The sequence below is a fragment of the Helianthus annuus genome, chromosome 17, assembly GCF_002127325.2.
Source record: "Helianthus annuus cultivar XRQ/B chromosome 17, HanXRQr2.0-SUNRISE, whole genome shotgun sequence".
Taxonomy (NCBI): domain Eukaryota; kingdom Viridiplantae; phylum Streptophyta; class Magnoliopsida; order Asterales; family Asteraceae; genus Helianthus; species Helianthus annuus.
Window position 1 is genome coordinate 101,761,068 of NC_035449.2, and position 72,089 is coordinate 101,833,156.

At 37.3% G+C, this 72,089-nt stretch overlaps 4 protein-coding genes and 2 long non-coding RNA genes across 8 annotated transcripts; 4 read left to right on the forward strand and 2 right to left on the reverse strand.

Moving 5' to 3' along the window:
* Positions 1 to 7,310: 7,310 nt before the first annotated feature.
* On the forward strand, positions 7,311 to 8,243 carry LOC110923539. The gene is made up of 2 exons (XR_002584145.2): positions 7,311 to 7,530; positions 8,049 to 8,243. It is a non-coding gene; the product is annotated as an uncharacterized LOC110923539 (long non-coding RNA).
* Positions 8,244 to 19,310: 11,067 nt separating this feature from the next.
* Positions 19,311 to 20,942, reverse strand: LOC110922204. Of its 2 annotated transcripts, XR_002582968.2 has the most exons (6): positions 20,856 to 20,942; positions 20,655 to 20,771; positions 20,458 to 20,553; positions 20,244 to 20,358; positions 19,800 to 20,155; positions 19,312 to 19,382 (listed from the first exon to the last, which is right to left on the reverse strand). It is a non-coding gene; the product is annotated as an uncharacterized LOC110922204 (long non-coding RNA). The 2 variants fall into 2 exon arrangements; XR_004887235.1 differs by having other exon boundaries at positions 19,311 to 20,155.
* A 51-nt stretch (positions 20,943 to 20,993) lies between these two features.
* Positions 20,994 to 21,889, reverse strand: LOC110922203 (probable phosphoribosylformylglycinamidine synthase, chloroplastic/mitochondrial). The gene is made up of 3 exons (XM_022166513.2): positions 21,695 to 21,889; positions 21,442 to 21,504; positions 20,994 to 21,347 (listed from the first exon to the last, which is right to left on the reverse strand). Exons 2-3 carry the CDS (start codon positions 21,481 to 21,483, stop codon positions 20,994 to 20,996), a joined length of 396 nt encoding a protein of 131 aa, XP_022022205.1. The 5' UTR covers positions 21,484 to 21,504; positions 21,695 to 21,889.
* Positions 21,890 to 22,926: 1,037 nt separating this feature from the next.
* Positions 22,927 to 23,965, forward strand: LOC118489318 (glutathione S-transferase T3-like). Its single transcript, XM_035987138.1, has 2 exons — positions 22,927 to 23,218; positions 23,294 to 23,965. Exons 1-2 carry the CDS (start codon positions 22,982 to 22,984, stop codon positions 23,855 to 23,857), a joined length of 801 nt encoding a protein of 266 aa, XP_035843031.1. The 5' UTR covers positions 22,927 to 22,981; the 3' UTR covers positions 23,858 to 23,965.
* A 107-nt stretch (positions 23,966 to 24,072) lies between these two features.
* On the forward strand, positions 24,073 to 25,377 carry LOC110921802 (cell number regulator 1). Of its 2 annotated transcripts, XR_002582624.2 has the most exons (4): positions 24,073 to 24,550; positions 24,652 to 24,710; positions 24,796 to 25,008; positions 25,084 to 25,377. XR_002582624.2 is itself a non-coding variant. In XM_022166147.2 (3 exons), exons 1-3 carry the CDS (start codon positions 24,265 to 24,267, stop codon positions 25,138 to 25,140), a joined length of 402 nt encoding a protein of 133 aa, XP_022021839.1. In that variant the 5' UTR covers positions 24,077 to 24,264; the 3' UTR covers positions 25,141 to 25,377. The 2 variants fall into 2 exon arrangements, 1 of the variants encoding a protein (XP_022021839.1); XM_022166147.2 differs by lacking the exon at positions 24,796 to 25,008 and having other exon boundaries at positions 24,077 to 24,550.
* Positions 25,378 to 32,876: 7,499 nt separating this feature from the next.
* On the forward strand, positions 32,877 to 34,240 carry LOC110922826 (protein PLANT CADMIUM RESISTANCE 4). Its single transcript, XM_022167028.2, has 4 exons — positions 32,877 to 33,378; positions 33,459 to 33,530; positions 33,607 to 33,819; positions 33,929 to 34,240. Exons 1-4 carry the CDS (start codon positions 32,913 to 32,915, stop codon positions 34,009 to 34,011), a joined length of 834 nt encoding a protein of 277 aa, XP_022022720.1. The 5' UTR covers positions 32,877 to 32,912; the 3' UTR covers positions 34,012 to 34,240.
* Positions 34,241 to 72,089: the final 37,849 nt, after the last annotated feature.

Below are 72,089 nucleotides of genomic sequence, written 5' to 3' on the forward strand. Positions count from 1 at the left end.
TGTTGTGATGATCACTCGAAACGCAATCGAAACTCGAATCGTAATCGAATCGTAATCGAATCGCAAATGCTAAACGCAAGTAATCTAGGATGATTACATGTTAGATATAGTAGTTGGGATTAAAAGTAATTTGAAAAGAAACTTCATCGCATCGCCACGCTCGCAATCGCAATCGAAACGGCAAAACTCGTTGCACCAAACACTCGAACTAAGTAACCGATCGACCAGGAGACCAGCCGACCGACCAGCCGATCGATCGAGCTGCCACTCGATCGGGCTGCCACCCGATCGATCAGCCCCTTTCCACTTCGGGAAACCCTATAAATACCCCCTGTCCACATCAAACTTTCCACTTTTGCTCTCTAACGTCCGACCAGCGCTTCAACCTCACTTTTCTTCAATTTTCTCGCGATTCTGGTAAGATCTCAACCTAAATCTTGTACATCTTTGATCTACACTTGATTCTACACCTTTCTATCTTTTGAATCTTAACTTTTAACGGTGAAATCACTAGATTTGAGGTGTTCTAGGATGACGTCATCATGGTGTTCTTGAGAACTTCATGTTTTGGCTTCAATCCACCGAGAACAACTTAGATCTTATGGATTTCCACATAAACCAACAAAGATCTTGCATAAGATCTAGACTTAATCATGGCGAGAAAGGATTGAAAGATGGTTTTAACTTTCTTTCAACTCTTTTACACTCAATGCACTCAAAACCGATAGAATCAGAGCTTGTACCGACTATATGTTTAAAAAAATGTAACATACAAATTTTGAATATTTTTTAAAAAAAAAACTAGTAGGTGTTTTTTACATTTTTTTTTATAAAAATGTTCAAATACATTTATGTTACATTTCCTGTTTCTTATAGAAAAAAAGTAAAAGTGTTACATAGGGTTTTCTTGAGTTTTCTCAACTCAAGTGGGTTTTCGTTTCATCTTACACACACACACACACACATATATATATATATATGTATATATAATATATAGGGATCCTAAGAGAAGTCCACCCTATTTGAGAAACTTGAGAATCATTCTGAACCACACATTTCCCTAAGCTTTTCGTAATATACATATATGTGTAGTTTAAAATTGACTATATAGGTATATGTATATTGTCAAATCTTAAATTATACACATATGTATATAGTCAATTTTAAATTATACATATGTGTATACTAGTAGTAAACCCGCGCGATGCGGCGGCGACGACAATTTACAACGCGGTACTCATTTTCTGTTAGTTTTCTTATACGTAGCATGGCTTTGTTTTATCTATGCCATAAAAGTCTATTATTTGTTGTTTTGATTTTCTTAAAGTCCCGATCTCAAAGAAACTTGGAATTTTATCCAAATGAAAGGATGAGACCGGTAATTATCATTGGAAGGTTGTTGACGATATTCACTATTGAGATCTTCAATTTAGTTAGTCTTAATATAACCAGTAGTTAACGATATTCTGTATTTGTTCATCAATCATCAACCCAGATACATAAACAATATATAGCAATTGATATATATATTTGAGAATAAATATATACACAAAGGAACAAATACATATACAAAGATAAAAAATCGTTTTCTAAACATTCTGTGTTAGTTTATCAATCATTTCATGTTACAAAGATAAAAAATCAAACATAAGACAAAGGAAATCAACATCTTAAGTCGAGTACACTTACACCCTACTTAATGTAGAGTAGATGCGACATACCCTAACAAAGCAATTATTCCCTATGAAACTATGTTGAAGTGGGTTGGTTGCTTTAAGTGTGAATTAAGTACTTGTTTTTCACCAAAAGTAAAAGTATGAATTCTTGTTAATTATAAATCATGTATAGTTGACCATTAAAAACTATTTTTATATCGTTTACACTACAAAGTTTGTAAAATATGCATATTTATATTAAGTAGGCCAGAATCACCTGATGCAAGATATCTAAAATTTTATTTTTAACTAATCAATTCAAAAAATCCGCAAAATGTAAGAATCTCTCTTCATTTTCCGACACGATGTTGTGGGAAGTTAGTCGGTATCAGTTCGATTCATTACATAAAGGAATTCAATCGGTAGCGATTTGATTCGTTATGGTATCGGTTTGGTACAGACACTCATTAAATATTTATTTGACAATCAACACCATAATCTTGGTTTCAACATCTAAAATTAGATTTAAAGCCATCAAATAGCTTAATCGTTCCTTGACCAGTTGACCCATTGGTTTCAACATCGAAAATTAAATTTCAAGCCATCAAATAGCTTAATCGTTCCTTTCCTTGACAAGTTGACCCATATACAAAGGAAGTGAAATCCAACTACAAGATGTGTGTTTATCTCTTATCTGGAGCACTTGATCAACACTATCATTAGTCTATTAATTAGTTTCCCCGTTATTCAACCTTTTAAAACATATAAGTGAAATCACCATTCTCGCTATTATAGGACTCCTACTAAACAATCATCAATTTTAAAAAGCAAACGTTTTTAATAAACAAAAGGTATAAAAAATGAGCGAACTTTGAACAAATGAATGGTCCAAATAAATGGAAGATTTGAAAAAAAAAAATGATTCTAATAAAAAGTTTGAAATTTGAATAGTGTTTAGGCCATGTGTAATGGGGGGTTATATAGCGCCATATTAGGCTATAATGCGATTTCAAGAAGTTCCACAAGCTCAACATAACTTCTCAGATTTTGGCTCTTCTCTTCTTTATTCCCAAGTCTAGACAACACCATTATTTGCCTCATCATTGCTAAGATATTTCCATAATAATTTAATAATTCTGGACATATTACTGTCTTTGTCCGGTGATATGGAAATGACGATTAGAAATAAATGGCCTTTATCACCATTTTGATTGGGTGGTAGAGGCTCTGTGCCTCTTCAAGAGAGAACAATGTTAAATTCCTGGCATGTGATAAAGTGTAATTTACAATTAGGATCATGTAACGTTTGCCCTTCAAAAAAAAGTAAATGGCCTTTCTATGGTTTTTTTAATTTCTTAGGAAATGTTACTCCTAGTTTTATTATTATATTATTTTCTACTTGTTACTTATTATATGTTTTCATTATATAAATCACATTCAACTATTTCAACATAACCTTTATTGACAGAACCACCAATTTATTTATATAATACAGAGATATAATTGTTAAAGCTTAATTCCCTACTTAAAAATCCCAAAATTCGAAAAGAGTAAGTCAAAACCTATTGAACTTATTTGCTTCTTACTTTTAGTTAGTTTTCAACTCTTATCTTCACCTAGTTTAAATGCATTAACTAAATACTAAAACTAAACATGATGATAGGCCTTTTTCTTCTCCCTTATAAAAGTTGTCAGCAAGCATAGAGAAAAAGAGGGTAAAAGAGCTGTAAAAGTGTGCAGAATTACAATAACACATTGCTCTGCTCACTCAGACACTTGGCTGTACCTTGCTACTATTTCAAATTTCATGATTTTTATCTTTTCCCCTTCCCTCTATAAACAAATGATGACAGACAATTGAATCTAGAAAATTGCCTTAGATTTAAACAGGTGAGGCTACACACGGTAGGGCAAGGAGGCTGATCTGGTGGGTTTGATGGAGTTTTCTTTGTTTCTGCTAGTTTCATCAAGCATCTAACTTTTGGTGAACAATGATGATAATGAGTGGTGTTTTTTGCTTTTCAAACCTAACTTCTATCTACAACTTTTACTCCATACTGTACAACATAACAATTCAATTATTGATTTTTTTTCTTATTTTTAAACTATTTCTTAACTAAATAGTTTCCAGAATTTATAGCACCTTTATAATATTCTTTTTGAAATGAGTTAATACTTCACCAACGTGAATTTCGTGTTCTTCAAAAGAAGAATACATAAATCAAAAGAAACCATTTTACCAAAATACGCCCTTCAACAACCAACTAAACAAATAATTATGTAACAAAATGCCATCTAGATTCAAAATGACCACAGATTTGAACTTTGGTTCCTCAAAAGCACCAATCATAGACCTAAACCATATATTTCTTCTCAGCAAACAAAAATTTACAAATTCACAAGCTTCTTATCATTTGTATGTTTCTTCTCCACCGCCAGTTGTTTATTCTCGATTGCCTTTTGTGTTGAGTGAGAGAAATTATATGTGTGATGAAAAGGTGGAAATTTGAATGAGTGAGGCGTGAAGTGTGGGTTTGTTTATGTAGGTTGTTCGAGATGTGGTGATTGGTTGGTGGCGAGTGATGCGGATCGGGATTCTTACCGTTAATTTCAGGAGTAGCATATGGATGGTGGGGATTGTGTGGTGGGTTTCTGAAAAGTGAAAACGTCACTTTTGGCTGGTTGCCTCGACACAAACCCTCTTGGAATACTAAAATTTGGCTATAAAGAGTTGTAACATATGCTAATAGAGTTGCAATATGCTTTATAATATTGTATGTATGTATATAATAATATACATGCACTAAAAGTTAAAATACTCTTAAATTTCAACATCTTTATATTCTCTCTCTTATATACATTATCTATAGTATTAGATATTAGATATTAGATTATGAAAAGCTTAGTGAAAAATTGTGGCCTAGAATGCTTCTCAAGTTTCTCAATTAGCCTAGTACTTCTCACACAAACCTAACCTTATATATATATATATATATATATATATATATATATATATATATATATATAGGGGACCGCTAAAATGAAAACCACCTCCAGTTGTAAGAACCATCAGAACTTTTTGATCCGGGGCGAGTTGGACCAATTTTTTTTCATAAACGTAGATGCGTATATTATAAACACATTTGTAAAAAAAAAATTCCAAAAAAATGCCGTGTGTGTAGTGTGGTGCTCAAAACTACACACACGACATTTTTTTTAATTTTTTTTTACAAATGTTTTTCTAATACACGCATTTACGTTTATGAAAAAAAATTTTGGTCCAACTCGCCCCGTACGGTGTAGTTCTCATGGTTCTTACAACTGGAGATGGTTTTTATTTTAGCGGTCCCCTATATATATATATATATATATATATATATATATATATATATATATATATATATATATATATATATATATATATAGGGAAAAGTTTATTTGAGAATCAACTTTATTGTGAGAACCAATGTGAACACACCAAAAAAACCTAACCCCCACCCCCCATCACCACAAAAAGTAACCTAACCCCCCCCCCCCCAACCCCCAAGCTAGATGCTAAAAATTAAACCCCCCCCCCTAAAAAAAAAAAAAAAAAAAGAAACCTAAACCAGCCCGCCCCCCAAAAACCTAATCCCCCCACCCAAGCTAAAATGCTAAAAATAAACCCCCAAAAAACCTAAAAAAAATCTAAAACACACACAAAAAATATATTTTTTTAATATTTTTTACATCAAAATCGCTTCTTTTAGTAGCCAAATTTTTTTTCAATTTAATTTTTTTTAACGAAAATTAGCGATTTTGAGGTAAAAAAATATTAAAAAAAAATTGTGTGTTTTTTTAGCTATTTTTAGTTGTGTCCACATTGGTTCTCGCGGTTCTCACAATTGAGGGTGGTTCCTAACGGATCCTTCTCCTATATATATAGGGAGGGGCTCATGCGAGAACCACCCTTATTGTGAGAACCTTGAGAACCAATGTGAACACAACCTAAAATAGCTAAAAAACCTAAAAAAAACCTAACCCCACCCCCCCCCCCTCAAAAAAAAACCTAAACCCCCCTCCCCCACCCACCAAAAACCTAAACCCCCCCCCCCCAAGCTAAAAAACTAAACCCCCAAAAAACCTAAAAAAATCTAAAAAAAATCTAAAAGTTTTTTTTTTTTGAATTTTTTAATATTTTTTATGTTAAAATCGCTACTTTTAGAAGCCAAAAAAAAAAATTTTTTTTTAAATTTTTTTTTTTTTGCTTCGAAAAGTAGCGATTTTTTTATAAAAAATATTAAAAAATTTAAAAAAAAAATTTGTGTGATTTTTAGCTATTTTTAGGCATTTTTGGTGTGTTCACATTGGTTCTCGCGGTTCTCACAATAAAAGGTGGTTCTCGCATGATCATCTCCCTATATATATATATATATCTATATATATATATATATATATATATATATATATATATATATATATATATATATAAAGAGAGAGAGAGAGTGTAAAATGAGAACCACCTTAAGTTGCGAGAACTTTTTGATCCGGCGCGAGTTGGGCCAATTTTTTTTTGCATAAACGTACCTGGAAATATTATAAACACATCTGTAAAAAAACCGATTCGGTAGTTTTGACCGATGCAAGTTTTTTTTACGGCACACGTAAATTTTGGAAAAAGATAAATATTTTTTTACGCCTCATGTAAATATGGGTATGCGACATTTTTTTTTCAATTTTTTTTACAGAAACAAGTGATTGTTTTTATGACTTTTGACAAAAAAAAAATCAGAAAAATCTTTTGGAAAGCCTAGTTCTCGTAGTTTTTGCAACTCGTGGTGATTCTCATTTGAACCGGATTTTATATATATATATATATATATATATATATATATATATATAATTGCGCTAAAATGAGAACCACCCCGAGTTGTAAGAACCGCGAAAACCACACCATCCGGGTCGCCGTTTACCACGATTTTTTTTTACAACTAGATGTGTGTATTATAAACACAGCCGTAAAAAAAAAAATTTAAACGCCCCCCCCCCTAGGGGGTAGTTTTTTACACCACAAGTTTGGTGTAAAAAAAAGAAAAAAGAAAAAAAATAAAAACACCAAACTTGTAGTGTAAAAAACTACCCCCTCGGTGGGAGCATTTAAAATAATTTTTTACGGTTGTGTTTATAATACACACATCTAGTTGTAAAAAAAAAATCGTGGTAAACGGCGACCCGGATGGTGTGGTTCTCGCGGTTCTTACAACTCGTGGTGGTTCTCATTCTAGCGGTCCCCTATATATATATATATATATATATATATATATATATATATATATATATATATATATGGCTAATTATAAGGAGAAAACTCACTCCAGTTGACTAAACCCTGAAAACTCACACATGTGGCTAGGATTCAGCCACGTCACATGGATGGATGTCTACACAAAGATGATGAGAAGGGTATATGCGTCATTTTACATGGATGTCTATCACCTCTCCTTTTCTAGGTTGCCAGGTTGTTGTCACCATGTTTTGTGCTTTTAAGAACTTACTTTTATTAAATCTTGACTTTTTCTTTATAGTTCATCACACAACACACTCTTTATTTCTCTCTCTCTCTCTCTCTCTCTCTCTCTCTTTCTTTCTCTCACTTCTTTAAGAAAATATTTTTCATATCCAGATCTCATTTTCTTTGAATCTTACTTCTTTATGGAGATGAAGGTATGATGTTTTTCAGGTGAGGTGAGGGGATTCATTGGTGCGGTTTTGGTTTAAGAAGGGTGTAGTGGTGGTGATTTTAACCACCAAGATCTGAAGTTGAACAACCACCATCGGATCTGAATCGAACCACCACCATCATCACTATGGTCTACGTGCTCATCCATGAAAAAAGGTATGCATTTTGTTTAAAGAAGATGATGGTTATAAAAAATGAAGATCAAATGGGATTCAATGGTGCGATTTTGTTTTAAGAAGGGTGTAGCGGTGGTGATTTTGGTTCAACCACCCAGTTTTGAAGTTGAACAACCACCATCTGATCGGAATCGAACAACCATTATCATCAATATGGTCTATGTGGTCATCCATGGAAAAAAAGTATGAATTTTGTTTAAAGAAGATGATTGTTATAAAAATGATGATCAAGTACGTTTTAAGAGTCCATTTTTCTTATATATACTTGTTTAAAATCAAATTTTTATTTTTTTGTATCGATTTGATATGAAATTACATTTGGGGTCGTGTTTTGAAGACATTATTTTGAATTAATCTGGAAGTATTGTTCATTTTACAAGCCATCCATTATTATTTAACATGTACATTTATCATGGGATTTTGTTATTTCTAAAAATATAAATTTACTTCAAAGGCTAAATTTCCTTTTTTTTTTTTTTTGTTTCTTTATATGTTTAGGTTATGCAACTGATCTGGATACATTGTGGTTCAAGAATAACTGTGCAACGAAGACGTAATGGATCTGGATTTGTAGAAGTGATAGTTACAAACGTAACATTTTTTCTGCAGTTACATTTGTTTTTTTATCAGTAATATATTACATTTTTTGTAGTTACATTCTTTTTTTATTAGTAAAGTGTAACAGTTTTTATTTGTAAAGTGTAACAATTTTTTTTGCAGTTACATTTTAAATTATTATCTTTGAAAAAAAAAGATTAAAACGAGAGTGAGAGTGTGTATGGGAAAATGAGTAAGAGAGAGAAATTAGGAAAAGTTGACTAGTACACTGTACTTTCATATGGTCATATCAGTCTTTATGAGTTTATATTTTTCAATCTCATTTTTAATAAGAAAAGGGTATCTTTTCTTTCTTGTTAAACTACACAAAGACTTTTTAAATATCATACATCCGTTTACCCAGTATATAATAAATAAAAAATGTTACAAAACAAATTATACAGAAAACACGTTACACTTTTATGTATGTGGATATCCTTTAAATGGTAAAAAAACAAGCATTTTTCTTGTTTACTGGGTGTTTACATTTTTTGAAATTATACAGAAAATGTATGTTTACACGTGGTGTAACTTCATCTATATGTTGTATTATTGTTAAGGACGTTTATTTTTTATGTAACAATTCTCATAACAATTCTTTGCGTCTTAGTTACGAACCTCCAAGATCTAGGCATTTTTTATGTAACACTATGTAACCGGGTGTTAGAAATGTAACAATCAAAGAAAAAATGCATGTTACATTTTTTCGTGTTACATAAATAATGTACGTTACAGAAAATAAAGTGAATTGTTACACCTTTTTAGATTATTGTAAAAATAAAGTGTATTGTTACATTTTTTTATGTTAGAAATGTAACAATCAAAGCAAAAATGTTTGTTAGATTTTTTTTGTGTTACCGAAATAATGTCCGTCACAGAAAATAAAGTGCATTGTTACACTTTTTTAGATTATTATAAAAATAAAGTGTGTTGTTACATTTTTCCAGGTTATTGTAAAAATAAAGTGACTATTACAGAAACAAAATGTGTTTTTACATTATTTTTGTGTTAGAAATGTAACAATCAAATCAAAAATGTCTGTTACATTTTTTTGAGTTACAAAAAAAAGTGGTTGTTACATATGTGATGTAAAATTGATCATGGTTGTAAAAATTATATGTTACGTTTCTATGTAACATTTGATCATATAAAAATTATATGTTACGTTTCTATGGAACATTTTATGTTACAGAAATAAAGTGCGTTATTCATGTATCAAGCCGTAGCTTTTTACTCAAACAGTGTTACACAATAAAATATGTTTTGTTCATGTAACACTTGTTCACATCATGAGTAATATGTAACATACGGTTAATATACTATCATGGCAATGTTACACAATAAAATATGTTTTATTTAACGTAACACTTTTCTATATCATTAGTTAATGTGTTAATGTAACATACAATTAATGTTACACGATCGAAATATGTTTTTGTTTATTTGTAACAATTTCCAGTACCCACCACCTACTACTATCATCTCCAACCCAACCCAACCCACCCATCTCTCTCTCTCTCTCTCACACTCTCTCTCCCTTTCTCCCAACAGTAACCCACTTGCAACAATTAACAACCAAATCCTCAAACAATTAACAATCAAATACTAAAAACATTTAACAATTAACAATCAAATACTAAAAACATCTCAACAAACAATTAACAATCAAATCCCAAATACCACCTTATTAACCGTCGGACTTTTGTTCTTAATCAGGGAGATATTTACTTCCGGTCAGCTTCTAGAAACTATTGTAAGTCATAGATCTTAGTAGAACGCGAAATCGGAGACATGGAGTTAGGATCCCGTTAGATGGACGGTGGAGATGAAGGCGGCGACGCAGATGAGGTGGTTCTGGTTGGGTGGCCAGTTAGGGGTGGTGGTGTATGGCGTTTTGATGGTGACGAATCTCCGACCACTTTCGCCGCTACAGGGTGGTGTTCTTAGTGTCACCAAACGCAAAGAAGATCTTCAGTGTTAGATAGGATATGGATATTTGGTTGTTTTTTTTGTCTATGCCTTCTTCGATAAGAAGAGAGAAAAATGGCATTTTGAGGGGTGTTTGTGTGTGGTTTGATGATAAGATCTTTACTTTTTAGAGAGAGAAACAAGTTTTTATGTGTGTACTGTACATACACAGTTCAAGCTTGATAGGTAGGTGATAGGCCTTTGACTAATGGTACACGCATGCAGCAAGTGTGTCTCCAAGACACAAATATATTTTGTGTCAAAGACAAAAATGCCCTTCAATGTACTTTTTGTTCATTATTTAATCAAAATCAAATTCAAGTACATACCAAGATGATCTGAATCGTGCATCTATTAAATCAATGGTGGATAGTGAGTTTCTAAGGTTTTCTCAACTCAAATGGGTTTTCGATTTATCCTTGCCCATATATATATATATATATATATATATATATATATATATATATATATATATATATATATATGAACCGTTAATAAAGAAAATTAAATAATCCAGATTTCTTATATTCGTTCTTTTTTAAATAAATCTCACCCACCATATTATGTGTAGAGAGGGGGAGGGAGATAGATTGATAAATCATTATGATACAATCCATTATGACACCTCATCACCACATTAGGAATACAATTGTATGAAATGCATGAAAGAATTTAAAAACAATAATGTGCTATTTAGAGATTTTAGGGTGGTTTAAGATGATAGTCACATAAAAGTTTAATTATTTAAGATAGAAGGTATAATTATTAGAAAAGTAATAGATAATTTATGCAAATGGGTATGGTAACAACTTACTTGAGTTCTAGTTAACCAACTTTACACGTACTGCATATCTAACAGGCTTTTTTTTAATATTCAAGCTAGTAGATATGTAGCCATATTTTTTCATGTCATACAACTTCATTTCTATCACATGTCAACTACAAAGTAAAGTTTAAGTGATACTATACGTAATAATTTAATACGATAGAACAATATTAAAAAAAATGCGGAAATAATTGTTGTTATGTTACAGAAATGTTGACTTACGTTGTAGAAATAATCTAAATAAATGTTTTTCAACTACTCTTTCGCCTCATATTATTCTTCCAACTACATTTACAAGGAAACTATATATTTTGATTAACAATTTGGTTTTAATTTTAAATTTGTTATATTGCTTTATTAGTGTGTAATCGATTGTACAGGAATAAAGAAAAGTATAATTGTGAAATTGATTAAACAATTTTGATCACAATCTAAATTTCAAAAATACAAATGAATTATACCATAAATAAATAAAAATCATATAGGGAAAAGTTGTAAACAAATATTAAAAAAAAAAGAAATTATTTTAACTGTAAATGAAAATTTAAAAAAAAAAAGAAATTATTGTAAAAATTGGCGACTTTTCAATTTAGAAAAATTAAGTATGCAATTACTTTCTTAAAATAATGTCACAGTATTTTCCCGTCAAAAATCAAATCTATAAGCCCTAAAAACATGATACGTGTCCCACACTTATTTTTATTTATTATATATAAAATAATAGAATTAGATTCTCATTACTTTATAAAGAAAAAAATTAACATTACTCTTTGAATATGTTACATGTATTGTAGCGACTCAACGATGAGAAAGTCAACTCTAATACATACTAAAAGATGCATAAGACCCGTTCAAATGTTTGACTTTGCGTAGGATAAAATTGTTTGAATGATTGACTTTGTGTGGCAGAAAATTGCACAACTTATTACAGTACATAATATTCCACTTCCACCAACCATCAAATATTAAATTCTAATGCATGTGTGGGCAAGATACTAACTGTATGTGTTAGCCTCTTGAAGGTCAAATGTTTGGCATATATGATTTACCTATTCTTACCGGCAAAAGTGTATTGGTGAGAACGTGAGTTTTCTTAATTGAGTTTTTTTTATATGTTTGGCATGTATGTGTGGGCAAGATACTAACTGTATGTGAGTTTTTCTACTAGTTTTGAAATCAAAAGATGAGTCTCAACTAGAGTTTTGAAGTTTTTGGGTTGTGGAGAAATATACAAGTATCAACAAATAAACATATACGGAAAAAAGGCTAAAATTTTATTTTAATGATAAGTGCATTCATAAAACAAAAAAAGAAAGGCTATAAATAGAGAAACTTTTTAGGGTATCCAGCTAAATAGGTTAAACAATATACGCAATACAAAAAGAGTCCACTAACTTTATGATGCTAACGTTTAAACTCACAATGCAACAACAATCACTATTGAGAGTTTGTCACACAAGAAACGAAACCAAGACACAGACTGAGCCTTCTCAAAAATATTGTAACGTTCTTCGCTTTGCATCGAATTAAACCACATGCTCCACCGCTTGTGCGGGCCCCCGTCAATTCCTTTGAGTTTCATTATACCACGATACTTAGCCTCAGTATAAGATCTAGGAACAACATCTTGTTTCTTACTTTTCCATGAGATTAACGAATCTCTAAGGAAGACATAGAAACCAGTGGTTAATTTACGATCATTCGGAACATTATCCGAGTCAGTATTACTATAGGCACGCAGTTCTAAAGAAGATGTTGAGGGAACGAAGATGCTCTGAAACTGAGTGTCGTAAAGAAGGTATCTTTTTCTGATACTGAGCCACCACAATACCCACAAAATACTATAGCAAACCAAAATATTTTATGGCAAAACGGTGAGCCAAATCACGTATCAAGGAAACAATACCACCATAATCATCTCTTGTAATAATCGTATAACATACAAAGATAGAACATATAAAGACAGAAGAATGCTTCATGCACCCATACATCTATTTGAAAAATGTTTCACGAACGAACAGATGCAACAACTATGAGAGTACAAATTGTAGTCATTTTTTCACCAGGGCAAATGTCTAATCATAATTCATTCCAAACTTTTCTGATTATCCTTTTGTTACAATTCCAACCTCATATCGCTCAATAGAACCATCAGACTTTGTTTTAATTTTATATACCCAACGACAACCATTTACACGTTTACTAGGTGGTAGTCGAACCAAATCCCATATATGTGTCTAATTAAGAACAGTGAGCTCTTCAGCCATAATGTTCTACCAAAGAGCATTAGAGGCAACATCTCTATACGATTATAGTTCAGATGGATGATGTATATTTGTGATAAAGGAAGCAAACAAAGCCGAGTAAATAGAATAGGCAAAATCCGGTAGTTTAGTGGACTTACATTCACGAGTGGACCTCCTCAGAGGTGGAGCTATTTTAACAGAAGAAAGAGTTGTCTCAGGCATAGACGGGACTGCAGTTGTGTCTGATAAAGTATGAGTATCTTGAACCGTTACTTAGTATAGTTAGTGACTGAAAGTTAAAACCCAAAAAATAAAGTCATGTTATGCCTAAAAGAATATTAGTGATGGTTCGATACAGGTATCGATATTGTTCGATCATAACCGATGTGGTACCAATAATGTTGAGACGGTATCTGTTAGGTCCATCATGGTACTAACACTCTCTATAGCCTACGAAAACAAAACAAAAAATATATTCTATTGCAAATAAAATTACGTTTTCAACGAAATTTATTCTAGAAATCTTAAAATTGAATTTTGTAATCACTATCGAAGTTGTTTGGATAATATCAGTTTAGTTCGTCAATGTAAAGAACTTTGACTCACTCGATTTTAAATATAACTTTTATTAAAATGTAGACCCGGAGATAGGACCCAGGCGCATGAACTCACCCAATAGGAGGCAAGGAAAGACCCTAACATTGTTGGCTAGAACTTTAGACTATCTAGGTTTATGATGAATATTTGTTGACTTTTCGTGATTTCTTGGTTTTGGATTTTTTTAATTGATTAACACTTTTGTAAAGAACCTATTTGTAGTTGATCGATCTGATGTCTTTGCATACTTTGATCTGATTTATGATTAATCGCTATTTCATTTGTGTCTTATTGAATGTCTTTCAGTTATATATGCATATTAGGTCGCATACTGTGTGTTTGTTATTAGTTTATGGTTTGCGAGACCTCATCAATCCATAGGAACATTGATTGATAGTTTATTAGGACTTTGTATTCTTCATATCTAGATAGTTGACATGTAATAAATAGTCAAGTAGTCTTTGGTGTTAGGTGTTAGGTGTTTAGGTGTAAAGGCTCTGACGGAATGTTTCCCTGAATTCCTAATATCTTTGTTATTTCCCATCTTATCAAGAGTTCTTAGGTTAAACCTTGTATCTTAGGGTGTATTAAGATATTTAGATTGTCAGGTAATCTATTTTTAGGTACATTAGTGTTGTTTGAGAGAAAGATTGAGAATCCGACCAATTGGTGAGTTTCACACGCCCTTAGGGTTTCTTTTTAGGTCACACCCAAAGAATATCACACCCCAACCGATGGCGGAAACATCAAGGTGGGATGAAATAGATTGCTCGAGACTTCATAACTTGCTAATAATGACAATAATTTAAATAACCATATTTCAGTTCATTCTAAAAGGAAGTACATAGTCTTGAAGGAAATACAACAATTTTGGCAACTTGAACATAGAAACAATGGAAGTACAAAACATGAAAATTTGGGTGCGTATCTAGTTCATCCTAACCAATTTCTTCAAATCATCAAGGCTAATTTCCTACAACATGTATTAAAATAATTTGTCAACACATAATGGTCGGTGAGCATATAAGTTTGGTTTATATAGCATATCATAAAAAGTCTCAAATCCAACATGGAAAAATTTATAATAAGTTGAAGCTTGCATGCATGACTTTAGGTCAAACCCTTATGTCCACTAAATATTGTGCGAACCCTCATCACCGAAGTGAACGAGACCATAAAAATTGATTGAATACTTAACAATACCCAACAAACGGACTATGTGCTACTCCTATAGCATAATTATTAAGGTGGACTAGCTAAGTAAATGACAAATAAAGTGCATGAATGTTTTCTAGCATAACAACCTAAGCATAACAAATAGCATGTTTGGTGGATAGAATGATTGAATATGATTGGTTGTGTGCATTGTGAGTTTTGATAGATTATACATGTTACACCCAAAAGTGCATTAAAGTATATACTCGTGGTTTGCTAAAGCTTCCAAACATAAGTTGATATGAATGGAATGGTTGGAACACCAAAGTTACCCTACAATGGGAAAGGAAGGTGTGTGAGTTAATGGAGTTTGATTATGAGTTGGATTTGGAAATTAAGAATTATAACAAGAAAGTATGATTTTGTATGAAAAATACATCTTGTCTCATTCGGACACTAGTTGTAGTGTGTTTTCATGGGTACCAAATCACCCATTAGAATCTGAAATGAGGAATCAGGAACTAGGATGATGAACACCATAACTTATAACTTTTAACCATGAATTAGTTGAAATTAGGGTTTGGTTTTGTAAGTATATTACATATATATGTTAGCATAGCTAGTCATGTATGGAGAATTCCATCCATTTAACCTCATTATTAGCATTCCGAAAGCACAAAATCGTTAATTTAATTGATGATTTTGGTTGGTCATGAATATAAAAACTCCTAATTTACCAAGACAACCAAGTGAGTAAACTAGACGAGTGCATTTCAAACATGGATATAGGAGTATCCTCCTTCTCAATTTCGCCGGAGGGACGGAATATCATGGCTATCGGCATCACTTCTTCGCGAATAAAGAAGAATTGCATCTTCCAGTCATGGAAGCTTTTAGGGCGGTTGATCAAAATCTTCTTTACGTTGCGCAAGGCGAAGGAATAAAAACCCAAATTGTGAATCAGTTGGTAAAAAACCCTAAACCTTGCAACCGAAGGCTCCATCCCCTGAGATCGACAAAGAAACTCGAAGTGTCTAACCCTAACCATGCCCGTAGGGCTCATCTGGGATATATGGAAACCATAGAAGTGCAATATCGCCAACATAAAGTTGGTGGCCAGCAGAAGGAAATTACCCTCTCTGAAGAAGTCGGCATAGAGGGTGATGAAACCAGGAGGTGCATCAGCCGCCGTCTGACCCTCGGCAGGAAACCGGGCATCCCATTCATCCGGAAATTGTTGTCCTCTAACAACCTGCTCAAATAAACCCTGGTCCCATTTAAGAACTAGTAGTGGACCAGCGGCTTCTTCAACAGCAATTGATTCTTCTTCAGCCATTATATAAGATGCTTGAAGAACTAAGGAAATCGATGAAGATCTTCAGAAATTTCTGGAAAAAACTTGAAGATCACTAAGAAACCTTTGAAGATTTGAAGATTCAAAGGGAGTCGGAGAGAAAAGAAGAAAATTCGAAGAAACGGTAGTGATTTCTCTCGTAATCGTGCCAGACACACCGCGCGCGTACCCAATCAGTGATTGACACGTAAGGCAAGGTTTTCGGGGTAACGGTTACCACGCGCGTGTGGGCCTCACTCGCCTGACAGCAGACGAAAAGGCGTAGTGACATCATTATGATCACTGTGGGAGCGATTAACTCAAACGTCGCTATCAACGACATTTGCACCAACCTGTCAGAATTCAAATTTCGAGAACTTTCCCGCGCAAAATTACAAAGACTTCATTACCAAGCCAGCAGAGCTGCGCCGCATGTAATCATTCATCAATGATCACACGCGCCAACTCTCATCAACAAGAAGCCAAACAAATGGTAAACCACCAAGCGCATGCAAACAAGACTCTTCAAGAAACAAGCCTGATAGTCGCGTCGTCGTAATTGTCTCACACTTACACGCGTGCCAGCTACCAGGACTTAGAGGATACATGCAAGGCTAACCTTCACTTAATTATTTTTTTCTAGTCCAGAGCTCCAACCACTTACTTCGCGCATGGAACCAGCACTGGACTGGGGGGACTTGAAGGGGTATGGTCCCAAAAAGCCGCGCTGACCAATCAGGTCGCGCCCAAGACCATACTCCTACTACAACAATCTGACAAACTTACCAGAGCCCCCCCCCCTAACTAAATAAGTAAAAGCTAGGTCGCGCGCGAGGCCTAAGCAAAGTTAAAGCTCAAATTCTACACTTAGTATCCTGGATGAAAACCCTCACAACCAGGACACGTGGCTCCACTCAGGGTACGCTAGCTCCATTAGCCTTCTAGAAACGCTAACGGCCATGACAGAAGGGACAAAAAGGATATTCCTTGTTGTCGACTCCAGGCCCAAGGCCCATCAGCCCATCTCCTTCTACACTACTCCAGCTATAAATAGGGACCTTCATGTACAGCTTAATTTTATTCTGTTCTCTGCTCTCTCACTACTAATCACACACTTAGACTGTGGGGTATGGGGCGGGGGTTGGGGCGTGGGTTGGCCATAAACGCCCAAGTCACCACCCCGGGTGGGCTTGGGTTTCGGCGTGGCCACATTGGCAGGGGTTTCAGCCCGGGCATGGGGCGGGGCTACGAGACTGACATGGCAGGATGTGATTGGCCAACAAAACTAGCCGTTTGGGCTAGCCGTTGGGCATTATTTAAAAAAAATAAACCTTTTTTCCTTTATAAATACCTTACCATATTTAACATTTTTCTCACACAATATCAAACATATAAAACACAATCTTGCCATGAGTTCTTCAAGTTCAAGTGAATCGTCGTCATCATCTGACGACGGTGCGAAACCGACGAAAACGACGAAGAATGATTGTTTTTATTTTGATACTATGTTTTTTTGTAATTATTATGTATGTTTATGTAGTTTTTAATGGTTTATATATAACCCAGCCACGCCCACCATACCCCTATGTGAACTTGGGTTTGTGTATTGAGTGCCCATATCCACGTGTCAACCCATGCCCCAAACCCCCGCCCCACCATACCACACGGTCATTTCCTCAAAACATATATTTATTCTCACGCCGGAGAGTGGTTAAGAGGAGAACCCCCCCTATTTCCCTCCTCTTAACAGGGTGTTTAGTGTTTTGCAGGAAAATCAAGGTATCAGCTCAGGAAGGATTAAGAAGATTAAACATAAACCCAACTAAATACTTAAAATTAGCTCCGTGTTTCTTCATAGTAGACTAGATAAATTTATAGGTGCATTAGCATCTTGCATTTGTGATGATGGTCTTATAACAAATGAAGAGTTAAATAGGGCGTACATTGATTAATATATAACTAGGTTATCACCCGTGAATACTCACGGGTTGGAAATATTTTTATGTAACAAAAATAAATATCCATTTTATTTCATCTAGGACCAACAAATAAGTTAGTCGATCACCAAAGTACATAAGTTCACCAAACAGAAAGGAAATTACACATTTAAAGCCTTGTAAATTAAAACTACACCACTGCAGCCATGACAAATCTTCAGCCTTTGACCTTCTCTTTATATAGAGGTAACTCAATTGTTTTATATCTTCTTTTATGCCTTCAAGTGAACCCATTTTGTGGTTAAATACCACGTCGTTCTGGTGTCTCCAAATACTCCAAAGAGCGACTTCAACGACAGCGTTTATAAGTTTCTTCCATCTTTTCTCGACCCTCTGGCATGTTTCCAGGCCTCCAACACATTTGTTATGCTGAACCAAAACATACCCGGAATCCTGCACCAGTTTGCGATAAAATCCCAAATGGACCGCGCAAAGTCACATGACACAAACAGGTGTTCCAAAGTCTCACCTTCCAGCCTGCATAGTTTACAAACTGTATGGTACAGTGGTACGACATTGGTATTTGAAGGTAAAAATCGGTTAAATACCGGTATCCAACCGAACCGGTACCGAAAACACCAATAAGTGGGTACCAAATAGGTACAGAAAATGATTTGGTACGGGAAACTCGACACCGGTAGTGATCAGGTACCAGTACCATATGCTCATTCCTAGTATATGGAACTCTTTGAATTAACTCTTTTTCATACGCATTCATCTGGAATATATACATAGTTATGAATGATTAATAAACGTGTACTTTAAATTAAAGGCAAATTGGAAAATAATAATCCCACCATTGTGAAATTGGCCAATAATAATCCCAAGTCAGGAATTAGCCAATAATAATCCCACCTCGTCCATTTTTGGAAAATAATAATCCACAGTCAATAAACGACAAAAGTGCCACGTCAGCATTTGGAGTATTATTTTCCAAAAATGGACGAGGTGGGATTATTGGTGGCTAATTCCTGACTTGGGATTATTATTGGCCAATTTCACAATGGTGGGATTATTATTTTCCAATTTGCCTAAATTAAAACATACCTTTGTTTGTTGAATCTCTAACTTTAATTATCTTGCGTTAAAAGTCCCTTTCTATTTCCTTTGTACCTTTAGCAAAAATCAAGATCAACGCATGCAATAAGTAATAGAATTAGCTATCATTTTTTAGTTTAATTAATGAAAAAGTTATTTATTCATTAACCCATTTAAGAAATTGATTAAGAAGACCATAATGTTTGGCTCAACTGCAAGTCATGTATGCCAAGCACACAATCCTTGACCCGAACCTTTTTCGAACCAGTACCCAACCCACCTATTTTGGCATACTTGTTAATACGATGGAAGTTATACATATTGAATACATTCCACTTTGACATCCCAAGATTTATGATATATGAGTTTGTTAAATATTATCACATTATCGATATATAGCTTTCAAAACACAAACAACAAATGACTCCTTTTTACAAAAAATCGTCGAAAATAGTTCTTTTGTAAAAAAAAAGAAAATAAAGAAAAGTCAACCTTCAGTATTGTTGTACAAATTTCACCAATGCCGAAACATCCAAAGCTGAGAACTCATTTGCAACCGAAATCCCTCTAATCCAAGTTTTAACACATCCTCATTACTTAGGGCCTAAAAAAATTTAATATGTTTATTTAGATTTTTTAGTATTGTGGATAACTGATTTCATGACTTGTAATTTACCCCAATGTTAAGGGGCAAAACAGGGTTACGAAAAAGTCTCAGAAGAAACCAACCACCATAGCCGGAAACCCGAATCCCTTCATAGTTAACACGAGTTTTTTGAAGTGTAGGATCCGATTCACTTTTATTTTCCAAATGTTTCAACACTGCTTCACCATATTCACAAAAAGATCTGTAAACAAACAACTTAAATATTGTAAAATTTCTTAAGGTATATGTAGTAATTATTATGCAACTTATAAAATACTAAATTGGCATACCCTCCTTTAAGATCCGAATGATTTTGATCTATTGGTAATCTAAGCTCAACAACAACACCCGATTCCTGCAATTCATCTACCAAATCGGTCAAAATGTTAATTCCGCTAGGTTGACCTGCAAATGAAGTACAATAAAGACAAAACAAACTTTACTAACACTCAACGTTTGTCAAAAGAAAACGTGTTTGGTAGATCTAAAACAAAGAATACCTACCTTGAGATATGCACCAACATTAAGCCAATGATTCTCCTTAAGTGCTCCATGGCCAATGGTCTCAATAGCCAAATGTAACTCCTCACCAACAGAGTTCTGTAAAAGAAGACAAGTCAATGCGACAATAGACTTTTTAAACATGTTTTAAGATTTTATTGTTTTAATGAAGTCACTAACTTTTGTATCTTGAGCCTTACCAGGTGAATAGCTTCATCAATGACATTTTTATACCCTCGTTTGAACCGATAGTGTTTTCCCCATGTAAGTATTTGGAAACTCTTAGCACATCATCAAATCTAAATTAGTCCACGTATCTATAAAAAAATATTAAGAAAACTTAGTTTAATGATCAAACAGACACCCAACAATCAAATAAAACACATGAATCCATTTCTTACCTAGTTTTTTTTCTCAATGAATGTTGTAAGCCCATCTGAAGTTACATTGTCGGTGACAATAGTAGTTCCAGGGTGTTATTAGGAGCAAAAAAAAAACACCTTTAAATCAACTTCAATTCATAAAAAGGTAAGTATATTTTAAAACAGCTTAACAAACTTACTTCCTATAAACTGTTCGGTTTTCAACCCGACAATCTTATCCGATATCTTTGTTTGAACCGACTTGAGCAACTCATCCATCGCCCTATCTTGAATCAACGGAGTTCTAAAAAAATGAATCACTTTTTCGGCTTCGAAATCATCCACACTACCTAACTGTTGCGAGTCCACCGACACCACAGCCCGGATTTTGTCAGACGCATTTCGTCGAACACCTTGACTGCATACTCTCACAGAACTGTTTCTTTTACGGTGAGTCGAACCGAACAGCAAATGGGAATTTCTACTCTTTAGTAAGGGTTTAGGCAAGTAAAGTTTACAACTTTTTGAACCCTAAAATCAAATATAAATTGTTAACACTCCAATTAATAAACTTTATATAGTTCAATTGTTGAAAAGAATTATTAATGGATAAAAAGATACATACTTGTAAGAACTCTGCTGCTGTGATCTCTAACGATGCAGGCATTATGGCATGAACAAATAACAACTGAAAATAAAGAAAGATTGAATTTTTATTAAGTTATGTGATAAAAAACACACTTAGGTATTGATCAAATGCTTGAAAATAAAGAAAGATCGAACTTTGATTAAGTTATGTGATAAAAAAATACATGGGTATTGATCAAATGCATGAAATATGTAAAGATGAAAAGAATCAAGAAAGTTGGAACATTTACCGGTGAAAGATTGATCGCCGGAAGTTGATCGGAGTGGTGGCGTTAAGGGGAAGCAGAGTGAGAGGCGGTGGATGTAGAGAAACGGAAGAAGCATGTTTGAGATTTTGATGAAGGATTACTGAACCAAATAACATGATGAACAACGTTGGTTTTTAGGGTTTGTGGAATGTGGAAGCGTCATAGAGAAGAATGAGTAAAAGAACGATATATAAAGGATCCGTTTGGATTATTGGGTCGAACCGAATCCTATTCGGATCCCGCGTGGATATTAGCAATATTGTGTATAATTGCTTCCCACCTAAATCGTCCACCATAACATGCCACCTCAGCAAATGGTTCCACCATCACATGCCACATGGCCCAAATCCTTTTCATTTATTAATATATATAGATGCGAGGGTGCTTAAAGATTTTGTATAAATCATTGAAGTTCCAGTTTTGTTATGTTTTAAAAGAATTTACTTTAATGTAATGAAGTATGGAAATTCGAAATGAAAAGCCAATAGGAGTGAGATCCTGGAAATACTAGAATATATATTAGGGTGGACGGGGTGTACGCGGGAAGTGGGTGCGGTGAGGGTTGTCTCCGATCGGGAACACCGCCGCCATCAATGCGGGGACCCGAATCGGGGGGTGGTTTAGGCATGGAGTCACCGAGTTAATTTGCACGAGAAAAGAGGAACGGTCAAAAAGCAACGGTCCGATTTTTTTAAAAAAAAATTCACTTTTTTTAAACATATATAAATAACCATCTCATTCACTCCATTTTTTATACTCAAACCATATCATTCTCACACATTTTTTATACTCTCCAACCACACCCACTTCACTTTTTATTTTTTATACTCTCAAACCACACCCCCTTCACACCGAGCAATGGAGAACCAACCCCGCGAGGCCAAGAAAAAAACTAAGGGACGGGTCTCGAAACCGTCTCGTGATGGTTCGAGCGGTGCAAATGCTCAACCACAACCCCCGTTTTTTTTCCAACAACCTTCACACCCCTCGTTTTACAACACCTAACAACCCAATTTCGGCTATTTTCAAAATTTGTTATCAATGGACGCTCCTCCTCAATCCCCCGCCTTCGACCCATATGCTTTTCGTTCCCCACAAGTTCCATCTACACGAGGAAATGTCGAACGTCCTCTACCTGTTTACGACGACGAGGACGATGAGGTAGTGCCCGAAACTCAAAATTTGGGCGACGAGGACGAGGACGATGAATATAATGTGGATGAAGACGCGGGCAACGAAGAAGATGACGCTCGGGATAAAAAGGGGAAAATGGTGAGCGAAAAATGGACAAAGGACCAAGAAGAGGCGTTGGCGAAGGTGTGGGTACATTGTTCTACCAACAAAAAAAAGGGCAATCAACAAAACCGCGATAGTTTTTGGCGTAAGATTTTAGAGCATTTTAACAAAACTGTCGGTGGAAGTAACCGGACCGTTCATCAAGTACGGTCTAAATGGAACCCGATGATGACGAAAATAAACTTTTTCAACGGCCTATACCAACAAGCGGTAAAAATTATATTTTTTAACATTGTATATTTTTAATTTTTTTTTTCTAAGTTCATATTTTTTTATAACATGTAGGATCGCACACGAGGAAGCGGATGTAAGGATCTCGACGTGATGAAAGTCGCGTTAAAAGAATTTAAAGATAGATTTCCGAACGGTTTTCAACACATCGAGGCGTGGGAGGTCGTTCGAAGACACGAGAAATGGGCCCAAGTCCCATTGATGGGTGAGGAAGGTGAAGGTTCGGCACATAAAAGAAAGCCCGTTGACGTGGACCCTTCGATACCGGATATGAACGAAGACCCCTCGCCACAAAGACCACAACGGCGAGACAAGCGTCAAGCTACATCGTCCGAGGGAAGCTCGGCCGAGTTGGCGGCACAATTCAAAGTGTACACCGCCATGAAAGAAGCGAAGCAAGCGGTAGAATTGGAGGCGATCGAATTGAGGAAAAAAAGAGAGTCGGAGGCTCGCGAGCTCATATCGGAACAACGCGAGACGATGAAAAACTACAATTACGATCGAGATATGAAAACATTCCTTAAGCCGCACGACGATGTTCCGCCAAGTATGTTGCCGTTCATCCTCACCCGAAAGCGCGAAATCGCTAACAAGTACGGGTGGCCATGCGATTTCTAAAATTTTAATTTTCTAGTTTTAATGTAATTTTTATTTTCTACTTTGAATGTGTTTTTTATTTTCTAGTTTGAATGTATTTTTTTTTAAATTTAATGAAATGTCTTTTATTTAATTTATAAACATCCATAATTTTACAAAAAAAAAAAAAATCGAACTCACCTAAGAGGGGAGTGCCGCCATCAAAAAGGGGTATTAGGGGAGTATTAGAGGGGAGTTGACGTGACACTATTTGGTTGGTTATGTGTAAGAGAGGGGACTCACCTCTTAGGTGAGCACCCCTTACACCCTTAGTTTCTTCTGATGATGATGATGGATGATGAATATGATATTTAAGAATACACAAGTAGAGGCTGAAAGCCAGTGCTATACAAGTAGCTAGGCCCGCATACATACATGTCTGGAGCAAAATGGGCCGTGTAGAAGAGACTCTTCCTGATGAAACCACATTTCAGTACTCACCATCACAAGGCTATCCGGCTCAAATCCCACCATACACAAACCACCATGAAATTAAACAACCTCTTCCTCCATCTCAAATTCAGCAGCCACCTGCAATTTACCAGCCTCAGCATGGAATTCCTCAAATGTACAGCTATGCCCCCCCGCCAGTTACAACTCCAAATTGGTATCCACCGCCGACTGTCCAGGAATGGACCACTGGTCTCTTGGAATGCTTCGATGATCCGGAAATTGGTCATTTCATCTCTCTCTCTCTCTCTCTCTCTCTCTCTCTATTTTTTTTCTTCAAACTATGAAACCCAATATGAGGTCATTTTGTTCAATTGGTGTTACAGCTATCATGACTCTTTGTTTCCCGTGCGTCACTTTTGGACAGATCGCAACGGCCAAACTTGTAAGCTAATTACACATTTTAGTCTTGTGTTTAATCTTACAACAATCAAAAGATTGGTTCAATTACAATGTCTTCTTTGGTGTAGCCTGTGGCACTAGCGGACTGATATACAGTCTACTCGTAGCCTTTATCGGCATTCCTTGCATAATGTCGTGCACTTATCGCACCAAGATTAGGAGCCGCTACAACTTGTTAGAGACTCCAGCACCTGATTGGGTAATACACTTGTTTTGCGAGTATTGTGCCCTTTGTCAAGAATATCGTGAACTTAAAAACCGAGGCATGGACCCTGCTCTAGGTAATAATAATATATATAGGCAACTAAGGACCCTGCTCTAGGTACGTTAGTTTTGACATTGATTATATTTTACAGGATGGCAAGGAAATTTATCCAAGCAGCAGCAACAAATGGCTAATTGTGCAACTATGACTCCTCCAATCAACCAAAGAATATGGGTTAAACAATATGGTTTCTTTTTTCAGTTTTATTATTTATTACAACATATTTCATCTATCATCTTTATAATCGATACTAAAATGTATTTGGATTTTTTTTTTTTTTGTTTCATAAGGTGTTTAAACTTATTAATATTTATCATTGTAGCTTTTCTTATTCTGCATTGATTGTAAGAGAAAATAACGAAATATATCTATAGTCATGCAAGTATGGCAAAGATCATTCACCCCCATATATGTTTATTGACGAGTATGCCTGAAGCCCGAAACATCTGAGACAAATATACCCGATACCAGACGGGGGCCTCTGTTATAACAGTTTTCCTATTTGATTTATGTGGTTATTATATCTACCTATAAGCATGTACGTTAAATACTCATTTTTTTCTATTTTACCAATCATGTATTTAGAATAAAAATTATTATGGTTGGTATGGAGGGATAAACAAGGTTTATTATGAATTTGTGGACAAACTAAATTACCTGTGAACGACTTTTAAGAAAAGGGAAAAAAAAGAAGTATTTAACTTTACTATATAAACTAGCAATATTTATAAATGGTACCCTGGCGTTTTATTTTAAACAATTGAGTGTAAACTTAATTCTGACATAATAAACAACATGTTTATAGATTACCAATATGTAGGAAATGGCTAGGTTATATTAGTGGGTATCTAAACATATTAGAACGATGTATTATTTGAATAAATAAGAGAACTCAATTTTGTAGTCTTGTTGTTCAGTCTATTTAGTTTGTTATTTAATATTTTGTCCGTTCCTTAAGTATTTCGTTTAATTATATCTTAGGGTGATTTCGATTATTATTTTAGATTCCACCTATTCCAGTTCGTGCGATAATTCTCGTGGAACGTTTCTTCGCAACCTGTGAGCATATTCGACTCTTTTTCCTCTTTTTGCCATTAACTCTTTTTGGGGTGTATCTCGTGCTTGATTTCAAATTTATTATTTAAATTGATAACTTGCTATTCGATGTGTTTCTATGTGTCACTTGTTGCTAAATTCTATTGTTTTTATATACGTGCATCTATGTGTTACTCGCTTTGTGTCACAGGTTTCGCGTGGATCCACCTGGCTGACCGTTTCCCCACGGCCATGGGTCAAACTCGGTATCGCCATCATTGTTTCTTAGATTCGCCTTTCGAGGCTTGAATCTCTATGTGTCTATGGTTACTAATATTGTTATGTTTGTGTTGCTTATGAGATATGTGTTGAATTCTTGTTATATTGAAAAACCTAGTTTCACATTTGATAACACATGTTATAAAATAAGGTTTTCTAAAAATAATAAAACAAAAAAAAAAACGTTTTTAAATAAAAATCGAATCTATTCACCAACATGTTTGTTGACCCAAAAGTCTTTTACGCGTGATACAGGTACACAAGGGTGGGCGGATTTTGAGTTGAAGACATGTAGGATTGCCTTAGTAATAAACCGGTTATGATATGTTGCTTTTAATTATTGGATTTTGTAACCTAGTATTAATATTTGAATTCTATGTTATGTGTGACAATTTAATATTGTTGCTTTAAATATTTAAACTTATAATAGTGTCAAAAGCTATGGGCAATCAGTCTGCCACGTACCATTCCGTTGCGGGTCGGGGTGTGACAAACCCCTTCACCGCGCGAGGAACACCGCTGACGTCCCCTATCACCGTACAGCAAGGTTATAAATCGGGGAGGAGTCACCGCTTCCACATATAGCCGTTGGAAAGTGAAAAGGACCGTTGGATATAGAATGTTTTTTTTACTTGAACATCAGATGACAAAGTTATGGAAAACCATTGCAAAGGATATTGATCATTTACGGCATTTAAGAAACCCCAAACATTCATAAACCAAATAGAAACGCGAGAAACCATAACGATTTAAAACAAAATACGGCATAAAACACTAAAACAGAAAAGGGAACCACCAAAATCATAACTTAGTTTAGCAGAGATCTAAGGTTTAGTTGCAAAGCGATCGAATAGGTGATGAGACTTCAATCATGAACATTCAAAAACCCAACGATCCTGAAACCCTAGAATTAGCCAAACAATAAAAACTTACCAAGATCGGTCGCGTCTTTGTGTTTTCTATACAACACTTAGAATGGAGACCAGATTGTGTTCTTCAATTTGTGGCTACCAGATTGTGGCGGCGGCTTATGGGTTCTTCAATTTGTGGCTACCAGACTTCCATCTTGTGGCGGCTTCAGTCTTATGGGTTGTTTCATTTGTGGCTACCAGATTGTGTCTAGGGTTTTCAGTTTGATGAAAGAGAAAAGTAGTTTGTGGCGGTCAGATTGTGTTTAGATTGTGTTTAGGGTTTTCAGTTTGATGAAAGAGAAAAAAGGGAGAAAGTAATATGGGTCGTAGTGATATGGGTCTGGTCCAAGTAAAAATAGATCCAATCAATTGAGCGGGAAAAACACCAAAAGAATGGTCTAACAATTTGACACCTGTCCCCCAATAAGTTTTATTTATTATATATAGAAGATACATATATTTACTATACATATAAAAACCATTTCGAGGAACAGTGCCAGGCTGCTGCCTGGCACCCTGGCACTCCCGTATTGTTCCAATTAATTTAGATTTTATCCCTATTTAAAATTACGATTTCGTACTCTGTTCAAAATTACATTTTTGCCTCCAGTTCAAAATAAAAATATGATGTTGCCCGCATCTAAAAATTACGATTTTGCCCTCGATTCAAAATTATGATTTTATCCCAAGTTTAAAATTACAATTTTACCCTTAGTTCAAAATAAAATTATAGTTTTTCCCCAGCTATAAATTACTATTTTGCTCTCGGTTCACAATTATAATTTTGCCCCTAGTTCAAAATAAATTATGATTTTACTCTCAAGTTAAAATTACGATTTTGTCTTTAATCTAAAATTATGATTTTGCCCCCGTTTCAAAAAATATGATTTCGCCCTCAGCTCAAAATTACGTTTTTGCCCCAGTTCAAAATAAGATTATGCTTTTGCTCCAACTAAAAATTACGATTTTGCCTTTAGTTCAAATTTTTGATTTTGCCCCGTTCAAAATAAAATGGGTTATTGGATTTTAATAATCCTAAGTTTCACCAGTTGGCCGATAATAATCCCAACTTTTAACATTCCCTCCAATAATCCCAACTTGTAAAAGTTTGGCCGCCATTAATCATTTTCTAACATAGGTGCACTTAAATCAATTAATGAGTCTCTAGGTGTAACTGAATCTATTCAGAAGACCAAATTCTTATATGTTTGAAAAGGATCAATGGGGCCAAACTTTTACAAGTTGGGATTATTGGAGAGAATTTTTAAAGTTGGGATTATTATCGGCCCACTGCTAAAACTTAGGATTATTAAAATCCAATAACCCGAATAAAATTATGGTTTTGCCCCCAGCTTAAATTTATGATTTTGTCCTCAATTCAAATTTATATAACGATTTTGCTCCATGTTCAAAATTACGAATTTACCCCTGCGCAAATTTACGAATTTGCACCTGGTTTAAATTTATAGTATTTCCATCACTTTAGCTTCTGACAAATTACGATTTTACCCCAGTAAAAAATTTAACTTTGCACTCAGTCAAAAATTATAAAGTCATACCAACTTCTAAACAATATCCACTTAACATACCCGCTAACATGTCCATGTAAATTGTTTGTGCATGCTTATAAAGATAGTTGAAGTTGGATGTGTAATTCCTACAAGCTATAATGCAATGATCAACAATTCCCATATTCCCCAACGTTGTGTAATTGTCTTATCATCGTGTAATATAGTTCTCATATCCTCCAACAATATATTATATAGAAATCAACAATAATATGCAAAAATCAATGAAATTATCACTAAAAGATATTGTATTGTCTTTAATTAAATTACTTTAATCATTAAATTGAACCGATTTATTATGCTTTTTCAGCAATCTTCATTCTATAACTGGAAAATTGCATTACAGGATCAAAAGCTGGTACGGGCCTACGGGTGTGTCAGGATTTTACAATTATCATCAGGAATTCATGATTTTTTTTTTTTCAGATTTTTAAGGCGAATTTAAAATAAATAATCTCACCTAACTCAATTTGGCCGATAATAATCCCAAGTTAGTTATTGGCCGATAATAATCCGAAGTGGTCAATTTTTTTTGTAAAATTGTCCGCCGTTAAAATAGCTTAACGGAGTTAAGTTTTTCTCCGAATTACAAACCGATGTTTTTAGGTTTTTGATCAGAACGAGGATACGAGTCGATTGATTTAAAACTTACCTCGAAATTGTGCTCGAAATGGCTTGATTTTTGTTAATTGCAAGTTTAAACACCCGAATTGAAGCACCGTTTTCGTGGGTTGGGGCAGTATTTCGAGGTAAATTTTACATCAATCGACTCGTATCCTAGTTCTGATCAAAAGCACTAAAATATCGGTTTGTAATTCGAAAAAAACTTAACTCCGTTAAGCTATTTTAACGGCGGACTATTTTACAAAAAAAAATTGACCAGTTTGGATTATTATCAGCCAATAACTGACTTGGGAATATTATCGGCCAAATTGAGTTAGGTGAGATTATTTATTTCCAATTTGCCGATTTTAATTTGTAATAAAAAAGACTCTTGTACCTCGAGCTCTTGGTACACATAGCAACAACCTACACTTTTTTAGATAGGGTGCTACTTTCTACACCCCCCCCTATTTACTTTTTTCACACCCCTCCTCTCACATACTTACAGGTGGGGCCTGCGTGGGACCGACAGTTTTCCTTTCACAAGGGGGGGTGTAATCAGGAAGGAGGGGGGGGTGTGTATAGAATGGGCCTTTTAGATACAACGCTGTTCTTTTTATAACCCTCCAACATACCATACTCATATTATAGATGAAAAATGATTGATTTTTGGGATAGTTTTTTTTACAAATGTAGTACGTATTAATTTTCCATGTTTAAAAAAAATGGTTGAGCAAGAAAAAAATCAGCATTGCAATCTCTTCATCTTAGTTATCAATTGCCTTTGATCAATGGTTCATAATTGAATTAACACTTCTTATGATTTTACGAATTTTTAGGGAAAAAAAAAAAAGATAAAAGAACTGGTAGCGAATGCCCTCTTGGCACAAACTTTGTGTGGGCTGATCAATTATAGTTAAAAAAAACTCTTTTTTTTTAATTATGGCAACACTATGCTCCAGTTATAGAAATAATAAAACGTAATTATGTGTTTTAAAATATTAGTAAAGTATACAAAAGCTTTTTTCCTTTAAAAAAGTGCAACTATACAAAAAGACAACAACGATGATTATTTGTTTTTGCCCATGCCAGTCACGTCTAACAAAAACATGGGTAGTCATAAACCGCTCTTTGGTGGGGGTTATACGACAATTGGCGAAAAAATGCAAGAATATTACAAGAGGGTGTAGTCATAACCTCATACCCCCATCATCACTCAATTATTAATTTTCTTTTTTTATAATTAATCTCTAAATTTATAAAATTGAAAACCATTAAAAAAAATTAAAAAACCATTTTATTAAATTAAGAATCATTACAAAAAGTAAAAAAAATTATAATAAAATTAAAAAAAAACTCTAAAACTCAAAGATTATATATTTTTTTTCGATTCGCTCATTTTGCTTTATCGCCATTTGCAACGCTTTTCAGGTTAGGTGGTCGTACGGTTTCGAGTAGAATTCAAAGTCTTTTCTCCCATTGTTTATTCCGCATAATCTTGACCAATTCCCGGTTCTCATGCATACGTTGAGCCCCTAGGTCGCGTATGTCTTGAATGCGCTGGTTCATCTCCGAAAACGCATTAGTCAAGCCGGATCCCACCGACGATGACTATGTCCTCCTCGATCTTGCACCGCTTCTTCTACCGGGTGGTCGTGCTAGCTCTTCCGTCAGCTCATCCGCCCCTTCATCCCCGGTGAATAATGGATTAACATCGTTTAAGTCGGTATTTCGAGCGTCGGACGTTGGTGTTTCAGGTTCAACCGACTCGGTGGTTTTCGATCTCTTTGACGACCTTTTATTTGCCGATCGACCCAAGAAATTTTTACCGTGGTAGGGACGTTGGCCCATTTGGAGCTATTACGAAGAATTTGCCAACACTTCAAGTAGGGGAAATTCCCTTGAGTGGCTTGGCCCGCATACTGTCCTCGTCGTTCTGGCCACTTTTCCATCCGTTTTTTACCTGTTGGTAAAGTGATTGAAAATTTGTACACTTTTTGTTGATATCGGTCCACTTGCCCGATATTGAATTCGGTAGCTGGTAGTTCTCCCCCTACCCATGAACCCCAAAAATAGTTCTTGGATTGTCTCCAAAACACGTGTTTATTTTGCTTGTTTGCTAAAAATGATACAAAAAAACTAATACAAACTTTAACAACAAAACCCTTTAAAAAGTTTTAAAAATATTACCAATTTCGGGGTCTTCTGACATGTCTAGCCAAGCTCGAGTTCTCGGTTTTCTTTTTATGGTTGCATGTGGTTTTGTTCTTTTGCGCCTCCTCTTCTATCGGGTGTGGCTCCGTTTGTGTATCCGGGACGAAGTCAGGCTCGTGTAGTGGCGAGCCGAAGGCTTGAAACAACCCGAAACCCTCCCATGTTGTGATTCGGGTTCTAACCATATAGATTTTGGTACCATGAGAGGGGTTGGTTCAATAGGTTGATGAAGCCGGTTTGTTTTTTATTGTACTCAACAAACCCGGATCTGTAGGGGGTGGGTCGAGTGGGAACCGAAGAAACGGGTTGGCTAGGATTGGTCGTTTGGTTCGTGTCCGCACTGAAACACGGAGGAACAAAACCGCGATTGTAGGGATACATGGTATAAAAAAACAAGATTTTTTTTTATAAAATAAAGAGAGAGTGGATGGTGGTAGAGAGTATAGGTTTTCAAAAAAAAAAAAAAAAAAAAAAAAGAGGTGAAAAGGTTGTATTTATATAGAAATTTAAGGAATTAATTTTTTTTCTAATAAAGTGACCGTTCAACGGTTGGATGTATTGAAAATAGGACAACGGGTGGCGTGATGATTTTCGCGAATAATCAAAATTTAAACCCCATAGCGCTGACTGTAATGGTGTTATCGGACGCTATGATCGTCTCCAGCGCCATATCACGTCTCATTACAAAATTTTCATCAACTCATTATAGCCATTGATTTATCTTGGTTAAAAAGTTTAGTTTTATTACAGTTTCTAGGATTTTCAAACTTTTTATTAAAACGTAGGGAGATATATATAAATATGTATTCAATTACCAGTGAATAAGAGAATTTTAAGATATTTTCAAACTTTTTATTAAAACGTAGTAATTTTAGTTTTAATAATTCGAGTTTGATTCAAAAAGCAATCTGGGATTCTTTTAAAGTTAATTCCTGCACGACTTTGTAAAACCGAGTTTGTATTAATTAGCTGGAATTCTTTTTTTTAGAGATAGAAGCACCCACCCCTGCACGACTCACTCCTTCCATCCTTCCTGTATGCATTTGAAATATCCTAAAAATGCCACTTGTGTAAATAAAAGGAAAAGCAAAGTATTGTATAAAAGAAGTCGATATCCAACTTGCAGAATGCCAACGAAGAGCTTCGTTGGTCAACTCCTAATTGTAATGGTAGGAAAGTCAACTTTGTCCATGAAAGAAAGAAAGAAAGACAGATGTTCACACCCACCCACGGTTATTAATTTCTATAAAACCACCACAATTCATTGAAACCAATTAATACAAACGGTGAGTGTGTGTGTGGAACTGAAAATGGGACGTCTCGAAGCTAATCCACCTACTCAATCCTCGGATGGGTACCCTAACCACCATGACAACCCACTATCATCACCCCATGAAGATGCTGTTAATTATACGGCTGATAATAGCAACATTCGCTCTTACGTACCGGAAAAAATGCCCCAACCTGAAGCTTACCCCCCTCCTCAACCTGTTCAGTATCCTCCTCAGCCACAGCCTGTCCAATATCCTCCTCAGCAACAGCCACAGCCACAGCCACAGCCTGTCCAATATCCTCCTCAGCCACAGCCACAGCCAGTCCAGTTTCCACCTCAGCAGACTACTCAAAGTTACGACTATGCCCACTCAAATGCTCAGCCGTATCAAACACCTCCTGTGAGTGCACAAGGGATTGCCGTGGGAAGTCAATACCTTGCTCCAACTCAGGAATGGAGCAAGACAAATGGTCTCTTTGACTGTGCTGAAGATCCTGAAAACGGTATTTTTCATTTCTAATAATATCATCAAACAAACAAACCCATACAGTCAATCACTAAATAATTTTTTTTTATTTGGCAGCCATCATAACCGCTTGTTTCCCCTGCATCACCTTCGGACAGATTGCAGAGGTTGTCGACAACGGCCAGACTTGTAAGCAAGCTATCTTATTCATCCAATCCAAATAGATTTTAATTATTAATTGTGTTACTAATACCTTTCATTTTAGCGTGCACCACGAGCGGACTTCTGTACTGTCTAATCGCTTCATTTATTGGCATTCCATGCATCATGTCATGCGGGTATCGCACCAAAATCAGGAACCGATACGGGTTGATGGAGACACCAGCACCAGACTGGGTCACGCACTTCTTTTGTGAGTGGTGTGCCCTTTGTCAAGAATACCGGGAGCTCAAAGCCCGAGGCTTGGACCCTGCTATAGGTATATATATGCATTCATGTTCATGTTCATCTCCTCTTATAAATAATAAATAATAAATAAATTAATTCATGTTGAGTTAACCTAGCTCATTTGTGATCAATGACTTCAGGGTGGCAAGGAAATATGATGAGGAACCAACAAATGCAGCAGTATACCACAATGACTCCTCCGACCAACCAAACAATGATGTGATTTCAGGGAGCTTATAATAATAATATTATTATTATTATTATTTTGAGAAAGGTGATATATTAAAAAACTCAACCAAGCTGCTCAAGAAATAATATTATTATTAACTGTTGCTATTTCTGGAATCGTTCATTGTGTATCCCTTGCTTTTTCTTATTCATACGTGTTTGTAATATCTATTTCTTTTGTATAATACTTGAGGTTTTTATTTACAGACATGCCTCTAATTAAATATGTTTAAAAATCTCCAAACAAAATGTACTTTCAAATAACAAACGGGATCAGGAGAAAACGCTCAAAAGTGTGAGAATGGTGAGAACGCTTCCTGGCCTAACACGTGTCCCTCGTCATAAAGAAGGGCGGAGGGGCTTTTTTGTCTTTTCATTCTTCTTTTATTTCCCAACGCGGTATAATATTTTATGGCGTCTAAGTTTTTTTTGACGTTAGTTGTATTTTTTAAACTTTTTGGCGTTGAATTAATTGTTTTTGTGTCACATATACAATTTTTTTAGCGTTATAGAGTTTTCTGGTTAATTTTTTTGGCGTTATGGCGTTTTGTATAATAATTCACTACGAGTCTTGAATATTTGCATAAGATTACAATAAGACCAATTTTTTTTTGGCGTTTAGTGAATTTTTTGGCGTTTAATACCCTTTTAAAAGGTGTTTTGCCAGCAGTTGTTCTCCCAGTTTTCATACTTCTAGCTTTTTTATGTTTGTAGTTTTTGGCGTTTTATATAATAATGTTATTTTATTTATAGAGAATTAGTTGACAAATCAACATATAACTTGATATCAAAACAATATAAAATGAAATCTAAAATAATAAAAAATGGTAATCTAATTTCTCTTCGGAATCTTCACTGTCATCAGCCTCTATCTTCTTGAATTTGTTTTGGCGTTTTGAACCTTTTTTTGAATACTTTAGCTAGATGCCAACTTTCCTACATAAACCCCGTCTTTTTCAGAAGAAGCTGCTTAGTGGCATCCTGTTTTTTGGTGTGATATTCTTGTTTGGCGGCATGTCATTGAAGATCAACTCTTGCTTGATGCTATTTGTAATAATGGAGTCTAAAATAGCATTTTACACTTTAGTTGAACCCTTTCTTCCATGCCTATAATCATCAAGAACAAAGCTCACATGATGGCATATCACTGTCATCAATCTCTTTTTTTTTATGAATATTTGTCCATCTCATCCAGCAAAATATTATTGAGTTAACCCTCTCAGAAAAAGGATCCATTTCAGTGAAAGCTTTGACATTTGTGGCGTTTTAAAGGGAGTGGTTTCTAGAGGATATGGTGTTTTGTGTTTTTCTAGGTGTGATTAATTTCATTGTGTATAGACCCCTCTCTTATAGGAGTTTTTTGGCGCGTAGTTTAGGCGGGACTTTTTATTGTAATAAATGATAGTAATAAAGTAACTGTCTTTTCAGTTACTGTATTTTGTATTTACTGTGTTGATCAGCTTTTGTCAGTTTTATAGGTTATAGACCTCCCATCTTCTAAGTTTGGCGTTTTTTTTAAATGGTCTTATGCAGCCCAACATGACAAAATACAATAACGGAGTAAATAAATTAGTAAGGAGGAAAAATATTGTTTGTTATTTATGGCGTTTTGTTAGGGTTAACCATTTTTAGTATTATTTTGGCATTTTGCTAAAAAAGATAGTAATGTATCATTTAATTATCTTTAAAAAAAGAAGATTACATAGAAGAAAAAAAGAGGAAAAAAAAAATTAAAATCCTTCGTCAGAAGGTACTTTATCTGATAGTATCCATCACTTGTGTCATCTTCTTCCTCCTCAGAGTCTTCATCTTGATCTTCATCCATGTCATCACATTCACCTTCATCAGCTTCTTGTTCCTGAAGATTCTAAAGCCTCCACCTGAACATGTCTTGCACTAACTCCAATTTTGAGTATATTTCTGTGTTGGTACAAGTGGCGTTATGCAATTCTTCCATGAAACCCAGTCGCTGCTTTGTCATGATGGTCTCTAGCCAGTAGACTTCCTGCTCTCCGCTGTCGTATGTAACCGTCACGATGTCTGTTTCATCATCAAAACGCCATGATGTCATGACAGGGTCTGGCTTCACATCTCCTTTGGTTGGTCCAAATTTTCTGGTTAATGCTCTCATAAGCATATGCGTTTCATGGCATTCGTTGTTTAGCGCGATGCCAATGGATAAGATTTGCCTCTGTATCTGTTCTTCCATCTTTAGAATTGCCCTGACCGTCTTAACATTGATGTGTGTAAAATGCAACATATAAATCACATCAATTAAGGCATAAAACTAACCCTTTTTAAGTACTAATGTTGGAAAAAGAGTGTTTTTGTCTTTCTTTTGTATTTTCAGGATGAAATGAGCTCAAATTCACAAAAGAAGCAAAAAGACAACTAATTCTAGCATAAATACAAGAAAAAGAATAAAAGTAGACTGCCCGGACCCTCAACGGCATCCTCCAAGGCAAAGAAGAGAAAGCAGAAGACTGAACACGCCCCGTGTCCAGCGGACACGGGGCCGTGCCCAAGAAGCAGCATAAAAGACAAACCTATAGAAGCTTCCATTGCCCACCACGGGGCCGTGTCCAGTGAGCACGGGGGCGTGGTGAAAGTACAGCAGGCGCATTAGTTGTAATTGCGAATTACAATTAATGAGGAGAGAGAGTGTCAGACGGGCACGGGGGCGTGTCCAGCGGACACGGGGCCGTGCCCAGCCTTCTGTTCAGCCTATAAATAGGAGTGCTTGGTTTCATTCCATCTCATCCCTTAGCACACCACCTCTCTCACACTTCATCCACCACCCACCACCACCATAACACCATCATCCACCACCATCATCCATTGTCCATCGTAGAGTGTGTGAGTCGTCTCGGGATCCAAGATTGATCGTAAGAGTTCTTGACAATCAAGGCCATGTTTGCCTAAGTCTCTTACAACACTTGGTGAAGACAAGTGTTTAGTATAATACTTTTTATTTTTAATCTTTTGCACTTTTTATTTGGTTCTGTATTAATGACTTTAATAACTAGTTACTTATGTTGAAGGTGATCTTTCCTTATCGTTTGTCCGTGGTGTCTTGGCGTTATTTTACTGTCTATATAAAATAAAAGATTTTCACCATTCATATCTCCACGGTCTATATGGAGGTATGTTGGCTACCTGGTCGGGGGTTAAGGGAACGGTTTGGTAAAGGTCTTGCCCTTGTTCAGCGTTTAGAGGTCCTGCTTGGGACCTAGGTCAAATTTAGTAGGATCTCCTTCAATGCCCATAGGTATTGGATGGCGGGGATCCAAACTCTTTGACCCCCTCATAAGTTAACTACTATTAATACTATAACCCGACTATTTAGGACTGTATCCCTGCTGACTCAGACTACTTAGCCGAGGGTAACGTCACCGCCAAAAGCAGGGCCTACCACAATTTGCATTAATAACTTAATTCATTATCTTTCAATAATCCGACCCTTTAGGATTGTATCCTTGCTGACTCAAACTACTGGGTTGAGGGTAACGTCGCCTTCAAAAGAGGGGCCTACTACAATAACTAAGATAATCTCTTAAACAAGTGCAAAAGTGCGAAAATAATCAAAGGTTATACTAATACACGTGTCGGATCCAAGTGATTCATCTTGTCTATCTGTTTTTATTTTATTTTATTTTTCAGCATTTAGTTAGTTTTTATTTTCTTAGATTAAAACATTTTTCTCACTTTTTGATTTGATTAGACGTTGAGGATAAACCGGTATTAAAAGCTCTTGTGTCCTTGGACGACCTCGGTATCTTACCAACACTATACTACGTCCACGATGGGTGCACTTGCCCATATGTGTGTTTAGTGTTAGTAAATATCGTGTTTTTATAAATTTAAAACTTGGCTAAAAGTGTAAAAAGGGCTTAAATAAACATCTAAAATATATAGCACTACACACGCATCAACATACACTCTCCTTCTGTTGTCAAAATGGAGGATGTATCGCCTGATTCCCAAAGTGTATCTCCATGAAACGATTGTTGCCATTTTTGGTGTTTTGCTTAAGTTGGCCTTTTTGGTTAACGATTTTTTTTTTCAGAAAATGGATAGATTGAAGTGATTATGGAAGCTATGGTTTACGTTTGTTTATATAATGATGTTTTGGCGCGTAATTTAGGAGGGAATTTCTTCTAATAAATGTTAATAACTGAAATTCAGTTATTTTGTGTTGTTTCATCTTCCTGTAATATTCAATGCGTTTTACTTTTAATTTTTGGCGTTTTGTTTTTAATGGCGTTTTACTTTTTTATGGCGTTTTATCATTTGACGCCGTTTTGAATATGAGGGGTAAAAGACTCTTTTACCCTTAATGAAGCGCGTCCCACCTAATAATGTTGATGTTATTTACGAAAACGCCACCGCGCAATCTAGTCCATGGATTGTTTTGATCGGACGATCCATAATCGTTCTCACCGTTCTCACACTTTTCACCGTTTTCTCCAAATCCTGACCCTATATATATATATATATACATATATATATATATATATATATATATATATATATATATATATAGGATCCGATTCAAGAGAGAACCAAGTTGAGTTGTGAAAACCATAAGAACCATTTTTGGCCAATCAAAGAAAGCCACATCATTTCATCATATGATCAATGGGGGAGGTTAATTTGGTAATTTTATCTCTTTTTTATAGGGGACTGTTGCATTGTTCCCTTTCAATCAGTTGCAATTTTACTTTCATAAAGACAAGTAGGATGATTAGAGAAACACTCTTTCAATCAACAATCCCAATACAGATTTTCCTCCCATTTCCCTTAATATATTCGATGCTTCCTTCTTCTCTGCATTATATCACAACCCATGCTCATCTACCCTCAAACAACTCACCCCATGTCTCAGAGCCAACCAAACGCCGGTGACGGCGATCTCGCCGGAGATACACCTTCTTCTTTGCAGTTATCTCATACCACACTATTCCATCAACCCACAACTCACACCATGTCTCAGAGCCCCCGCCCGCCGATGATGGCCATCCTATTGGAGATACTCTGTTCTCCGGTCTTCATCACTTTCTTGGAACAATAGTAGACGATCCGATCTTCGACCAAACTCGAAGGCTTGTTAGCAGCCAAATATCACCTAAAGCACCTACCATGGTGAATGTTGAACATGGCTCATCTTCGTTCTGAATCAGTACTCCTTCAAACCCAGTGATTCAAGTCAATGAAAACGGTAATATATCTCTGTCAAACATCGTTATTTGTTTTAAATTCCTTTTTTTGTGATTTCTGTTTTGAAGTTCTGGTCGTTAAAACCCCTAAATTGTCATCTGTGTTGTAAACCCCCTAGATGGATAACTTCGATTAACAGTTCCACTCGTTAATGTTGATGTGTTTTTTGTAGTGGTCGAGTTGCTTTAAGATTGTTTTAAGGGTTGCATTTTTTCAACCACTCTGTCTTTGTTCAGTTTTTCCAACTAAATTAAAACATGTTTTTTTCTCTTTTTTTTGTGTCTCTGAGTTTACATTTTAAAAATATATCATGGTGTGATGCGAAAAAAAAAAAACCGAAAAAGTTGAATGCAATTTCTTACTTTTAGTTGCTACAAAGCTATTTTTCATTCTAAAGGTGTAATGATCTGTATGCTTTTGGGGTTTTTGACATGTAGAGCGTGGCCAGCAATGCGAAGAGGAATGCCCTTCCTGGTTCACCCCCAACGGCACGCGTTACTGGATGTTGTATGCCCCACTCCACCTTAGGCCACAACTGACTGCTGTGTTCCAGAAATGGCAGGACGTAGTTGAGATGTATGATAGGTACGCTGTGAAGTGCGGGTTTTCGATTAGGATCAGAACCATTAAGAGGAAGCATGGAGCCATCACGCATCGTTACCTTTTGTACGCGAACCATGGAAAACCACAGCTGAAAAGGAAGTTTTACACGCTGGATAACACTTCTTTAAAGATTAGGCAGTCCACATTCCGGGTTTGCGACAACAAAGCTTGTATCTGTGTCAAGTTTCTTCAGCTCTCTGTGGGTGTTGTATGTAACAACCCGACTTTACGGGTCATTAGTTATCATTGTCTTTCACACGTAAACGCTTGTACTCCCGAGATTTCGATTAACGCTAAGGGTTTAAACTATACGTTTAGCGCATTTTCAAACACATATTACAACGCTTATTCAAAACGCAGTTATCGCATTCAAACACGATTTTATAACACTTACTATTTAAATGCATGTTATCGCATTTTACATCGCTTGTTTACACTCAACGCAAACTCGAAACGCGGACTTATTTATGTTATGTGTGTGTTATTTGTGTGATTATTTGTTTACATGTTATGTGGTTATCAACACAACGCTTATACGATCAAACACTCTCTCACAACTCGATTAAACGCAATGCAACGCTTAATGCACGAAACAAAAGTTGAAACACTAACGAATGCAACCCGGCTGTCCGAATGGACATCCGATCGAATGGATATCCGCCCGGATGACCATCCGACCGGATGGCCATTCGACCGGACGGCCATCTGACCGAACACTACATCGCGCACCGACTTAACTCTCCACTCTCACTCTATAAATACCGTCGTACACCCTCCTTTCTCTGATTTGACACTTCCATCCGCTCACACGCACTCAAGTCGCTCTCAGACACTTTTGATCACGATTCAAGAGTATTTCGTAAGTATTTCTCCACAAATCTTGCACAATCATCATCTCTAATCACTTCTACATCATCTTCTTCATCAAAATCACACACAAACACTAACTTTTTCCCTAAAATCACTGATTTGGACCTCTTGAAGGTGGTTTCCACCCGTTTTGCTCCGGCAAACGGTAAAGGAACACCATTTGATTGAGAATGGTTCTAGATCTGAACGATTTCACACTATTCAACTTAAACACAACAAGATTTCAACACCATTTCATTTGTTATGACCTTTTCTTCACTTTTCTACTCAAAACTGATGGAATCTGGACTCATTCACACTCTCTACTTGTTCCTTAGTTGAGAGCCGGCTTGAAAACGAGTTTCCACCAGAGAGATGACCGATTAACGGGTTGAACATGGATCTTCATCAAGAACAGTAAGTTTGACCGAATGGGCTGAGACCATCTGATCGAATGAGCTAGGCTTGGTGTATTCCCGTTGTTTGACACGTCATCACGCCGTCTCTGTTAAACTTCAAATTTTTATTGAAAAACTTGGGTAAAATTTTCAAATAATGGACTTCTCACTTGAATGGCCATCCGATCGGATGACCATCCACTTGGATGACCTATGTGACACCCCAGGAAAACCAGGAAACCACGCAACTTAACTAGCTTCCTCAGTAACCATGTGCTAAATTTCGGGACGAAATTTTCTTAACAGGGGGAGAATGTGACAACTCTCATAATTACATGTATCCGTACGATTTATTAATTTTAATTAAAGTACTTGATGACTGTGTTGAATTACTTAACTGCTTTCTGATTACTGCGTCATACTTACATGTGCTTGTTAACATACTAGTCTTGTGCAGAAAACTGACTAAATAGTCCTGTATGCTTTCCTGAGAGTTGGAAATTAAAAGTGTTACAAAAAGATATATAAAAGACACTTTACGGAATAATTAAACACTTTAACGAACCGGTATCTAACTGAACAACCGGACATTACCCGGGACACCAAAATATTGCAAGAAACATTGTTTAATTATTTCTTGGCTTGTCATGATCCCCGTACACCATAACACCCACTAAATTCCCTACTAACTAACATATGTAACAAGATACTTGAACTAGAACTAGTATTTACCAACTAACATCAAAAATTTACATCCAACCCCCCCCTACCCGAATTCAGTCACCATAGGACCCACAAGATATCCCCACCATACTTCATATCTTGTATCTAGATTTCCTTCTAATTTTATATTGGATTGGTTACTTGATCTTGTAAACAAAATATTAAGAAGATATCTTTATAAAAATGGCACTAGATCATCACCATCATTTCACAAAATTCACACCATCACTCCCTCACCTCACTCTCTCCCTCTCGGCCACACCTTGACCGCCACCACCTCCACCATATCACCACCACAATCTTCCATTTTCAAGATTCATTCAAGGTTAGAAGGTGATTCAAGGAAGCTTGCAACTTGTGGAACTTCAAGGAGCTTTGTTTCTTGCTTTTCACCATCATTTTCTCCACCATTTTCACTAGAGATCTTCCCTATAAGCTAGTTGTAAGTCTTTGATCTACCTTAGTTTACTTCCATTTTGAGTAGTTAAAAGTTGTGGTAAGATTAGTATGTTTAAAATACTAAAGAACAAGAACTAAGAAGATGAACATAAAGCTTTACATAAAGTTTACATAAGGATGAATCATGAAGATGAAATGTTGTTAGTAGGATGTTGTAGTGAACATGTTGTTGATTGTATGATGATTCTTGGTTGTGTGATGTTAATCACCATATGGAGATTGTTAAATGATGTTTGGAAACATGATTTAACAAGACTAGGAAGGTGATTACTAATATGAGAAATAATCATCTTCTAGTTAAATATGAACTTGATGAAAATAATTTTCTTGAAATATAAGTAAACAAAATAAGTTGGTGATCATGTAGATCCGGGTTCTACAAAAGACTTTTCTAAATAAACAAAGTTCAAGAATCGACTTTTGGAAAAATCATGACTTGTACATACACTTACACCATTTTTGGAAATGAAATAAGTGTAGAAACATTTTTATTTACAAGAAGAGTTCAAAAGATTAATCTTTGTAAAAATTGTTTACAAGTTGTAAACACTACACACTTTCAAGAAAATGATTTTTAAAGAAATAAATACGCTTTGGAAGGTAACTAGACCCACTAAACACCTTACCAAGTTACTACGTATTTTTTACGAAAACTCAAGTTCATGTTACTACGTAGAGTGCATTGTTTTTACACTTGGTGAATGTAATATTGTTTAGTGAATGATTGATGATTGTTGAATAATTTTTTGGAAAAGAAAATGATATGCTTAATAGCATGGACACCTCCATTTACAAATGAAACTCTGGCGAAATTTTCTAAAAAATTCCAACACTTAGAAAATATTTTTCTAAACAAGCGTTACAAGTATATTTTATAACTTGTGTTTCGAATATAAACTTCGCCATAATTTTTGTAACAAAATACAAAGTGTCGGAGGTTGGTTTTTGTAAATAAAAATGGGTAAATATATATTTAGAATATAAATCTTATACTAGAACACTTGTGTGGATACTTGTTTATTTTGTGAGATAGTTATATTATTTTAGGGTAAAATAATATAACTTAACGAAGTACCGTGTCACTAGAATTATGTGGTATGTGATAGAAGTAGTGTTGGTGCATTCATCTGTCGTCTTCGTCTTATGTCGAGTCTCGGTTTCGTTGCAGATTTGAACAAAGATTATGTCATCATCTTTGATGATGACATCATAATAGATGACATCATCATAATATATCATCATCCTTGCAAACAGTAAACGACAAGAAACAATTGGATTTGAAATTGATTTTGAGTTGGCAGTTTGAAGTTACTTGACCATTTGAAGGCCAATGAGATGCTTCCATTTGAAAGGTCCAATTACATGAAGGTTTCGCTTCAACATGAATTAAAGGTTTCGCTTGAAGACAAAATTGAGGTTTCGCTTGAACATTAATTTGAAAGTTTCGCTTGAAGGGTCATGTATGTTCAAGCGAAACATGTGTAGTATATATAGGAGAGTTGAATTGTCATTTGTAATAGAATTTCTGAAGTGATACCGAGGTGCTGCCGGTATTTCCTTTGACTGTAAACATTGTAAAATCAATATACAAGAGGATTAACGTGTGAATCAAGCTGTTTTTACATCTGTTTCTTAGTTTCCGCCTCTGAAACAGATTTGAGCTCTTCCGAACGACTCGTTTAGGTCACAATCCGATCCTACAATTGGTATCAGAGCTCAGGAGGAAGAGATTTCGCAAAAACAGCTCGTTTTCATCACCTTTTCTGTTTCTACACCATTCTTTTTCAAAAATTAAAATTTTTCACGGATAAAATCGGCTCAAATTCACACATCTTGTGCTTAATCATGTATTAACAAAACCTGGAAAGTTTCATCATTAAAATCGATCTAAAACTTGATTTTTTCGGTGGTTTCGCTTGAAATTCGTTCGATATTTGCTGACATCATCTGGCTTTCGCTTGAAATGTGGTGGTGTTTGAAGCGAAACATCGGCTTTCGCTTGAAATTGACCTGTTCCGCTTGAAAGTACATCGGGTTGTGTGTATATTGATTTGTGTGAACACATTTAACGAGGGTGTCAGGTTTGCATGTGAATATAAGTTGTGCAAGTGATTATACAAGTTTCAAAGTTGTGCATGTGAACATATTAAAAAAAACTAGTTCTTGTCGGCCATCAAGTTTGTTTGTACACTTCATTTCTATAGTCGGTCCAATCAAGTAAATGAGCATGTGATCAAACGGTCCAATATTTTGTCAGTTTAGTGATTGTATCGGTCCAATCATTTGATAATGAATATCAAATATGATGGCTACATGTGATCAGCTTAAAAATGGTGGCCCATGCAGGTCTTGTATTTGACGGCCCAATCATAGTACTTTCGGTATCATAATTGTCGGCCATATTTTGACAAAACTTAATCGGTTCATTCATTATTTTGTTTGAATATTACGTTGCGGCCCAATCAGAGTCAATACACATTTAATATTGCCGGTTGCATGTTATACATATTAAAGGCCCATGTGATCATTCGGCCCAATCAGAGTCAATACACATTTATAAGGTTACATGAAAGATTGTAGTTCATTGTCGTTTAGTGCATTTAATAGAGTAGTGGGTTGAATGAGGTTAAGTCACAGCTGGTAACTTTCGAAGAAATTAAAAAAAATTGGTTTTGTAAGTGAACCGGGCCGAAGTTTCATTGTTTGACATTTGGGCCTAGAATTTGTGATTGATATTGGGCAAATAATTGATTTGCGATCTTTATTGAATCAACTTGTAATTGGGCTGGAAGAACATTCATATTGAAAATTAGTGGGTTGATTGATATATTACCAGTTTGTGTGAGGCCCATTGATTTCTCTGGTATACAAGTCTCGGCCTAATAGAATCAAGTCTCGGATCATTGAAGTTGGTCAAAACAAGTTTGGAAGTAAGTCATATTGTGTAGTGAGTTTTGGGACAGTTTGCTCCAAATTCAAGTCACATCAGTCTTATTCGCACAAGGTCGCTTGAAATTGATTTACTTTGTTTGAGAAATTAATCAGTCATTTGAATTCAAACTTGGTCAAGATTGTGTGATTTAGTGAGGTCATTGGAAAAAGATCGCTTGAATTTGATCCGGGTCATAGCAATCCGCACAGCGTGTCAACCTTCAGTCCGCACAGAATATTCACCAGTTCGAGTACCAGTTCGTTTCTAATAATTGATAAGTCTTTAATCTGATCATTTTGTTTGTGTGTTGTCAGGTATTTCCCGAAGTATCATCTGACTATTGAAACATGGCTGAAGAGTTCTACAATGCGTGCGCGACACTCGTTGCCCCTGTAACCGCTGCTGAAGCTTTGTATAATGAGAATGAGACTGGAACTCATCAAAAACCACCGAAACTCATGTACATTGAAGATTTTCAGGGTTGGAAAAAAGATTCGAGACTGGGTTCAAGCTTACAGATTCAATGCATGGTGTTCATTGCTAAAAGATTATGAGAAACCAAAGAATGAACGTGGATTAGAGAAGGGTTTTAATGATTTTACAGAAGCTGACAAGTTGAAATACACAAGTGAGAAGATGATGATCAGCATCCTTCAGCAAGCTGTTAAAGAAGATATTTATGTGTTACTTCAACATAACGGAACAGCTAGATCCATCTGGGAGGCTTTGATTCAGAAATTCAGAGGGAGTGCTGATATGATCAAAAACAAAAAGGCATTATTGAAGAAATCGTTTGACATGTTTACAGCTTTCGACCATGAAACTACAAAACAAACCATTGACAGGTATTGTCATCTGGTATTGGAAATGGGTAGGTTGGACATCAAGAAAGAGGATGATGAGTGGGTCGATAAGCTAGCTGAGGCTTTACCCCAACAGAAGTGGGGAACTTATCTGTTGATTGTAAAACACATGAGGAAGTCTCAAGATATGAATCTGGCACAGTTTATTCAGAAAATTGAAGAGCATGAGTTGGATATCCAGAAAAAAGCAAAAGTTGAAGAAAGTTCAACAAAGGAAGCTGAAGGACAGAAAGCTGAAAAAGAATCTGATGAACCAGTGACTGAGAAAGAAGTTGAAAAAATAGTGGAGGTCGAGAAACTTGTTGAAGTTGAAAAGAATGTCGAAGTTGAAAAGATAGTTGAAAAGGTGGTTGAAGTTACTAAGCCTTGTGAGAAATGTTCAGAATCTTGCAAAGAGTGTAATGAAAAAGATAAAAAGATTGTCGACTTAGAGAAGATTAAGGAAGATTTACTGTCAGATGTGAAGTACGTGAAAGAGTCATACGATGTATTGAACAGGACAGTTGACAGTTTAAAAAGAACGAATGTAGAAATTGAAAAGGCAAATGATAAAATGAGTGCAACTTTGATGACAAAGCAAAGTGTCATAAATGATTACATTGAAGATTGTGCAAATTTGAAGAAGGAGTTGGAACTTGAGAGAATCGAGAGTGAAAGGATCAACCGATTACTTTTGAGTTATACTACTTGTGATTATCTGATTGATCGTATTTATCCTACTGTCGCAGGTCTTGAAGCTTTCAAGAAGAAAGAAAAAGAAGAGGATACTGGTAAGAAACCAAGTGTCAAGTATAACAGATGTCCGCCTCCTATCTTTGAGAGTTATTCCCCCAGGAAACCAAATGAGGAACGGGTAGACAAGGCTCTAAACATCAAATTAAAGTCTGAAATCACTGATGAATTACCAGACAATATTGATGTTACATTCACAGCGTCTGACACTGATCATGAGTCTGAGTTAGTTAAGAGAGTTGTCGATCAGGTGTTGGATATGGATGAAGAGTCAAAGTCGGAGTCTAAATCAGATAGTTCGAGTTCGTCTGAGAAGAGTCCGAGTTCACTGGTTAAAAGGGTTTACAATAAAGAATTCCTGTTATCAAAATCTAATTTGAATGACGAATCAATCAAAGTAGCATATACATTGAATGATTCAGACAAATTATATTCTGATGAGGAATTTCCAATAAGAAGTGTCAAAACTGAAATGATCAAACAGGTTTTCAAATTAACAGAAATTAATATTTCTGAAATAAAAGATGTAAATCTTACTGAAAAACCTAAAAAGTACACTTCAAGGGTCCAACAGAGATTGAACAAGAAAAAGGGTTACGGTTATGGTTATAATTTCCAAAAGAAATCAAAACATAATGGTAATCTCAAAAAGAAAGGTCTTGGTTTCAATTCTTCAGAAAATTATAAAAATCAGAAAACTTATAAACCAAAAACAAAATTTGTTTCAGGAGGAAGTTCAGAGGATGAACAGAAGAAACCGTTCTGGAAACAGTCAAATCAAGAGTTTCTTGCTGAAGTAAAGAAGAATGTGAGAAAATCTACTCAAAGAGTTGACAGAAGAACTTGTTTCAAATGCCAAGAAGTTGGACACATAGCTTGGAATTGTCCCAAGACCAACTACCAAAAATAGGGAGTTTCTTCTAATCTGTTTGGAGAAAGACTTGTGTTGATAAGAAAGAACAATCTGTAAAAATTGTTAAAAAGTTTGAAAATTCTACCTCTGAGGAAGGAGAAAGTTCAAAAAGGTTTTACAAAAGAAGAGGTGATTTAAGTAAACAAAAATGGGTTGTTAAATCTGAGAGTAATTCTGACAATGAATCTGATTCCATAAAATCAGAGGAGTCATTGGTTGATAAAAAGATTGTGAATTCCGTTCCAGTGGTGAACGATGAGAATTTTCCATCACTGTCAAAAGAAAATTTGATGAAAAAAGTTGCAAAGGTTGAGATCTCAAATCAATTCTTCGCTGATAAAGGAGAATTTGATGTTGATAAGGCTTTCAACGGGAAAGTCAAACACATTTTTGGGAAGATGGTTGATAAGAAGGTAAAGGGTGCTAAAGAATTTTATAAATCAAAATGTTGGTGGGACAGATGTGTTCCAAAGTCACCCAAGGCTGGTGAGGCTTGGGTGGACATTATGTTTGAGTAAAACACCGGAATTGCCGGAGATCCCAAGTTTATATCGTGGATCAGGAATCGGCATCTTTCGTGTAAATGTGTGTTTGTGAAATAGTCCTTCAACCTAGATTGGGATCTGGATACGGGAGTATATTCAAGTAGTGGGACACACGGATAAGTTTTAGTTTCTAAAACATTAATATCGTATCTCGGATCAGTTGAACGTTGTGTGAAAATTTAAGTGGACCAGTATACTGACAATCTAGGTAAATTGTTTAGAACTTAAAATGAAAAACAAGCTTAACAGTGTTGGTGATTTGTCTCATAAGCTGATATGATCCTCTTACACAAACTCTCAAAAAATAATGTTTGTAAATATTTCTTTACTGCATTTTATTTCTCTTATGTCAAAAATCCAAAAAGATTTTCAGTGTGTTTTAGCATAAATTTTTGAAAAAATTCAAAAAGATTTTCGACAACTGGTATTGAAAAGTTGATCTTCAAAATTCCGAGTGCTAAACATGATGAACAGATGGTTTGGGAGAATGTGTTGTTTTGAAAAATTTATATGTCTTCAAGTGGTTTATCAAAGATTAACATTGTAAAATCATTCTTTGAATGTATAATTTCTGCAAGTGATTTATTAGATGATGAGATTATTTTTACAAGTTATCATCAGAAAATTTATTGTGAGGTAGAGGATGTGCAGGTTTCTAAGAGATAGAGATCCAGGTTCCGATACCTGAAGACTTTGTGATTCCAACATGCCAGACTGCGATCCCAGCATATCGAAAGGGGGAGTCTGAAGACATCTGAGTAGAGATTGTTTGTGGAAGAGTCTGTTGGTGATGATGAAAAGAGAAGAGAAAGATTTGAGGATGCTTACACTGTGAGATATTTCAGAGAGTGTTCAGACTGATAAAGACTGAAGACGTTGAAGACTCGACACTTAAGACTCGTCAATATCTGAGGGGGAGTCTGTTGGTGCATTCATCTGTCGTCTTCGTCTTATGTCGAGTCTCGGTTTCGTTTGAAAGGTCCAATGAGATGCTTCCATTTGAAAGGTCCAATTACATGAAGGTTTCGCTTCAACATGAATTAAAGCTTTCGCTTGAAGACAAGATTGAGGTTTCGCTTGAACATTAATTTGAAAGTTTCGCATGAAGGGTCATGTATGTTCAAGCGAAACATGTGTAGTATATATAGGAGAGTTGAATTGTCATTTGTAATAGAATTTCTGAAGTGATACCGAGGTGCTGCCGGTATTTCCTTTGACTGTAAACATTGTAAAATCAATATACAAGAGGATTAACGTGTGAATCAAGCTGTTTTTATATCTGTTTCTTAGTTTCCGCCTCTGAAACAGATTTGAGCTCTTCTAAACGACTCGTTTAGGTCACAATCCGATCCTACAAGTAGTGAGTAGATAAACCGTACGTAGGATACGTGTTATGCATGAGAAACTGATTGTTATCTGTACTTTATTAGGACGTGCTTGATTTCCTGATTATTTGAGTAATTAATCTAACCGAGTAAACCAAGGCGAGTTTACACACTTTCTACAAGGCATGGGATTCCCGGTGGTTTGGGAATGGGTTAAAGAATTAAAACGGAACCTACATATCCTCCTTGGGTAGGATATGTACCGCCATCCTCCTTGGGTAGGATGCCAATATAAATCCTGCGTGTTCTCCTTGGGTAGAATACGTACGTTCGTCCTCCTTGGGTAGGACAACAACCTTAAAACTTACTAGACAAAACTCTATCATTAAGTCCCTCATTATATATCAACTTAATCGCCGAGGCCAATGGCGAGCGGGTCATTAGTTAATAGCGCTATTAGGTTTAACAAACCTCACACCGTGTCGTTCGGACGGGCGTGTACTAATGGACTATGGCAAACTGTCAATGATGATAGACCTTGACGTAGGGCACAACTATTGTTCCTCAGTTGTCGATATCATAACGGTCTAGTGGTTCACATGGGAAGCCCCCACTAAATATGGTTTGGGAAAAGAGAAATTTGGTTAAACATATTTTCAACTATGGGGTAACCCCCACGGCAAGTAAGCCAACTAAACAAAAACTATGTTTTCGGAAACAACTTAAAACTAAACAACCAATCGTGAACTCACTCAACTTTGTTGTTGACTCGTTGTTACATGCTTTACAGGTCGCTAGATGCTTATGGAGCTTGCACGAGGAGGAGGTCGTTGTGGGATATGGACTGATTATGTCCCGTGTTAAACGTTTAATCTTTATAAACTTATTAAACTTACGTATCAGACTTTAAACTTATGAACTATGGAACTTATGTTTTGGTTTTACGTTTTACGCTTCCGTTGTTAACTTAAAGTTGGTTACGTCCTTTTGGTCACCAATTGGATTGTGGTTGGTTTTATTTACTTGGTTACGTTGTTCAATATGTTTGGTGGCTCGATCCTGGTCATGTCACGCCTCCACGCGGTGATACTCCGCATGGTGGATTTTGGGGGTGTGACAACCTGACATTTTATTATCTACTATTTAAACGCTTTTAATTGGACTTCGAGTTTTAACGATTTACAAACAAACACACTCATTTGAATGGCCATCCGTTCGAATGGTCATCTGCCCGGATGACCATCCGTTCGGATTATACCCATTTGTTCGGATCACCATTCGAGCACTCAACCATCCGACACTCTGTTTACGCACTGTTCAACGCTCTGCTCAAAGACTTATGCTTCTGTTCACGGGCTAACTCAACGCGCTCCCTTCAATCCAATTAAGTTTATGTTTACTTGATAAACACACACAATGAGTATACTCGAACCCATTTTTGTTTAACACACTTTTGGGTGTTACATACGTTCTATATCAAAACACAACACACAACGCAAACACTTTACAACGCTAACCGCCCCCGCATGCTATACGTGATCTATGAATGCTTGTACTATGCTTATACAGTGTTACACTATACCGCCTCTAGCAACGATAGTACTATAGTTTGGACTCAGCACCTATCGTGGACAGGGGTTGCTAGGGATCACACCACTTTACTTCACGTGTTCGCTGAACATGTGTCACGCATACTCTATAACGCAGTCTCGTGGTTAAGTTATGAACATTGTTCGATAGTTACATGCTTCGCCCGTTACGTGTTACATGATGGTTATGCGTAAACGCTTTTACTACTATATGCTATGCAAACTTGTGTACTCACCTTTACATTTTATGTATTGACTTTATTTTGACGTATGCGACAGGTTGATGAAATCTTTTGCGGAATCAAGATAGGCAATCTAGAAACTACACTAATAGAAATCTAGGTTGTTGGAATTGTTTTGTTTGAGAGAAACTCGTTATCTGTAATAATTACTTGTTGAATATTTATTCGTTAGTATGGGATGATGAACCTTTAAAAATATTGCAAATGAATAGTTGTTATGGATTCTCTTGAGCAATCTGGTTCGCCTAGTGTCGCGCCCCGATATTTCCGCCATCGGGTGGGGTGTGACAGATTGGTATCAGAGCCATAACTATAGGGAATTAGGTCAAGTCGTCTAGGGTTGACCTAGTCTTTAGTCTAAGTACCAACAGACCGTTCGTGTAGACCAAGTAGGGGTTTCCTACGAACCTACTTTTGTTACTCTCGTTCAAACTCGCAAAAACTATATCTTCGTGCGGACCCGTATACTACAGCTTCGCACGAAGGCGGCCTTTCCTAAGGTCGAAAACTATTTTTGCCTTTCCTACGGCTGACACAATACACACGTTTTCGAAAACACTCGCATAACACAACCGAGTGATTGGGTCGAGATTAGGTGTGAAAACCAAGAACTCTCGATAAGATCACTCACTCTACGCGTATTTTACTCTTAGCACGAGAATCTTCGTTGGGTTAGGAGTGACATCCATATCTCGACGAAATTCTCCATCTCTATCTCGTGGTTTTGCCATACTTATAGGAATGAAGTTGTTAAGTTAGGGGTGAAACCCACATCTTAATGACCAGTTCCACTCCCTACTTCGATTTTACAAATCTCACCAAAATGTCGACGGTTCCAATAATTCGAGTCCCGTAATAACTGGAAGGATGAGTGTCGTTCACCGTGTTTCGGTGAGAGCACAGTCTATAAGGCCAAAGCGTGTACTCAAGGTCATTGCGAATAGTTGGATCACTCTGGGTAGTCGATGCCTAAAACCCAAGGCACACACTCTATTTTATACGAAGCCTGCAATTGCCGATTTTACGCATTTATTGATTTTATGTGTTTATATGTTTTTATGCTTCGATTTTGGAGATTATACGCTTTTCCGCTCCTCGCATTTCTAAACGCGCACAACTCGCACAGCTACCGAATCTCAAACGCTAACTAATCGCAGACAAACTAAGAACTCTCGTACGCTATACCCCTTGCAATGCTACTCGCTACGCTACTCGCTATCTCTCGCAACTCTCGCACGCGCTATACGCAAACTAGAGATCAGGTTTTGAAAGGTGAATACGTGCAAAATATATAGGTGAATACATGTAAAATATGTAGGTGAATACGTGCAAAATATGTGCTTACGTGGATTACGTGCTCATACGTGCTTATGTGTATACGTGCTTACGTGGTATTTGTGCCTACGTGTCTATATGTTTATGTGCCTACGTGTTCCTGAACTTTATGGAGTAATAATAATAATAAAGGATGTTTTTACGAACGCTAAACTTTTTAAACTAAACCCGATATAATCGAATCTCGTCTAAATCATATGACGATGTCTGCTGCAGAACTTGCACTCGACAATGTCGTCATTTGGTTCTCATACTCAACGTGTTGCCCGTCGAAACCATGCTGACAAGCGTATCGCTTCACTGGTAGCCAAGGAAATGGCTAAAGTCATACCTCAGGTTGTCAGTGAGATCAACGAGGTCAGTAGCAAGTCCTCTGTTGAATCAAAGAGCGACTCTCCAAAAGCGCCTTTCAGCTTTAAGCTCTAGGCCTGCGGTCCTGCTAACTTCAATGGTGAAGACGGACCCAGTGCTATGTTCCAGTGGTTTGACTCTATCAAAGTCACCTTCAGGTAAAGCGGATGCCGAGAAAATCTGCGTACTATTAATGCTACTGGAGTCTTTCAGTCCAGGGCTCTGGATTGGTGGACTACTGAGCGCAACAGGCGCGGTAATGATGCAGCTTATGGCCTATCATGGGAAGAACTCAGGGAGCTTATGATGAAAGAGTTATGTCCTCCTCATCAGGTTCAAAAGCTGGAGAATGAATTCTGGCATATCAAACAAGAAGGAGGTGCCAACGCTGGTCTCACCGCTTGCTTCAAGCAGCTCAGTATTATCTTTCCTAGTCTGGTGGCAACACCTGATATGACAATCAAGAAATACATTCGAGCTCTACTCGACTGTGTAGCTGATTTTGTTCAAGCTGCAAAACCTGCTACTATTGAGGAAACCTACCAACTCGCAGCTGAGATCAACGATAAGTGAGTCTTAGTTTGGTATTTCAAAACCTCAACCAAGAGCCTCAATCAAGCAACTGCTACTCCCGCTACCGACACTGCAGCATCACAAGTTTCAAAGTCTTCACATCAGAATCGCAAGTGAAAGGGTAACCACAACAAGAACTATGCTACTACCGCCGCTCCTCTCAACGTTGTCCCCGTACAACCCAGCAACCAGAACCACCAAGCACCTGTTACTAACGCACCGCCTGCTAAGCGTGCGTATACTAGTATCCATCCTATGTGCCTAACTTGCACCTACCATCACCCTGTAGGGATAAATTGTCGTTTCTGTGCCAACTGCAACATCTATGGGCACTTCACTGCTCACTGCCATTCAGGCCACGTCAACAAGCTGCTCAAGCTCCTCCAGCACCACCAGCTCAACCCCTTGCTCTCCAGGGTAACCAAGCAGCTCCTGCGCCCGCTGTTCATGCACGAGCTTGCTGCTCCTATGGTGACCCGAATCATTTTGCTAACGCCTGCCCTCTCCGCATTGTGAAACAGGAACCACAGCAGCAACCACCGCAGTAGCAACCACCGCAGCAGCAACAACAGCAACCACAGCAGCCGCAGCCTCAGTAGTAGTAGCAGCAACCACAGTAAGCAGCCCGCGGAAGAACTTTTAATATCAATGTCTACCAGGCTCAGACTGACAACAATGTTGTCAATGGTACGTTCCTTGTTAAAGGTATTTATGCTTCGTGTTTATTTGATACTGGAGCCGATAACTGTTTTGTGTCATTTGAATTAGAAAAGCTCCTAAAACGTAAACGCGCTAACCTCCCAACGACGTTCGACGTAGAAATTGCCACCGGAAGAACTGACACCGTCAATTCTGTTCTCCGTGATTGTACCCTCGAACTCAACAATCACGTTTTCCCGATCGATCTCATCCCGATGCAACTTGGTAGTTTCGATGTCATAGTAGGTATGGATTTTCTTCGTGAAAATCGTGCCGAAGTCGTTTGTTTCGAAAAGATGATTCGTTTCTCTCTTTCAAACAGTGATCAACTCCGTGTATATGGCGAAGTATCCTCGAAAGAACTAAAGCTTATGTCATGTATCCAGGCAAGCAAGTATCTCCGCAAGGAATACTTGGCTTTCTTAGCTCACATCGTAGTAGCGGAGAAGTTAAAGAAGCCGATGGAAAAGGTACTCGTGGTTCGTGATTTTCCTTATGTCTTTCCTGTCGATTTACCCTGTCTACCACCGACTCGTGATATCGATTTTCGTATTAACCTCATTCCTGGAGCTAACCCTGTCGCTAAAGCCCCTTTGTTGGTGCATATGTCTATTGACTTCGTCTTATGTCTTGTATCGAGTCATGTAACTAGATTGGATAGATCGGAGCTCGGTAATCAAGAAAATAGGATTTTAAGGTTGTCAGTCCAAGTCGCACGAACTGGATAGTCCAGTTCGTACGGACTGCCCAGGTCGCACGGCCTGGTGAAGTCTGTTTCGTGCGGACTGGGACTCCTATAAATAGTGGTCTTGAGCATTTCATTTGTAACAGTTGTGATTCCAATAGCGGAGCTCTGCCGAAGTGTCGAACAAGCTGTAATCAGTTTCAAATCAATACTAACGACAGTTAAAGTGAATCTAAGAGTAAATCAAGCTGCAATCATGTCCGAATCATTGAATTCCGCCTTTGGTTTGCTCTAGAACTCTTCTGATCGACTCATTAGATCGATTCAACGATCCTACAAGTGGTATCAGAGCTCAAGAGGAGGAGTTCTTACCATTTCAGCTTGTTTTCACCGATTAAAACTCAGTTTTACTGATTTCTTCTCACTTCTACTCATTCTTCTACACATTTTCTTCAAAAACAGAACGTTTTCATGGATAAAATGATCTGATTTTGACATATAACACGTAACACACTGTTTTAATCGATCCTTAAAAAAATCAGACCTAAAATCAACCTAAAACTTGGTAAAATGGACCAGACCGCGTGAATTTCTGTTCAATTCGTTCGAGGATCACATCAGTTCGCACGAGTTGATTCATCCAGATCGCTTGAAACAGGTCAGGTCGCATGGAAGTTTGATCAGTTAGTGAACCAGCTCGCACGAGGTTGTTAGTTCGCTTGAGATTATATCAGTTCGCACGGTGTTAACTGAATTCAGGTCGCACGGATTGATGTCTAGGTCCAGGTCGTTTGGAAGTTAGCCCAGGTCGTGTGAAGTGATCCAGGTCGCGTGAACTTGTGTCAGGTCGTTTGAGATTGTGATCCAGTTCGCGTGAAATCATCCAATTCATTTGAAATTCTGATTTTGTGAAACTTTTCACCGAAATATGGATAACGAGTTTTACAACGCCTTTGCTACTGCTCCAACTGCTCCAGTTATAGTTTCCGAAACTGTTCGAATCGAAAATGAAACGGGAACTTTCCAGAAGCCTCCAAAGCTTATGTATATTGAGGACTTTAAAGGATGGCAAGATCGTTTTGAAAACTGGGTGCAAGCTAATAAATTTGATGCATGGGTTTCGTTAGAGAAAGATTACACTAAACCGAAAGATGATCTTGAAAATGAAAAACCATTAAGTCAATTTACACCGGAAGAAAAATTAAGATATACCAGTGAAAAATGATGATTAGCACTCTCCAACAAGCGGTAAAAGAAGATATTTTCGTTTTGCTTCAACATGAGGGAACTGCTAGATCAATTTGGACAGCGTTGATTAAAAAGTTTAAGGGTAGTGCTGAAATGATAAAAAATAAACGAGCATTACTAAAAAAAATCTTTTGATATGTTTACAGCTTTTGTAGGTGAGACGACTAGGAAGATTATCGAGAGATGTTGTCATCTTGTCCAAGAAATGAAAAGATTGGACATCAAGAAAGAAGATGAAGAATGGGTTGATAAGCTAGCTGATGCGTTACCACAGAATGAATGGGGAACATATCTATTGATTTTAAAGCATAACCGACAATTGGAAGATATGAATTTGTGTAAGTTTATCCAGAAGTTGGAAGAACATGAGCTAGCAATGCGTAAAACTGCTACAATGAGAAATCTGGGTGCTCAACAGGATGTTAGTCTATACTACAGAGAAAACAAGATTGAGACCACTCCGAGTCCGAAGATTCAAACTGCATTCAGTGCTGATGGTACTTCCGGAACAAATGCAAGCAATATAAATCAGAGTAGTGGATATTCTTCGTCTTATACAAGTTTTGAACCAAATTTCTCAACGCCAAGTTCTCAACAACAAAGTTCAACAAATTTGCAATGCAATGTGACATTAAGCATTCAAAATGGTCAAAAATTCTCTCCAGATATTGCAAAGCAACACATGGCATCTCTTGTTACTGTGTTAGAGTCGTATGAAAGCTTAGTTGCTGGAAGAATCGGAAATCCGATGCTTACTAAAGAGGATTATGACCAGATTGATTCTGAGGAACTTGAGTTGATGGACATCAAGTGGTGTTTAGCTAATGTTTTAAGAAGAGCAGAAAAATCCAAACAAATCACCGGAAGAGATGATCTTCGTGAAGCTGCAACATCTCAGCTAGGTTTTGACAAATCGAAGGTTACTTGTTTTTGTTGCCGAGAAAAAGGACATTTTAAACGAGAGTGTACAAACAGGGAAGCAACCGGAAGACAAGATCCATTCGGAAACAACGATTATCATCGAAAAGCAATTTATTATCAGGTCGCTCAACAACCATATCAACAACAATCTTCACACTCACGTACTATTGAAGAATCAAAGGGTAAAGCTTGTTATGGTCTGATAGACCAAGACGATGAGAGAATTCCAGAAGGCTTTAATTTGGATGATTATGATCCTAACCGACCTTCAGTTTCTAAAGCATTTGTTGCTCGAATCTTTGAAGACTCAACCTCAAGAGAAGAATCAGTCAAATCTAAGAACCGTCCTAGAAGACAACCGATTTTTAAGTCTTCAGAAAGTGATGAAAACACTGATAATGAGGAAGAGTATATTAATAAAGCTAGAAAACAATTGGATTCTTACAGTTTTAATTTGTTTTTTGCAGATAAAATCGAGATTTTGAAAGTGGAAAAGGCTGCTAGACTGAAGAGAGAATTGGAAGCAAGAAGGGTTGCTGAAGAAAAGGCAAAAGTTGAAGAAAACCTGACACAGAAGGTCGAGGTTGAAGAGAGTGAAGTGAAGAGAGAAGTTAAGAAAGAACCGGTTGTGATTGAAAAGGTGGTGGAGAAAATAGTTGAAAAAATTGTTGAAGTGGAAAAGATTGTAGAGGTTGAAAAACTTTGTACTATGTGTTTAAAACCTTGCAACGATTGTGCCGAAAAAGATACAAAGCTTGCTAAATTGGAGAAGCTCAAAGAGAATTTATTGCATAATGTGAGAAGCATAAAGGAATCATATGATCTCCTAAGCAGCAAAGTGAACTTGTACAAAGGAGCTTGTGATGAAGATATTCAGATGAAAAATCTTCGGAAAGCAACAGTTCTTCAAAAGCAAACTGCAATCAACGGATATATCGAGATGAATGCTGAGCTGAAACAAGAATTGGCAGCAATGAAGATTGAACCCGAAAGAGTGAACAATTTACTTCGAAGTTATCAAAGTTCAGAGTATGTTATTGATCGCATCTATCCTGCCGTTGCAGCTCATAAGTTTGCAGATGATGAAGAAAATTCTGGTAAGAAAACTGGTTTGAAGTATAACAGAGTTCCAAATTCAATGTGGGATGGATATACCCCCAGAGATTTTGAAAAGGTGGCTGAAGCACTTAATCCAAATCTGAAATCCGAGTCTATCAATGGATTACCAGATGATATTGATGTCACTTTCACAGCGTCTGACACTGATCATGAGTCTGAGTTAATTAAGAAAGTGGTCGATCAGGTGTTGGATAAACATGAAGAGTCAATGTCAGAGTCTAAATCTGAAAAGTCGAGTTCGTCAGAGAAAAGCTCGAGTTCACCAGTCAAAAGGGTTTACAATCAAGATTTTCTGATGTAAAAAAATAATTTGAATGACGAAACATTCAAAGTAGTGTGAGACATTTGCCTCCATGGCCATCAAACAAATACCAAACCAATGAAATATTGTATTTCATACTTGGAATTTGTATAAATATGTGTATCATTTGCACATATCTATTCTTGTTCGATTTCAGGCTCTATATCGCTTTCTGGAAGGTTATACACGCACTGATGCGTAAATATAACCAATTTAATGCAAAAAACACTCCGGAACAGTGACATAGGCTTAACATACCTTAAATATCCTTTACATAACTTAGAAATAAGTTTTGGAAGGTTTGGTATGCCGAAATCAAGTTTATTCGCTTACAGGGACTAAATTCGACAAACTGCGAAAGTATGTCAATTCGTACTATAACAGACATTCCAGAACATGATCATAAGTTAAACATACCCTAAATATCCTTTACATAGCTTAGAAATAGGCTTTGAGGGGTTCGGTGTGCTAAAAAAAAATCTTTTTAGCCATTCAGGGACTAAAAGCGTCAAAAAGTGCATAAGTTTGCATTTTCGCTCATAACTTACGTACTGAATACATCCGGACATCCAAAAATTTATGTAAGCATTAAAATATTATATTTTAGTGTTTGGCATAAGAAAAATCCATTCGTCGCGTAATTTGGATCGTTTTTCGCATTCGTTCGTGTTTCGTCGTAATTAACCGAACAACGCAACCGTACGACCAAACGAACCGACATCCGAGATATTTTTGAGTACATAGTCCCCTCTTTTACTGTTTTCAAACTGTTTTGGGGTGAAACACATGTGCCTACTTGTTACTTTCGTGTTTTCCATGTTTTCATACTATATACTTGCTATGTTCATTAGTACACTATTAGTACATGATTTCATTATGTTTTGCTATGTATGTTCACTTAACATGCTAGCCCATTGTTTTACATTTTGAACTGTTTGAACCATTTGTAACCATTCGATGTATGGGAACCATTTGAAATCATGGGATGTATGAGAACTATTTGTAATCGTTGGATGTGTGTGAACCATTTGTAATCATTTGATTGATGTGAACCATTTGTAACCATTTGATTTATGTGAACCATTTGTAACTGTTTGAACCATTGGGTTAGGGAAGTGATTAGGTAACAGGGCAGGTGTAATGTGTTAAAAGCATGGTGGATACGCCGCTGGTACTTCCTATATATAAGTGCTTTTAACACATTATATATCGTTGCGTTATCTAGATCACTTGGGTAAACGATTTTGAAAAGATGTCACACAATGATGTTTTCTGAATAATATAAACCATACGAGTTACGTTAACGAGTTTTCTACAATATGTTTTACAATTTGATTTCATAAAACAAATGTTTTGGAGTTAAGAATCATGGCTACGAGATTTTATAAATCATATCCAACTTGATTTGAGTTGGTTAATTATGTCGCAATACTATGCTTTTCAAAATAAGGTTTGTTTTTAACTAAGTATTGCAACATGTAAAACGAGCCATGAATCTGACACTCACATAAAACCTATGTACTCGCCGGCATTTTTATGCTGACGTATTTTCACATGTGTTTCAGGTACAATAGTTGATGATGTTTGGTGATGATATTGGTGTATACTCACATAGGAATGGACAAGGCCTTAGTGACTTAATAACAATGAAAGTCTATTTGTTCATGTTTTGTTTCAAATTCCAATGTAATGTAATACATTTAATTCAATAAAACGAAACTATTTAAAACATGGTTGTGAAACAATGATTCTATTACAACACTCCCCGACATTTCCGCCACGTTTTGTTGTTTTACGTGGTCGGGGTGTGACAGAAAAGTTGGTATAATCGCCGAGGCCGATGGCGAGCGGGTCATTAGTTAATAGCGCTATTAGGTTGACAAACCTCACACTGTGTCGTTCGAACGGGCATGTACTAATGGATCATGGGAAACTGTCAATGATGATAGACATTGACGTAGGGCATAACTATTGTTTGTCAGTGGTCGATATGGTAACGGTCTAGTGGTTCACAGGGGAAGCCCCCCCACTGATTTTGGATATGGTTTGGGAAACAAAGGTTACTGGTTAACTCGTGGTATACGAAACAACTTATGATTTCAAAACGAACTGGTAAAACTAAACAACCAACTGTGAACTCACTCAACTTTGTTGTTGACTCGTTGTTACATGCCTTGCAGGTCGTTAGGTACTTTGGAGCTTGCACGAGGAGGCGTGGACGTTGTGGGACATGGATGGTCTTATGCCATGTTAAACATTTATTATATTTTCGAACTCATACTTTGGTTTTAAACATTATGCTTCCGCTTACAACTTAAACTACGTTTTGTTTGGACACCAATTATATTGTGTTGGGTTTTATATTTAATTACATGCTATGTTCAATATGATTGGTGGCTTGATCCTGGTCAGTCACGCCTACAAGCGGCGATACTCCGCGTGTTGATTTTGGGGGTGTGACAGATTGGTATCAGAGCCATTGGTTATGGTGAACTTGGTTTTAAAAAGGGGGAAAGCTTTTTGATAAAACCAGACTATAACCTGTACTGTGCTCAACGATCCACAACAACGCTTCGCTCCACGTGCAAGACTCAACACTATAGGTGATATGATTTGTGTTTATATTTCCTACTTGCTAGTTACATAGAACTTTGCTCATGGTATGCTTAGATGAATGTAACAACTATTGTTTGAAAACACATGTGTGCTTACTCTTTTCTGTCATCACACTTTGCGAACCTCTCTCACTCATGTTTCCTTTGGTATGAAGATCATGAGTGGACGCGTTAACCTAACTCAAGCCCAGCTAACGGCTCTAATCAATGAACAAGTTACTGTAGCACTCGCAGCCGCTCAGGCAGGAGGTATAACCTGCCATTGCAACTTACTCTAGGATCTTTAGATCCTACTCTCGTGAACCAACACTTGTGTTTAACTTTGTCTCTTCTTACACACACGACAGGTCAACATGCTCAGCCTCCTGCATGTACTTTTAAAACTTTTATGGACTGCCGACCTACTACTTTCAACGGCACCGAAGGAGCTGTAGGCCTCCTCCATTGGTTCGAGAAGATCGAGTCTGTTTTCGAGATGTGTGAATGCCCTGGGGCTCGCAGGGTGAAATATGCTACGGGTACTCTTGAGGGTGTAGCACTCACGTGGTGGAACGCTCAGGTTCCAATGTTGGGGATTGTTGCTGCTAATGCCACCCCATGGAATGACTTCAAGGATCTGATCAAAGAGGAATACTGGAACCGTGATGACATTCACAAGTTGGAAGTTGAGTTCTTCAACTTAAAGATGACAGGGTCAGAAATCAAAGCGTATACAAAAAGGTCAAATGAACTGGCTATTCTGTGTCCTACTATGGTGGATCCTCCCATCAAGCGAGTCGAGCTGTACCTTAAAGGTTTGGTGCCAGAAATTCAGAGTCACGTGACCTCAGCTAACCTTGGCACTATCCAGCAAGTTATTCGTTTGGCTCATCGTCTCACTGATTAGGCAGTCGAGCAGAATAGGCTGCCCAAGCATATTGGTGCTACTGCTACAGTTACTACTACTTCTGATGCCCCCAGTGACAACAAGCGCAAATGGGATGGAGTCTCAAGCAAGGGTTCGACATCAGCTTAGTCTCAGTCTCAGCAGCAAAAGACTGATGACTACCAGAGTCCTGGTTAGCAATCTTCTGGTAGTCAAGGGCAGGGTGGATACCGAGGAAACCACCCCAAGTGCAACCGATGCAACAGGCATCATAGTGCGCAGTGCAACAAGGGTCGTTGTTTGAGGTGTAACAAGTTTGGGCATGAGGCAAAGGATTTCAGGGGCGCACAACCTGTGAATCAGAATCGTCAGCAGCAACAGCAGGCTCCACAGAATCAGCCGCAGCAACAGCAGGGTAACATAGGATGCTTTCAGTGTGGTGCTGAAGGTCACTTCAAGAGAAACTGCCCCAGTTGAACCAGCATCACAATAATAACAATAATCAGGGAAACGAGAACAACAATGGGGGTAACAATGGGGGAAACAATGGAAACAATGGCGCCCAGGGCCGTGCGTTCGTGATTGGTCAGGGTGACGCAAGGAATAATCCCAACGTCGTGATGGGTAAGTTTCTACTGGATGACTTTTATGTTAATGTTTTATTTGATTCGGGTGCTGATACCAGTTATGTGTCTCTAAAAGCTAGTCAAATGTTAAAGCGTGTCCCAACACTTTTGAACACCAAGCACATGGTAGAGCTAGCAAATGGTAAAAGTTTAGAGGCCACACATGTAGTTAAGGGTTGTAATCTCATCTTAGCTGGTCAAACCTTTTCTATCGACCTCATTCCTATTGTTTTGGGTAGTTTCGACATTGTTATTGGGGTGGATTGGTTATCGCAACATCGAGCAGAGATCCTTTGCAAGGAGAAGATCGTCCGCATTCCTCGTTTAGATGGGGAACCTTTAGTGATTCATGGTGACAAGAGTGGTGCCGTGGTGGGCATCATTTCTTTTCTTAAGGTCCATAAGTGTTTGCGAAAGGGCCACACTGCTATCCTAGCCCTCGTTTCTGATACATCCTCGAAAGAAAAGAAGATCGAAGATATCTCGATTGTACGTGACTTTCCTGAGGTATTCCCTAAGGAATTACCTGGTCTACCGCCTCATCGGCAAGTTGAGTTTCAGATCCAGCTAGCTCCTGGAGCAGCACCTATAGCTCGTGCACCTTATCGTTTAGCTCCATCAGAACTTGAAGAACTATCCACGCAACTACAAGAGCTCTTGGATAGGGGTTTTATTAGTCCTAGCTCTTCGCCTTGGGGAGCTCCGGTATTGTTTGTGAAGAAGAAAGACGGTACCTTCAGAATGTGTATCGACTACCGCGAACTAAACAAGGTGACTGTAAAGAATCGCTATCCACTTCCACGCATTGATGAATTGTTCGATCAGCTACAAGGGTCGAGCTACTACTCAAAGATTGACCTGAGGTCAGGCTACCATCAACTGAGAGTTCGAGACGAAGATATCTCTAAGACAGCATTCAGGACTCGTTATGGGCATTATGAGTTCCTGGTTTTACCTTTTGGATTGACAAACGCACCCGCAGTCTTCATGGATCTTATGAACAGAGTGTGCAAGCCCTACCTGGATAAGTTCGTTATTGTATTCATCGACGATATCCCGATCTACTCTAAGAGTCAGGAGGAACACGAGCATCATCTACGGCTTATCTTAGAACTCCTTCGAACAGAACAGTTGTACGCCAAGTTTTCGAAATGCGACTTTTGGCTTCGCGAAGTCCATTTTCTAGGCCACGTGGTAAACAAGGATGGGATTCATGTTGATCCATCCAAGGTAGACTCGATCAAGAACTGGCCTGCACCCCGTACACCAACGGAAATCCGCCAATTCTTGGGTTTGGCAGGTTACTACAGAAGGTTCATCAAGGATTTCTCCAAGATTGCGCAACCTCTTACTTCACTAACTCAGAAAGGTGTCACTTACCGTTGGGGTAATGCACAGGAATCAGCATTTCAGCACTTAAAGGATAGACTTTGTAGCGCACCGATTCTCTCATTGCCAGAGGGCACAGACGATTTCGTGGTTTATTGTGACGCGTCAATTCAGGGTCTTGGTTGTGTGTGGATGCAACGGGATAGAGTCATTGCTTACACATCGCGCCAACTTAAAGTTCACGAAAGGAATTACACTACACACGATCTGGAGCTGGGAGCTGTTGTTTTCGCACTCAAGATATGAAGACATTACCTGTACGGTACTAAGTGCACCATTTACACCGATCACAGGAGTCTCGAGCATATCTTCAAACAGAAGGAATTAAACATGCGACAACGTCGATGGGTCGAACTCTTGAATGATTACGAATGCGCAATCAAGTACCATCCGGGCAAGGCCAATGTGGTGGCCGATGCCCTCAGTCGAAAGGATACTACACCTAAACGCATATGTGCTTTACAACTCACCATTCAATCCAATCTTCCTACTCAGATACGAGATGCTCAGGTTGAAGCATTAAAAGCAGAAAACGTCAGGGCGGAGTCCCTAGGTGGATCAAGGAAATAATTGGAATAGAAAGAAGACGGTGCTTACTACGTTACAGGGCGCATCTGGGTCCCACACTATGGAAACTTACGCGAGCTTGTGATGGATGAAGCACATAAGTCTCGTTACTCAATACATCCTGGTTCGGATAAGACGTACCACGACTTAAAGACTACGTACTGGTGGCCTAGCATGAAAGCCCACATAGCAACCTACGTTGGCAAATGTTTGACTTGTGCGAGAGTCAAGACTGAATACCAGAAACCATCGGGCCTACTCCAACAACCAGAGATACCACAATGGAAATGGGAACAAATTTCCATGGATTTCGTTACTGGTCTACCTAGATCTCAACGTGGAAATGACACTATTTGGGTTATAGTGGACCGATTGACTAAGTCTGCACACTTTTACACTTTTTGGCTATCAAGGAAACAGACAAGTTCTCTACTTTAGCAGACGTTTACTTAAAGGAAGTGGTTTCGAGGCACGGGGTGCCAACCTCCATTATTTCAGATCGTGATGCACGTTTTACTTCTGAACTGTGGCAAGCAATGCACAAGTCCTTTGGCTCACGTTTAGACATGAGCACCGCTTATCAACCCCAGACGGATGGGCAGTCTGAACACACCATCCAAACCCTTGAAGACATGCTTAGGGCATGTGTGATTGATTTTGGTAACGGCTGGGAAAAACATCTGCCGTTAGTGGAATTTTCGTATAATAACAGCTACCACACCAGTATTCAGGCCGCTCCCTTTTAGGCATTGTACGGGCGTAAATGCCGATCACCTCTTTGTTGGGCAGAGGTGGGTGATAGTCAGATCATGGGTCCAGAACTTGTAGTAGACACAACGGAAAGAATTGCTCAGATACGACAACGAATGGCGGCAGCTCGTGACCGTCAGAAAAGCTACGCTGATAAGCGCAGGAAACCACTCGAGTTCCAGGTTGGGGATCGAGTGCTACTCAAAGTTTCACCTTGGAAAGGTGTAGTTCGTTTTGGCAAATGAGGCAAACTCAATCCGCGTTACGTTGGACCGTTCGAAATCATAGAGAAAATAGGTAAGGTAGCCTACAAACTGAACCTACCAACAGAACTCAGTGGAATTCACAACGTTTTTCACGTGTCAAATCTTAAGAAGTGTCTGTCAGATGAGACCCTCATAGTTCCTCTGAAGGAGCTCACTATTGACGATCAGTTGCGATTCGTCGAGGAACCAGTTGAAATCACAGACCGAGATATTAAGGTTCTCAAGCACACCAGAATACCTCTTGTTCGAGTTCGTTGGAACTCCCGTCGTGGCCCAGTGTTCACCTGGGAACGAGAAGACCAAATGAAACTCAAGTATCCCCAGTTGTTCGGGAACAGTGCAACCACTACTGAGGCTGAAGCTACTGCGGAATTTCGGGACGAAATTCCAAACCAACAGGGGGATGATGTGACACCCCAGGAAAACCAGGAAACAGCACAACACAACTAGCTTCCTCAGTAACCACGTGCTAAATTTTGGGACGAAATTTCTTTCAAGTTGGGGATAATGTGACGACCCGAGTTTTCAAGGTCTGTATTCGATTTAGCCTTGTACTTATTGCAAAGTGTGTTTTATATATATTTGGTGTGCATTATATTTGAGTGTATGGGACAGCTTCAAAAGGGAGAGCGAAGGTTGCTTGGAAAGAGGCATGTCTCCCAAAGGAGGAGGGTGGTTTAGGCATTCGGCGGATTTCAGATGTGAATAAATCTCTGATGGCTTATCATATCTACAGCATCCTTTCAGGCAGGAACTCTCTTTGGACCAAGTGGGTCGATATTCATAGGCTAAAGGGGCGAAGTGTTTGGGACATCCCGGTTCAAATTAACTCTCCTTAGGGCTGGAAAAAGTTGCTAAAATGCAGGCCTTTATTTCGAGATTTTTTATGGAATAAAGTGGGTAATGGTCGAAACACGTTTCTATGGTTTGATAGATGGTGCCATGAAGGTCCGCTTAATGATGTAGTTTACTCCGAGGCAAATGGCCAGGTATGGTTTTAGTCTTAAGTCTAAAGTGGCGGATGTTATTGAGCATGGTTTGTGGGATTGACCGGAAGCTTGGAGGAATTTGTACCCGGTTCTGTTCCAGCTTCAACCGATGTCCCTTTCTACTGCTCAGGATCGCATTTTGTGGCGAAATATTGATGGTAGCATGGTTCCGTTCACGTCTAAGGAGGTGTGGCAGTCTATCCGAGTTCGTGATCAACCAAAACCGTGGTCAAGGATTGTCTGGTCTTCGTTTAATATTCCCAAGCATGCGTTCTTATGTTGGCTGATCTTCAAGAAGAAACTCTGGACACAAGACAGAATTTTACAATGGAATCGAATTGTTACTGGATCAATGAACCAAATGTGCTGTTTATTGTGTTATGCAGGTTTAGAGACACATGACCACCTCTTCTTTCAATGCTCATTTTCGAAACAAGTGTGGTTTCTGGTCCGAGGAAAAGCTGGTATGCAATCGGTTCAAGAGAGATGGGAAGATATTGCTAGTTGGTTGATGCCGAGAGCTAAATCAAACTCTGTTTTGTCGATAACCAGTAAATTGGTTGTTGTTGCCACCGCGTACGTGTTATAGAGTGAACGTAATTCCAGGTTTTTCAGTAATCAGTTGCGACCTCCGGAGCAGCTTGTAGAAGTTATCACAAGCACGGTTCGAACAAAGCTTTTATCCTTCAAATACAAGCCAGCGATCAACGTAAAGCAGTTTTTGGAGGAGTGGAAGATTAATGGGGCAGAGTTTTATGACGAGGACTGAAGACATAGATTGTTGAGTGTTTATGTCTTGTTTTGGCTTTGGTTGTGTTTTTCTTGTTTACTCTTTTGTGGTATGTCACGAAGAGAACTAGGGGGTATTTTCAAAATTCCTACTTGTATTATTTTGTTTGATATATAAAATCACCGGGGTAAACCCTTTACCCAAAAAAAATTATATTTGAGTGTAGGTGAATAATATATTTGGTATAATATTATGATTGTTTAGTTAAAACAAAATGTTGGAGTCCTAGCCGAAAACACCTCCCTAGCCGAAAACACCCCACCCGAAAACCCACCCCCTACGAAATCACCTCTTGGCGAAAACACAAAGTGTTTTCGTCAAGATGGCCGGCGAAAACTCCACATGGGCTTCGGCCCAGTATCGATCGGATAAAGATTGTTTATATCGAGTGCACGAAATCAATAACTGACAGAAACCCTAATCGCATCTCCTCCTCTCTCTCGTTTTTCTTTAAACCCGGCGGCTGCCCCCTCTCCTTCGAAGCCAGACTCCCTTTGTTCGATCATTCTTAGTTTCGGTTAGTGATTTATACGTTTAGTTCTTGATTTCGATATGCTTGATTGATTGGTCCTGTTATTATATGCGAAACCTGGTGTTGATCTAGGATTCTAGGGTTGAGATGATTAAATGATTAATTATGAATGATATGAATGTGATCGGGAATATGTAAGCATGTTAACTTGCCAATAGTGTTTGATTAGGTGTTATGTTAATCGATTTGTTGTATGCATGAATGGAGTTTTGTGTTATAGACAAGATGAATATTTGATGATTTCAACAACTTACTGATGATTGTTTGATGATTGAATGATGATATGATGAGGAGATGTAACTGTTATAGGGTAATTAGGATTTCTGTGATTGTGTAAAACTGTTAATGATGAAAACGCTGCCTAAACGAAAACACAGGGACCAACGAAAACACAGGACCAGGCGAAAACACTTAGTGTTTTCGCCATACCTCTCGCCGACAAAAACCAACACCCGACGAAAACACTGCCCGACGAAAACCCATAGGACTTCGTCACCTAGAGGGTTTTCGTCAAATAGGATTTCGTCAACAAGTGCTTTTGCCGCAAAAGGGTTTTCGCCGATGGGAGATTTTGTCACACCCCAACCGATGGCGGAATCATCGGGGCATGGCACTGAGCGAAACAGATTGTCCAGAAGTTTCCATAACAACTATCTATATAATCCAGTTAAAGATACGTCCCATACCGTATCCCGAATAAACAAATACATTATTACAGATAACATCCAAACAAGTAATTCTGTTCCGACAACTCAGATTTAAATTAATACAAAACATAAATATTGTTCAAATGCTCCTAAAGACCCAGCCTGACAAGATCTACAGACAACTATGCCCTAATTGCTTGTTCCTGACAAACAACTATTTGTTGGGGGCCTCTAAGGCTTTATTCTAGCTTCACTTCCCTAGCAAGCAAATACCTTAAACACCTGTCACATACGTTAAAATAAAGTCAATACATAAAATGTAAAGGTGAGCATACAAGTTTGATAATAGCATATAGAGTTCGAATAGTTTACGCATAACCAGCACGTACACAGAGGGAAATGATGCATGTTAATTATCGACATGGACCTATCGATACCAACGACTGCGGGTTGACTGTCCGAGAACACTTAGATCTTGGTGATTTCACGGTTAGAAATCAAGTTTTGAAAGATAGAAAGGTGTAGAATCATGTAATGATAAAAAACGTACAAGAATTAGAGTGAAAACTTACCGGAGTTGAGAGAAATCTGAGAAAAGGTGAAGAATAAGGGCTGGTTCGGTCAGAGCTTTCCAAAAGTAGAAAGAGTGACAATGACAGGGCTATTTATAGGCTCCAAAAGAGGAAAGTGTCAGTCGATCGGCCAGGACCTCCGATCGGCTGGGCTGCTCGATCGAACAGCAAGTTCGATCGGCTAGCCTGTTCGATCAGTGATTCTTGTTCGATCAGGAACACCTTCTTGAGTGTTTCGCGACGATTTTTGATATTTTGATTTCGATGGACGATGACACGAATACGATAGAGTTCCTAGTCAAATTACTTTCAGTCCCAACTACTATATCTAACATACAATCATCTATAAGTCACGTTTCGATGTCAGTTTCGATTGATTTGATTGAATACCACACAAAACATAAAGTAAACATGCACAAGTAACACATAAGGCACGCACACACGTAAGTATTACCACACCAGTTTCGCATAGTTCGAGTCTCGAGTTCGATTGATTGATTTGATTAACTTGGTTATTGATTGATTAACTTTATCGCATTGTTACTTTCTACTATTCACAATCGTAAATCGGTCGCTTTGATTAAACATTCGATCATTTTATTTAGACAACACTTACTCCACATAATACAAAAAGCAAAAAGAACTATTATCAGTCAAAGAAGTCTAAGTTGCCTCGGACTTTGACTTTGACTTTGACATTCGAAAACACGGGGTGTTACATATTTCGCCAGGATAGTGTTTTCGCCCTTTATGGATTTCGTCTAATGTGATATCAGTAACTATGTTTAGCCTATCAACTGAGTTAAGTTTACTAACTCTGTTAACTTTATTAACTTTGTTAAATTTATGTATGAAACTATGTTAAGTAAGTAACTCTCTATTACTCTGTTAGTTAATTAACAGTGTTAGTTTGTAAGTCCTGTTAAGTTGTTAACTTTGTTGAGCCTGTTAACCCTGTCAAGTATGTTAATGAATAACCATGTTAGTGCAAACTGTGAAGGACATTTATATGAAGCATGAATTGCATGACTTTGATTAACTGCTTATGTGATACGTGATAATTGCTTAGGCACACTTTGTGACATAGATTGTATGTGAAACCTTACAAACATGTACTGATTGTGTATACGTGCATAACTATAGGACTTGACTGATTTCTTGTGAGCACATAGTTTAGCATACCGAGCAAACCAAGGTGAGTTCACACTTTCTACAAGACATGGGATTCCCAAGGGTTGGGAATGGGTTAAAGAACTAAAACGGAAAACCTACATATCCTCCTTCGGTAGGATATGTACGGCCATCCTCCTTGGGTAGGATGCCACTATAAATTCAGCGTATTCTCCTTGGGTAGAACTACGTACGTTCGTCCTCCTTGGGTAGGACAACAACCTTACAACTTACTAGATAAAACTCTATCATAAAGTCCCTCACTTTATATCGACTTAATCGCCGAGGCCGGTGGCGACCGGGTCATTAGTTAATAACGCTATTAGGTTTGACAAACCTCACACCGTGTCGTTCGAACGGGCGTGTACTAATGGATCATGGCAAACTGTCAATGATGATAGACATTGACGTAGGGCACAATATTGTTCGTCAGTGGTCGATATGGTAACGGTCTAGTGGTTCACAAGGGAAGCCCCCCACTGATTTTGGATATGGTTTGGGAAACAAAGGTTACTGGTTAACTCGTGGTATACGAAACAACTTATGATTTCAAAACGAACTGGTAAAACTAAACAACCAACTGTGAACTCGCTCAACTTTGTTGTTGACTCGTTGTTACATGCCTTGCAGGTCATTAGGTACTTTGGAGTTTGCACGAGGAGGCGTGGACGTTGTGGGACATGGATGGTCTTATGCCATGTTAAACATTTATTATATTTTCGAACTTATACTTTGGTTTTAAACATTATGCTTCCGCTTACAACTTAAACTACGTTTTGTTTCGACACCAATTATATTGTGTTGGGTTTTATATTTAATTACATGCTATGTTCAATATGATTGGTGGCTTGATCCTGGTCAGTCACGCCTCCAAGCGGCGATACTCCGCGTGTGGATTTTGGGGGTATGACAGTTTAGTTAAAGAGATTGATTCGTCAATCTAGTTAAAGACATCCTTCGTTGATGTAGTTGAAGATTCCTCTTTGGTAGTTTAGTTAAGGAGATTGACTCGTCAATCTAGTTAAAGATATCCTCCGTTGATGTAGTTAAAGATATCATTCATCGATCTAGTTAAAGAGATTGAATCGTCAATCTAGTTAAAGATATCATGTGTTGATATAGTTAAAAAGGCCTCTGGTGGTCTAGTTAAAAAGATCATTCGTTGATCTAGTTAAAGAGATTGATTCGACAATCTAGTTAAAGATATCATATGTTAAAGAGGCCCTCTGGTGGTCTAGCTCAAGAGATTGTTCGTTGATCTAGTTAACAGCTCCTTTGGTGATCTAGTTAAAGAGACTCTATTGTAGTCTAGTTAAATCACCACAGGATTATTCGTTTGATTTTCTTCCCCTACACAGTATGAGGTCAACTGTGCAGACTGTGCAAGGAATTACGTAATTATGGATGCATACATAATAACGAAATTCAGTGCACAGGAACCCGGTAAGATTTATCATGTGTAAGAACCTATAGTGGCAACAGTAACGAAACATGAACAATGTAATGAAGTGTCCCTCTTACACCAATAACGCTTTATGTACTTGTATATAAGTGTCCCTCTTACATTGCAAGCATGATGTTATTAAAGTTACTAGAAGTTCAGAACCCTAACCAGTGTTGTTTTATCTTTTCAACTTCATGTTTTAAGCTCTCACAAGTTTCCTCTAAATAAA

Coding starts and splice junctions, on each gene's coding strand:
- LOC110922826 (XM_022167028.2), top strand. CDS start 32,913: ATGGGACGTCTCGAAGCTAATCCACCTACTCAATCCTCGGATGGGTAC. Junction 33,531..33,606: donor TGTCGACAACGGCCAGACTT/GTAAGCAAGCTA, acceptor CTTTCATTTTAG/CGTGCACCACGAGCGGACTT. Junction 33,820..33,928: donor AGGCTTGGACCCTGCTATAG/GTATATATATGC, acceptor CAATGACTTCAG/GGTGGCAAGGAAATATGATG.
- LOC110922203 (XM_022166513.2), bottom strand. CDS start 21,483: ATGCCTGCATCGTTAGAGATCACAGCAGCAGAGTTCTTACAA. Junction 21,348..21,441: donor CAGCAGCAGAGTTCTTACAA/GTATGTATCTTT, acceptor ATTTGATTTTAG/GGTTCAAAAAGTTGTAAACT.
- LOC118489318 (XM_035987138.1), top strand. CDS start 22,982: ATGGTGAGCGAAAAATGGACAAAGGACCAAGAAGAGGCGTTGGCGAAG. Junction 23,219..23,293: donor ACGGCCTATACCAACAAGCG/GTAAAAATTATA, acceptor TATAACATGTAG/GATCGCACACGAGGAAGCGG.
- LOC110921802 (XM_022166147.2), top strand. CDS start 24,265: ATGGGCCGTGTAGAAGAGACTCTTCCTGATGAAACCACATTTCAGTAC. Junction 24,551..24,651: donor CTTCGATGATCCGGAAATTG/GTCATTTCATCT, acceptor TTGGTGTTACAG/CTATCATGACTCTTTGTTTC. Junction 24,711..25,083: donor AGATCGCAACGGCCAAACTT/GTAAGCTAATTA, acceptor TATATTTTACAG/GATGGCAAGGAAATTTATCC.